The 72,089-nt window shown below is 36.1% G+C and overlaps 6 protein-coding genes and 1 long non-coding RNA gene across 10 annotated transcripts; 3 read left to right on the top strand and 4 right to left on the bottom strand.

The window, feature by feature from the left end:
* Positions 1-1,434: 1,434 nt before the first annotated feature.
* Positions 1,435-9,796, bottom strand: LOC105155178 (putative LRR receptor-like serine/threonine-protein kinase At1g56140). 4 transcript variants are annotated; one of them, XM_011071034.3, is made up of 24 exons: positions 9,260-9,766; positions 8,255-8,432; positions 7,152-7,223; positions 6,965-7,036; positions 6,817-6,888; positions 6,612-6,683; positions 6,303-6,374; positions 6,128-6,196; positions 5,968-6,039; positions 5,793-5,864; positions 5,659-5,730; positions 5,425-5,496; positions 5,240-5,305; positions 5,040-5,105; positions 4,888-4,932; positions 4,726-4,790; positions 3,988-4,364; positions 3,684-3,882; positions 3,440-3,613; positions 3,199-3,317; positions 2,694-2,910; positions 2,375-2,606; positions 2,121-2,271; positions 1,435-2,029 (listed from the first exon to the last, which is right to left on the bottom strand). In XM_011071034.3, exons 1-24 carry the CDS (start codon positions 9,489-9,491, stop codon positions 1,619-1,621), a joined length of 3,249 nt encoding a protein of 1,082 aa, XP_011069336.2. In that variant the 5' UTR covers positions 9,492-9,766; the 3' UTR covers positions 1,435-1,618. The 4 variants fall into 4 exon arrangements, with proteins under 4 accessions (XP_011069336.2, XP_088733319.1, XP_020547338.1 ...); XM_088877193.1 differs by having other exon boundaries at positions 2,375-2,615; positions 5,793-5,898; positions 6,014-6,039; XM_020691679.2 differs by having other exon boundaries at positions 2,375-2,615; positions 9,260-9,765.
* Positions 9,797-12,355: 2,559 nt separating this feature from the next.
* On the bottom strand, positions 12,356-18,210 carry LOC110013119 (putative LRR receptor-like serine/threonine-protein kinase At1g56140). Its single transcript, XM_088876844.1, has 22 exons — positions 18,148-18,210; positions 18,012-18,058; positions 17,799-17,870; positions 17,603-17,674; positions 17,306-17,377; positions 17,115-17,186; positions 16,938-17,009; positions 16,781-16,852; positions 16,615-16,686; positions 16,389-16,460; positions 16,201-16,266; positions 16,013-16,078; positions 15,855-15,899; positions 15,693-15,757; positions 14,870-15,246; positions 14,583-14,781; positions 14,341-14,508; positions 14,074-14,192; positions 13,577-13,793; positions 13,266-13,497; positions 13,014-13,164; positions 12,356-12,936 (listed from the first exon to the last, which is right to left on the bottom strand). The coding sequence occupies exons 1-22, from the start codon at positions 18,208-18,210 to the stop codon at positions 12,499-12,501; spliced, it is 2,829 nt and encodes a 942-aa protein (XP_088732970.1). The 3' UTR covers positions 12,356-12,498.
* A 5,455-nt stretch (positions 18,211-23,665) lies between these two features.
* On the bottom strand, positions 23,666-33,684 carry LOC105176633 (putative LRR receptor-like serine/threonine-protein kinase At1g56140). Its single transcript, XM_020698852.2, has 24 exons — positions 33,292-33,684; positions 29,268-29,445; positions 29,088-29,159; positions 28,934-29,005; positions 28,752-28,823; positions 28,563-28,634; positions 28,363-28,434; positions 28,193-28,264; positions 28,015-28,086; positions 27,850-27,921; positions 27,704-27,775; positions 27,528-27,599; positions 27,366-27,431; positions 27,136-27,201; positions 26,978-27,022; positions 26,812-26,876; positions 26,282-26,658; positions 26,003-26,201; positions 25,745-25,909; positions 25,525-25,643; positions 25,077-25,293; positions 24,766-24,997; positions 24,507-24,657; positions 23,666-24,402 (listed from the first exon to the last, which is right to left on the bottom strand). The coding sequence occupies exons 1-24, from the start codon at positions 33,434-33,436 to the stop codon at positions 23,965-23,967; spliced, it is 3,183 nt and encodes a 1,060-aa protein (XP_020554511.1). The 5' UTR covers positions 33,437-33,684; the 3' UTR covers positions 23,666-23,964.
* A 1,789-nt stretch (positions 33,685-35,473) lies between these two features.
* LOC105176639 (uncharacterized) lies at positions 35,474-36,037 on the top strand. The gene has a single exon (XM_011099508.1). It carries the CDS (start codon positions 35,474-35,476, stop codon positions 36,035-36,037), a length of 564 nt encoding a protein of 187 aa, XP_011097810.1.
* A 339-nt stretch (positions 36,038-36,376) lies between these two features.
* LOC148784458 (uncharacterized) lies at positions 36,377-36,817 on the top strand. The gene has a single exon (XM_088876843.1). The coding sequence runs from the start codon at positions 36,377-36,379 to the stop codon at positions 36,815-36,817; it is 441 nt and encodes a 146-aa protein (XP_088732969.1).
* Positions 36,818-38,306: 1,489 nt separating this feature from the next.
* LOC148784457 (uncharacterized) lies at positions 38,307-39,143 on the top strand. Its single transcript, XM_088876842.1, has one exon. It carries the CDS (start codon positions 38,307-38,309, stop codon positions 39,141-39,143), a length of 837 nt encoding a protein of 278 aa, XP_088732968.1.
* A 30,766-nt stretch (positions 39,144-69,909) lies between these two features.
* LOC148784456 (uncharacterized) lies at positions 69,910-71,509 on the bottom strand. The gene is made up of 3 exons (XR_016063811.1): positions 71,450-71,509; positions 70,870-70,937; positions 69,910-70,125 (listed from the first exon to the last, which is right to left on the bottom strand). It is a non-coding gene; the product is annotated as an uncharacterized LOC148784456 (long non-coding RNA).
* Between the last annotated feature and the right edge of the window lie 580 nt (positions 71,510-72,089).

The raw sequence follows: 72,089 nt of genomic DNA, 5'->3' as shown, positions 1-72,089 counted from the left end.
TGATGCTTGTTTTATTTGTTATAATTGTGATATTTTATTTTGTCCAGGTATTTAATCTCATTTTATTTCAGCTTTGCTTAAAAAAATTAGGGATTGAAGTAAAAGGGAACTTTGTCTTCAGCTATAAAATTAAAGACGGATTCAGTGACAGAATCAGCCATAGAAATAATGACGGAATTAGTGACGGATTCAGTGACGGATTCAATGACGGATTCAGAGAAAACAACATAAGACAATCTTTGCAACGGATTTTCAGACAGATCAACTACGGATTTAAAGACGATTTGTCTAAGTTTGTTTGTTAAATGAGACAGATTTTAAGACGGATAATATTCCATCAAAAATATAGTGACAGATTCAGCGACGGAATTAGCCATTGGGCTTTCAGCAACAGATTTTTTGATGGAATTTATCCGTCGCTAATACTATTAGCGACGGAAATATAGGCTTCAGAGACGGATTTTTCTGTCTCTGAAAGTCTGTTTTCTTGCAGTGAACTGTGTCCTTGTTATAATTTGTTTTTTAAAAAATAGACAAAGTGGATGGAAAAATTTTAAAAATTATAAAAAAAATTATCCACTTGGTCCAAAAAACTAGAAAGTTTTATAAAATAAGTAAAATCATAATTCATAGTTTACAAGGATATTTTGGTAACTCATAAAAATAGATGGAAACCTAATAAATACTAGCAGATTTGGCTAGTTGTTAGACGACCCATTAAAATAAGGGATACTTATACTTTTCCAAACAACAAAAATTGAAATTCTTTTAAATATCATCGGAACTCGTTGTAATTTATCTTAAATTAAAACTTAGGGAGCCATCTATCAAGAAATTCATGGACTTGAACTCAAATTTATTAGGTGTGGGCGGCGGGATAAAATAAGTATTTATCAACTTGTAATTAGAAATAAAATAAGAAATTATTTTTTTATTTACAATTATTTAATTGTAAATAAGCAACGATTGCATAATTCATTATTAAAGAACTGATCTAGGAATAATTGATTTTAGAAAAAAAATGACTGGGTGTTTGGATTCAATATTTCAATAATTGTTTATACAATTGTCAATTATAATTAAATTTCAAAAATAACCTCATATCAAGTGGTTTTAGTAAATTCTAATAGATACAATCGCTAATCAGCTAAAATATAATTGTGGTGAGATTAAAATCTACCAATTGTAGCTTTTAGCAAAATGTATTTTGCTATAAATTAATCTAAAAAATGATTATGAAAAACTGAGCCAAATGATCATATCTTAGGAGAATCGTGCAAGACACTTTAATAGGTCTTAGAGAACAACTCTGCGGAGCAAATATCGGAAAACAAAAAAATTACATCGACATTATTTAAAATTAAGCTTAATAAAACAAACATTTGTAGTTTTTATAAAATTATATGTACTCCCCTAAAGAAGTGTAGTGTAATGTATTTTAAGATGAGTTTGGATACGATTTTGCCATGAATAAGGCGTATTAATAATTACAACAAGTGTACTTACAATTTTACAAATAATAGAAGGTGTGTGTTTGTATAAAACATAATTCGAAAGTGTCAATGCAATTCACCCTAAAATGGGCAACAAACAAATATTTAAACTGTCTAAAATGTTGCTATACACAATCTTGAATCCACCGTTGGCTGCCCCCACTTGTAGTCGAATTCATGTAACTAAGATCAGTTGTTGGTGTTGAACCATCAGCTATCATGGTTGCACTCGTTGTTGAATTCATATAACCAATATTAGCTTTTGATGTTGAGCTTTCGGCATCCGTCGCGAAAGTAGTTGCATCGGTGAACTTCCAGTCGGTTAGGTATCCCGGTCTTGAAGTGACGGACGACACCTGAACGTCTCCGGTGAGCATTGCCACCACACGGGACATTGAGGGCCGTAAGGCTGGCGACGCTTGCGTGCATAAAAGAGCTACATGGATGATCTTTTTCACTGCATTTGCATCATATTGTGGTGGTAAAGTTGGGTCGACCAGCTCAATTTCCCTATCATTTTCGTGCAGATTCCAAGCCTGAAACAGCATATAAAATATTCACGTCAACCAAGACTAGAGGAAATTCTAACCCGGACTTAGTTTGGAAGGTTGAAACTAGAGGACATACCCATCCAAGAAGATATCTCATCTCATGTTGAAAACTTGGGTCATAATTCGGCCTTCCACTAATGATCTCCAGAGCTACAACTCCAAAGCTGAATATATCAGCCTTCTCGGTAAGTCGTCCACGCATTGCATATTCAGGTGCTAGATACCCTCTGCGCGATCGGACCAGAAAAAAGAACGCAATTAGACGCACACTTTAATTTGAAGTTGAAATGTTTCTGTAAGATGAATCTTCAAGTTGTGAATGTATCTTACATTGTGCCTGCAACTCGAGTGCTTATATGGGTCTTATCATCATCGTACAATTTGGCCAAGCCAAAATCGGAGATTTTAGGGGTGAGGTCGGAATCAAGTAGAATGTTGCTGGCCTTCACATCTCTGTGAACAATTCGCAACCGAGATTCCTCATGAAGATAAGTAAGGCCCCTTGCTACCCCCAAGCATATGTTGTAACGTGTTGTGCAGTCGAGATATAAATATTTACTCTCTGTTCCAACTTTCGTCAAAGCAAATCAATTATAACTTCAGTGCAGAAAAAACTCTTGTATAACATATAAGCATAAAGTTAATTTACCAGTTCCAAATAATAGCTGATCAAGACTCTTGTTCTCGAGATATTCATAAACGAGCAAACGTTTATCTCCCTCAATGCAGCAACCGTATAGTTTCACAAGATTACGGTGTTGCACTGCAGATATAGTCGCAATCTCTGCCAGAAACTGAGTCTTTCCTTGACGCGATGCAACAGACAATTGTTTAACGGCGACTACTCTTCCATCTTCAAGTGTTCCCTGTTAATGCTCAATACAGTGAATATCCTGTTTATCAATGCTTCATTGGTGAGAAAACGATAAAGATGTCTCATCAGCTATAGAAGTTCATCGAAACATGTAGAAATAGCTGCACAAGCAGTAGACATTATGCATTATCACCTCTCTCCTTATTTCTTGTTTCGTTTCAAATTCCAATGCTCATGTGTCATCTCAATTCCTGATAGATCATTTTCTGGTCTAATGTTTCTAATGGAGGACACATTGTTGGATCATCTTTATGATTTATGACCTTGAAATTTCATTTACCTTGTAAACAGGTCCAAATCCTCCCTCGCCTAGCTTGTTAGCAAGGTTAAAGTCATCTGTTGCAGTTTTAAGTTCGGTATAACTGAAGGTGTAAGGTCGCACATCAAGCCCCAACAACTCTGCAAATACACATAAACCAGTTCAGAGAGATAATCCACTTTTGTTTTCGGTATGTATGTAAACCATTAGAAATGATACCCAAGATATTATTTAAAATGCAGCATTCCAAGTCCTTTCTTACCTTTGTCCTCAAGCTTTTTCTGCCTTTTCCTTCTCTGAAAGATATAACATGTTCCGGCCACTATAGAGAGCAAAATTGCAACAATGACCGCAACTGCAACTATGATCCCCACAATCAGACCAGTCCGCTTCTTGTTCCCACCAGGAGGATTGTTTGAGACCGAAGGAACGAAATCTGTAAAAAAAACTTAGTGGTCGATGTTGGCACTGGATTCGAGATAACTAACTTCTGAATTTGTATATACCTGGAGTTACACTTATTGCTGAAATTAAAGGCCCATATGTACCATAGGCAGGTGAACAGCAAGTCCCTTTTCCTGCCCAAAAGAGATGGATTTCAATATAATTTTCCAACACTTGAACATTGAATTCCCTCACAACAGCTCTAAAAGAGATTCCATTGGCCTCTCTTAGTATGTCAAAATCTTTCACTTCCAGATTCCCCTGAAAAATAAGTGTGATCATATCATTTGCTGGTGCTAAATATAGTATTTGAAATGAATTATGAAGATATAACCACTTTGGTAAAGTTTCTACTTTAACACAGACCTGGACATATATATCAAACACACGACTTCCCCTACTCCTCCTTCTCCAAGTACTAAGAATTATTGTCTCAGCAAACAGGAGTCTGACAGTGTAATTACCATTCTCCAGGCCCAAACCATAGTATCTTAATGATCCCGCTGAAATTCTCGCAGTTTGGAACAACCCCGGATCCGAAGTATTTGTAAATTGGGATGAAGTGGAGCTTTGATATTGTGGGCTATCACCGTCAACAGGCAGACCAACATTGCTAACTGCCCATCTGCCGGTAGGGGTCATATAATGTGTTGCTGGACCAAGAGGATCATTATCCATATCATATATGATCTTATCAGAGGACCTAATCTGCATCCCACCACAGTTAATTGCAAAGCTGGAATCTGCCCAAAAAATCATTTAATTGTCAATAATATTAACTTTGTAGAAGATGTAACTAAAGTTAGCAATGCAATGAAAATTGCCTCACGCTGTAGACTAATGTCTGCCTTCTCATTTTAGCACTGCAACAAATAGTCATGTAATAGAATGTTCTCTCATAGACAATGTTTCTCCATATTCAAAACTAAACGTTAGTCTATCAGATGTATACATGGTTCAAGTGGTCTGATCTTAAGTTTACTTTGAAATGACTTAATGGTTTACTTGATTAACGAACTAATCTTCTACCAACAAACTTATAGCAAATATAGCATAATGTTTATCAGAATCATTTTGGGTAGATGAAATAGATATATCACTTACAAATAGGAGATCCTCGATGGCAAGGAAAGTTCCTCTGAAGACAATTCAATCCAGAAGGTAAAGCACTAAATAGCAGAAAAGGTTTGTTATGATCAATATACACGAGTAGTTGAGGAGTAAATCTAAATGAAAGTTTCATTGAATGTGTGTATCCAATTTCACCTGCCATTAGAGTTACCAGTGGTGAAGTTGTTTACGACCAAATTACTACACCAAAGAGAGATATTGATATCAGTGTGAGCTAGAGCAATTGCAAGGATGAGAAAACATTAGAAAGGACGACTTAGAACAAATTTGGGTTCTTTCAATCATACAGTTGTAAGTTCTGCTCGCCAACCCAAGACGGAAAGCTTCCTGATAGTTCATTGTATGATAAATCTCTGCAAGCAAAGAGTAGGATGTGAGCATGCATGCCTGAGAATTGTATCTTTCTTTGCACAATCCATTCTTGACCACTTAAAGTTGATCTTGTTTTCACAAAACAAGCAAGTTTCCATATAACAGGAATACTCACATATTTTTGATAGATGGACTCTTCTGCAATGGCAGTGCTCCGGTTAACCGGTTATTACCAAGATACCTGAAGATTTAAAATGACAAACTTAGTAGCGTTCTTATATTATTGCATTCTTTTTGTTTGGCTTGGAGAAAGCGTCTCCAAAACTGAGCTATCAATTACAAGGAGTTGAAACTAATTACAAGTTAGTGAGAACCCCGTGATTGAAAAGAGAATTTGGAATTGTTCCCATTAAATTGTTGAAGCTCAAATCCCTGAAACATAGAATCAACACATTTGTCGGAGATTAATACATAACTGGGATCTAAGTGTATAATCAGGTATGTAAAATTTCAAGCTCATATCAGGGTAACAACTTTCTTGCTGTGGTCTCAATTATATGCTTTTCAGAATCACAACATGAAAGCGATACTTACACTAGAGCCAAACGCGGAAGTTCACCAAGAAATGAAGGAATGGAACCAGAAATATTATTATTCCGCAAAACTCTGCGAAAGAAGTCTCAGTCAAAATAATTATCGTGCAAGCTAAGCTATGGTTTAGTCCTTACAAGGTAGCTAGAGAAGTCATATTTCTGAGGAAGTCGAGTGAAGAGATGCCATTAGACAGTTCACTTATCCTCCTAAGCATCAAAACCGGACCAAACAAATTAGCTTCTGCAGCAAGCAATGTAAGAAGAAATAGACATTATGCAAAATACAAAGCGAAAAGAAGATAACACATACAAGTCATTCAAAGACGTTAAACCAGAAAACGATGGTGGTATTGGACCTTCAAATAAATTTCCTTGAAGCTTCCTGTCGACATATTGAGAAAGTGTGTCCTAAGCTATAAAATGATAGATAATGAAACTAACATATAGAAGAAAAATGGACATCGTCTCACAGTTGAATGAGGTTTGACCAATTTCCAATGAAGCTGATCTGGCCTGTGAGTTCAGTGTCTGATGCCCACCTAAACTCCCAACGATGATTTCCATCGACAAAATCAAATAAAATGATTACTTCTCCATGGGTTGAGACAAAGTAAAGGAGAAAAACGATTTTATTTGTGCTCTCACACTCTCTCCAAGCTCTGAAGATTAGCAAAGGTTGGAGGTATTGGTCCTCTGACTCCAGAGCTATCAATATATCTGGCAAAGATGAAAGACAAAAGCACAAGTAAAAAGGTTGCCCTTGCAGGGTATGTATTTCAAATGAAACCATGTGTGCCTCAAAATGATCAGAGGATGAATCGAGATGTACAATGCAAACGATGATTTGGTTACAGGTCAATATTGCCGAATGCGATTAAAATATGCATCATGAGCTTAAGCTTAAATAATATTCAGAATTCAAATAAGTCTTAAGACCAACATAATTAACCTTACATCTGTGCTAGCCTTGACAGGTTCCCAAGTTCAGAGGGCAAAGGACCAGAGAAGTTGTTTGTATTAAAGCTCCTACACATAAAGCGAATACGACATCAAACTGTAACACTATGTAAGAATACACTTTATACGGTAAGAAAATTTCAACTCGATCATGTACGAAAACTACTCTGCTGAATGAATGAAACTAGCTAAAGGGACTCACAATGATCTTAAGTCAGTTAGTAATCCAATCTCCCTTGGAATCACCCCTGATAATGCATTTGCACCAAAGTTCCTAATCATACAGACATGGTTGATTAAGAATGAGCATTAAGCCAGAAACAGAGAAAGAGAGAGAACAACATGCATACAAGTACTGCATGCGACTGAGATTGCCAATGGATGCTGGAACTGGACCCGTCAAATAATTTACGCCTAAATTCCTGCAAATAGAAAACATAAGAGGAAAGGTAGTTACTTTTATAGTATACAGTACACACCTTTCTCATTAACAATATGATATGCCTGAGAAAAAACTGATATCAAAATTACACGTACAGATCGTCCATATAGGTTAAGCTCCAGAGCTCGTCTGGAATCGGACCGCTGACATTCAATGCTTGAACTCTCCTGAAAAGTAGGACCACATGAAACAGTATATATGTAAGGGTTAATTACAATTAGATTTATCCAAATATGTAAAATTATACTTTTTCCCAAAAATACTTTCAAAGTTACACTTACAATCCCTCCCACCATTATTCCCTTTCCTTCAGTTAGGATTTGAATGAATTCAGTCAAAAAAATACATAAAGTTTCAATTTGACTTCTATTTAACAATCCCCTTATAATATTTTATACTTATATATATATATATATTATAATCAAAAGAGTGTAATTATAATTAAATATTATTCCCCAAATTATAGACGTTGGACAAAAAATAGCTATTAATAAACGAAAAAACTAAACATTTTTTATGTTCTTTCTTAGTTCATGTACATGGGGTAAGCTTAATACCATTATTTGTTTCTTTCACTAGTATTTTGTCTAGTAGGCATATTGACATCTTCATGGTCTTCATTTTATAATAGATGCAATAGTGGTGTTAAACTATCTTTTATCTCATGACTGTAATTCAAAAATAATATTATATTACAGTTACACATTTTTTGTTTTATATATATTATATTTATCCCTTATATGCATAAAATATAATTATGAGAATGTTGGATGAGAGATAAAATTACAAGCTTATATAATGTTTTTCTGTTGACATTAGTATTTCCTATGTAAATTTTAGCAAAAATGTAATAGTTCTAAACAAAAGATTCTCACGAGGGTGGCAAGTGTAATTTTGAAAAATTCCTAATAAAAAATATAATTTTATATTATTAAATAAGGTCTAAATATAATAAACACCTATATATAAAGTAAGGGTGTCAATTGAACAGGAAAAACCCGCCTAAGACTTGCCCCTCATAAAATGAGTTCGAGTCCAAAAAATGGAGAGAGTAGTGAATCCAAAGAATTAGGATCCGCTTAAGTCCAGGACAGGGTCCCAAGTCCATGAGCATCTGCCCCGAGACCTGCCCTGCCCCGCTGGAAACAGAAACAAAAGAAACTCATTGTTAGAAAATTTGTCCAACGTTTCTACTTACAGAGCAGTAATGTGGCAAGTAGAGCCATTATTGTAGGAGCAGTCACATTTGATGCCAGGGTTTAAGGTTATAACTTCTGTGTCATCAATGGCTACACCGCTGCATAATTCACCGCTAATGTTCCAGTTGTTTGTGGCTGAAATCCCCCATCGTCGGAACATGGCGTTTAGTGCTCTTGCTGTGGATCACATTCACATCAATTACCACCAAATGTCGGAACCAAAATTAAAGAATGTATCTTGTCAACTTCAGCTTTTCTCAACAATTTTGAAAAACTAAGATGCATGGATTGGCACACGATACGGCACAATGGTACGGAGAATTTTAAAAAAATTGGATATCACATGATACTAATACTATATATAAACTTTTTTTTATTTTATTATTGCATGCTATTCTTTTTATATAGTATAGATATATTTCTAATTCTCATAAATTTAAAATAAGCAATATTTGTAATATCAAGATACAACACAAAATACACATATTTTATATTCAAATTAGTTAAATCATCACGACTACCTCTCAAGTTTTAATAATTTCATTGAAAATTTTTAGTTTGATAAGAGTGAATTAATTTTTTACTTTATTAAATTCAAATCTCATTTTTTTTACCAAAAAAATACCAAATCTTTTTGAAACTATAGGAAAAAAAAATTAAACACAACATGCGTCCAAAACAAGCACCGCCTCTCCAACTCTAGATTGCGCTTGTCAACCAATTATTACATGGTTTAACTTGGAAATATGGAATCACGAGTAGTTTCAGTTGTTTCCTTTTTCAGGGAAGCATTCATTATCACGGCAATAAAATCTAAGTGATAATTTTGTTATTATATAATTATTAATTATAAAAATTATACACAAACTGATACTATAAATATTAGTGACAACACAATATAATAACGATAATACATATCGATAAATCCGAGCCGTAAAATTTAACAATAGAAAGATTTCTAATTATTCCTTAACAAAAACGACTTCACTGATCATTGGGCACACCTTCAAGGGGATGGGTGGTGGCAGTGGCATTAGTAGTTCTAGTTTGAGCTCCAGCGGTGTCCATCAGTAGGCCAAAGGCCACCACACAGCACAACACCAGCAAGCGCCGCCGTGAGGTCTGACGCATTGGAGGCGCCGCAGCCGCCATTTCTAAGTTATAACTTGGATGAACAGAAGTAAGCTCAGTGCAAGATTGTGGAGATGGAAGAAGATATATATCAATTTCTTCCATAAGTTTGATCGCATGAAAGATACTTTGTGGAGCAGAGGTTGCTAGCTAGTATATATCTATTGACATGAACCCACAACCACAAGCTTGTAAAAAATGAGACAACCTCAACAAATAAACGACTTATGTTTTCGCCGTCGTTGTTGATTTTTTTTTCGTTTTGTTTCTTGGATTATAATATCTTGCAGAACATAGTGTGACCTGCTATTAGGGTGGTTGGGGGGAAGTTGCACAACTCTCTGTTCTGCTTTTGGGGAAGATCTCATGGAAATTATTTTGAATAAATATTTCTATGTAGTAAACTTTAATACAATGGGAATTGTTGGTGTGTTGCATTGTGGTTCAATTCTCAATTATTTTGTGGGTTACCCAGTTAGGAATTTTCTGGCAACAATAAATCGAGTCTGTGAAAATTATATCAGGTAATGATCGAAATTTATGATCACCACCTTGTGTCTCCTAAAAGACGGTTTACTTACCGCATAGAATTGGATATTTATAGGTACATGACGGCCCCAATTACACACAGACAACCTCCAACCTATCCGTGAAAGAACATCCAAGTGAGAATTAAACGATGAAACCTCAACTGGCAACCCAATGCTATCCAAGCGTGCCCCACAAACTGTCTAACCCCGAACCCGTTGACCGCTTAGCAAGAACCATATGATCAAATCCACAACGCCAGTCGACAATTACATAGGAAATAAACCATTTAAAGACCAAATTCATATTCGATATTACGATGAACTGAAAATATCAAAGATAAGCAAGGCTTGTTGAATACTCATATAAACTCTAGAGGTGGCTCCGATGAAAGTTCATAATAAATACCAAAATATTACATAATGAAAATAATAATTAAATTATAGCACTTAACTCCACATAGTTCTGAAAGCCATTCAAATCCAAAAAATAACTAAATATCATATTCATTTTCCACTCTGTTCTTAGCGAGAAAGAAAAAGAGAATAAGAAAGAGAAGAGGAGCAGTTGTGTGTGTGTATGTGGCGGCTAATTTTGTTCATGCATCAACACTTGCCACTAATTTTGTTTTTTTTTTAACTAGCAAGTGTTGGCTGCCACCCAACTTTTTTATTTTTTTTAATTAATTACATAATCTATAATTTAACACTAAAAATTTTATAAAATTTTAGTTTAATCCCTTAAAGTTTTAATATATTTATATTATACTCTATAACTTTTTCCTAATTCATCTAAAACTTTCAAATTTCTATATATTAATTACTTAAATTTCACATAATTTCTTCTTTATTCTAAATTAGCTAAAAATAAACTTTTGGTAAATAGGATTTCAACAAAAAAAAATGTGAGAAAAATAAATTTCATAGATGATAGTAAATTAATCTGTTAAATATGATATTTAATATAATAGATACAGAGTTTTACATTCTTCCCCTGTTAGAAGAATTCGATTCCAAATTTTAATATATATTGACTTTTATCTTAAAGAACTATTCTTTTCCAAATGAAAAAGTTTATACTAATATTATTATTTTATAATTGCAAAATTCTTTTTGTCTTTTTTCTGTGTGCTTGTGTGTCTCAATCGGAAGACGTTCCAATTGGCCATCTTCCAACTTGAGCTTTGATAGTCAAAATTAGAAGCCTTATCTTTTTTTTTTGTTTTATTAATTTATTTCTTTTCTTTACTCTTTATTCATGCATGGACCACTTGCTATTATTATTAGTAAGGTTGGTGGTAGCCCACGAGCAGCCACCCAAATTTTTTTATCTTTTTTTTTATAATTAATTTATATAATCTACAATTTAATCTCTTAATTTTTAAAATTACATAATTTAACCCTAAAAATTTTATAAAATTTCAATTTAATCACTTAAAATTTTAATATAATTAAATTATAGTCTATAACATTTTCTAATTCATCTTAGAACTTCTAATTTCTATATATTAATTAATTAAATTTCATATAATTGGTTCTTTATTCCAAATTAACTAAAATAATTTTTTTGTAAATAGGGTTTAAACAAGAAAAAGTGAAGAAAAATAAATCTCATAGGTGATAGTAAATTAATTTGTTAAATATGATATTTAACATAATAGATAAGGGGTGTCATACTCTCCCCCTGTTAAAAGAATTCCGTCCCTGAATACTAATATATATTGACTTCTTTGTTAAAGAGCTATTCTTTTCCAAATGAAGAAGTTTATACCAATATTATTATTTAGGTAAATTACATTTCGCGATTCGAAATATATTCATTTTCATACTTTGTCATCGAATTTTTTTTTTTATTAACTCATTTTCTCAACTTTGCGAAAATTACACTTTGTCATATTTAATTAATTATTTTTTTGCCAGAAAGCATCACATGTTGTACATATGTACAAAATATCACATTAAATAATCCTTAAATATCACATGTGCATTGTATGTGATTTTTTTCAATAGAAACCTTGATTGAAAAATAGTTGTAAATAACAAAGAATAAAATTTTGTGAAGTTGAGATGGTAAGTTGACATAAAAAAAAAGTAGATATTAATATGTAAAAGCAGTTATAGTACGAATGACAAAATTAATTAATCCCTTATTATTTTATAGTTACAAACTTCTTTTTTTTGTGTGTGATGCGTGTCTCAATTGGAGGACGTTCCAATTGGTCATCTTCCACTTGAGTTTTGATAGTTGACGATAATACGGCTCTATTTAAGTAGTTCCACCACAAAATATTCCCATCAACTATCAAGATTTGAGATATTCTTACTAGAATATATGAACATACATACAAGTTCAACATATTATCCCAATTTATGGTCCAATCTCGATGTATAACAAGATTGGTTTATATCATCTCAAGATTAATTTTAACTTAGATATGGAGTGCCACAACCCACAACCACAAGCTTGTAAAAATGAGACAACCTTAACTTCAAGAGAGTGGAGTAGAGTGTTCAGTGGTTCAAAAACTATAAGACCCAACAAACAAACGACTTATATGTACTAGATCAATGGAGTTAATTATTCATCATCTGCCATCACCAGGTATGTCGTGAAGCATGGGTTTGGCAGGATTATAAGGTGAATTATAAGCTGCATCAGGCGTCATGCTTGCACTTGTTCTCGAATTCATGTAACTAAGATCAGTTGCCATGGTTGCACTCGTTGTTGTATTCATATAACCATTATCAGCTTCTGATGTTGAGCTTTCGGCATTTGTCGCGAAAGTAGTTGCATCCGTGAACTTCCAGTCGACTAGGTATCCCGGTCTTGAAGTCACGGATGGCACCTCAACATCTCCGGTGAGCATTGCCACCACACGGGACATTGAAGGCCGTAAGGCTGGCGATGCTTGCGTGCATAACAGAGCTATACCGATGATCCTTTTCGCTACATTTGCATCATATTGTGGTAAAGTTGGGTCCAGCAGTTCAAGCTCCCTGCCGTTTTCGTGAAGATTCCAGGCCTGAAATAGCATACCAAACATTAACATAGAAATTCTAACCCAAACCTGGTCTAAAAGGTTAAAACTAGAGGACATACCCATTCAAGAAGATATATCATATCATCTTCCAAACCTGAGTCAGCGTTCGGCCGTCCGCCAACGATCTCCATTACTACTACTCCAAAGCTGAATACGTCAGCCTTTTCGGTAAGACATCCACGCATTGCATATTCGGGTGCTAGATACCCTCTGTGCCATCGTACCAGGAAAAAGGACACAATTACACACTCACTTTAGCAAGTCTAATATTCCATCTGAAGTAAATCTTGGATTTGTGAAATATGTCTTACATTGTGCCTGCAACTCGAGTGCTAATATGGGTCTTGCTGTCGTCATATAATTTGGCAAAACCGAAGTCGGATATTTTTGGGGTGAGGTCAGAATCAAGCAAAATGTTGCTGGCCTTCACATCTCTGTGAACAATTCGCGGTCGACATTCCTCATGAAGATAAGCAAGACCTCTAGCTACTCCCAAGCATATGTGGTAACGTGTTGCCCAGTCGAGATATAAGCTTTTACTCTCTGTTCCATTAGAGCAGATCAACTTAATCCACAGTGCAGAAAAGCTCTGCTATAGCATATAGGGATAAAACTAATTTACCAGTTCTGAATAGTAGTTGATCAAGACTCTTGTTCTCTAGATACTCGTAAATGAGCAATCGATTATCTCCCTTAATGCAGCAACCATACAGTTTCACAAGGTTACGGTGTCGCACAGCAGACATAGTTGCAATCTCTGCCACAAACTGAGTCTTTCCTTGATGCGATGCCACAGACAATTGTTTAACGGCAACTACTCTTTCATCTTCAAGTGTTCCCTGTTAATGCTCAATACACGGAATGTAATACTGTTTTACAATATGCTTCATTGGTCTAGAAAACTAACACAGATTTCTCAATCACCTACAGAAGTCTGTAGGAAACATGTTCAGATGGTTGCTCAAGCAGTAGATATAATTCATCATTCTCTCTCCTTATTTTCCATTTCATTTTAAACTCCAATGTACATGTGTAATCTTAGTTTGTGGTAGATCATTTCCTGGTTTCATGTTATTAGTGTCTGAATTATCGCATCTACGAACTTGAGCTTACATTTACCTTGTAAACAGGTCCAAATCCTCCCTCCCCTAGCTTATTAGCAAGGTCAAAGTCATTTGTTGCAATTTTAAGTTCGGCATAACTGAAGGTGTAAGGTCGCACATCAAACTTGAACAACTCTGCAGATATGTAGAAACAGTTCATAGATAAAATCCCCTCATGTATGAAAATTTTACCAATGTATTTGTTTTTTTATCTGATGTGAAACATAAACCATTAGAAATGTTAACAAGATAGCCCAAGGAAACAAATTGTGTCCTTTCTCACCATCGTCCTCAAAGCTTTTTTGCCTTTTTCTTCTCTGGAAGACATAATATGCTGCCGCAGCAGCTAGAATCAAACTTGTAACAGCAATTGCAACAATGATCCCCACAATCAGACGTGCCCGGTTCTTGTTCCCACCAGGAGGGTTGTTTGAGACAGTAGGATTGAAATCTGTAGAAAAATTAGTGCTCAATACTGGCATTGGATTCAAGAAAACAAACTACTGAATCTCTATATAGTAATACCTGGAGTTGCACTTATCGCTGAAATTAAAGGTCCATATGTACCAAAGGCAGGTACACAACAGGTCCCTTTTCCAGCCCAAAAGAGATGGATTTCGATATAATTCTCCAACACCTCAACTCTGAATTCCCTCACAACAGCTCTTAAGAAGGTTCCATTCGCCTCTCTTACTATGTCAAAGTCTTTCATTTCCAAATTACCCTTAAGTAAATAAATGTGCTAGTATCAATTTTTGAAACACATCATGAAAATATATCCAATTTGGTAAAGTTTCTAGTTTAACACAGACCTGCACATATATATCAAAAATGCGCCTCCCAACACTCCTCCAAGTCCTAGTACCTAGAATTGTTGTTTCAGCAAACTGGAGGCTGACAGTGTAATTACTATTCTCCAGGCCTAAACCATAGTATCTTAATGATCCAGCTGAAATTCGTGCAGTTTGAAACAACCCTGAATCCAAAGTATTTGTAAATTGTGATAAAGATGAGCTTTGATATAGTGGGTTATTGCTGTCCGCAGGAAGACCAGCATTGCTAACTGCCCATCTCCCTGTACGGGTCATGTAGTGTGTTGCTGGACCAAAAGCCTCATTATCCCTCTCATATATGATCTGATCAAAAGACATAATCTGTGGTCCACCACAGTTAATCGCAAAGCTGGAATCTGCCACAAAGAATCAGTCAATTGTCAATGATATTGACTTGGTAGATATGTAACTTAACTTAGTGATGCAATGACAATTGCCTCATACTGCAGACTAATGTCTGCATTCTCATTTTAGCATTTCGAGCAAGTGGACATGATTAGAAATTCAGAATGTTTTCACATAAACAACATTTCTCCATATTCTGAACTGAACTTTAGTGTATCAGATGTATACATGGTTCAACTGGTCTGATTGTAAGAAACTTTGAAGTGAGTTAACAGTTTACTCTATTCATTTTATGATTTCTTCTTATATGCTGATAAGACTGTAGCAAATATTTATTTAATAAAAACCTTGCACTTCTTTGTTTTGCAATAAGTTCTTATCATCCTCGTACGACAGAAAATGTTGATTCACCGAGTCATTAACGCTGGAATCATTTGGGATAGTGGATTTCACTTACAAATAGGAGATCCTCGATAGCAAGGAAAGTTCCTCTGAAGACAATTCAATCCAGAAGGTAAAACACTAAAAAGCAGAGAAGGTTAGTTATGTGATATATACACGAGGAGTTCAGGAGTAAATCGAAATGAAAGTTTCATGGAATGCGTGTATCCAAATTCACCTGCCATTAGAGTCAACAATGGTGAAGTTGTTTACGACCAAATTACTACACCAAAGAGAGATATTGATGTCAGTGTGAGGTAGAGCACTTTCAAAGACGAGACAAGCATTAGAAAGGACGACTTTGAATGTAACAAACTTGGGTTCGTTCAATCATACAGTTGTAAGTTCTGCTCGCCAACCCAAGACGGAAAGCTCCCAGAAAGTTCATTGTATGATAAATCTCTGCAAGCAAAGTGTAGGATGTGAGTTCTGTATCTTTCTTTGTACAACATTCATTCTTGACCACTTAAAGTTGATCTTGTTTTCACCAAACAAGCAAGTTTCCATATAGCACGAATACTCACATATTTCTCAGAGTTGGACTCTTCTGTGACGGTAGTGCTCCAGTTAACCGGTTATTACCAAGAAACCTGAAGAATAAAGAAGGCAAACTTAGTAGCTTTCTTATATTATCACAGTCTTTTTGTTTGGTTGGGGGAGGCGTCTCCGAGACTGATCTCTTAATTGTATGTAAAGAGTTGAAACTAATTACAAGCTAGTGAGAACCCTGTGATTGAAAAGTGAATTTGGAATTGTTCCCATCAAATTGTTGAAGCTCAAATCCCTAAAACATAGAATCATCACGTTTGTCAGAAATTAATACGTAACTGCGATTTTAAGTGTATAATCAACTTTAAAAGATTTCAAATCACGGTAATGACTCTCATGCTATGGTCTCAACATGCTTTTTGGGATCACAATGTGAAAAGGATACTTACAGTAGAGTCAAATTGGGAAGTTCACCAAAAACTGAAGGCACGGAACCAGTAATATTACTGTTCCGGAGAACTCTGGCAAAGAACTCTCAGCCATTAGTTTAGTAGCTAATGATCAAAAGTCATCAGTTTATTTTACAAAACTGGAAAGTATGGTTTATATCCTTACAAGGTAGCCAGAGAAGTCATATTTCTAAGGAACTCAATCGAAGAGTTGCCATTTGATAGTTCACTTATCCTCCTAAGTATCAGAGTCGAACAAAGAAGAATTAGCTTCTGCAGAGAGCAACGGAAGTACAAAAAGCTAACAAGATGATAATACTTATAAGTCATTTAGAGACGTTAGACCAGAAAACGATGGTGGTATTGGACCTTCAAATAAATTTCCTTGAAACCTCCTGTTGATGTAGTGAAAAAGTGTATCGAAGGCTATAAAATGATAGATAAAACAATCAATGAAACTAACATATAGAAACGGGAAAGAGAAATGGACATCGTCTCACAGTTTATTGAGGTTCGACCAATTTCCAATGAAGTCAGGTATCCGGCCCGTGAGTTCAACGTCCAATGCCCACCTAAAATCCCAACAATGATTTCCAAAGGACACGATCATTAACAAAATCAAATCATATGATTACTTTTCCACAGGTTGAAATAAAGTAAAGGTGACAGATTGTTTTATTAGTGCTCTCACACTGTCTCCAAGCTTCGTAGATCAGCAAATGTTGGAGGTATTTGACCACTAACTCCAGAGCTATCAATATATCTGGCAAAGACCAAAGACAAAATCATAAGCAAAAGTTTTCTCAGCAATTCTCATCTCTGTTAAAGGAAACCATGTGTGGCTCATAATGAGGAGAATGAATCCGGACAAACAATGCAAACGACAATCCCGTTATATGTCAGAATTGCTGAGAACAGGTAAAATATGCATCTTAAGATATAAAGGAGCTCAGAGTTTTAATAAATCTTGAGAGCTGTGTGAACTTACAACTGTGCAAGTCTTGAGAGGTTCCCAATTTCAGACGGCAAAGGGCCAGAGAAGTCGTTTGTGCTAATGCTCCTAACATAAGCGAACACATTAATTTGTAACACCATGGAAGAATATATTTAGTGCAATAAGAAATTTCGACACCATCTGCATGCAAGGAAACTTCTGTTGGATGCATGAAACTAAAGAGACTCACAATGATCTTAAGTCAGTCAACAATCCAATTTCCGGTGGAATCTCCCCTGATAATGCATTTTTACCAAAGCTCCTACAATGGGAAATCAGTATTTTTCAAGATCTTCCCACGTAGTCAATTCAGAGTGAGTTCTAAGTCGCAAACAAAAAAAAAAAGAAAAAGAAAGGAAAAACAGAAAACATGCATACAAGTACTGCATGCGGTTGAGCTTACCGATGGATGCTGGAATTGGACCTGTCAAATAATTTTGGCCTAAATTCCTGCAAATAAAAGAGGAGGAAAAGAATAGTTTACATCATTCTCATTAACAATATGATACACCTTAACAGAATCGACATTGAAATTAAACGTACAAATCATCCATATAGGTTAAATTCCAGAGCTCGTCTGGAATTGGACCGGTAACATCCATTGCATGAACTCTCCTGAACAAGTAAGACACATTCCGCCAATGTTACCCGTTGGATTATGTCCAAGTAAATATATATACTTGAACAGTGTATATGTAAAGCACAACCAGCGAAAAACAAACAGCATGTTTTCATTTTCAGTTTTCAGTGCTCTCAATTTTATATAGGTTTTCGTGTAAAATGAGAATATACTCGGACTAGTTAATGAAATTGTGTCTTATATTGTAATAATTTCAGTGAAAATACGTATAAACAAATATGCTTTCACTTTAACTACTGTTTTAAAAATCGAAAACTATAAATGAAAACATAAAGCTGTTAAAGAAAGCTCATTGTTAGAAAGTTTGAATCTAATGTGTCTAATGTTTCTTCTTACAGAGCAGTAATGTGGCAAGTATTGTAGGAGCAGTCACATTTGATGCCCGGATTTAAGGTTGTAACTTGAGTATCATCTATGGCTACACCGCTGCATAATTCACCGCTAATGTTCCAGTCGTTTGTGGCTGAAATCCCCCATCGTTGGAACATGGCGTTCAGAGCTCTTGCTGTCGATCATATCAATTACCGCTAAGTTTTAGAACCAAAATTTAGGACAGGGGACGATAACAGAAATGTCATGTGTCATATCCTTGGAAGACAGACAAGAAAAACATGCATACAAACTACTGATTAAGAATATATTTGGATTAGTTAATAAGATTGCATTTTATAGTGATTTTGGTGTCAAATCAATATATTTTCAATAAAAATAAGTATAAATAAATATGTTTTTTTTTTTAATTACTGTTTCAAACATTAAAATTAGAAAAAAAAAATTAATAAACAAACAAACTCCCTTTATCAATATTAGAGGGGTGATTGCAATTTTTTTTTTTTTTCCTTTTTCCAAAACAAAAATGCGAAACAATTTTTTAAAGTTGAGAAGCTCTCAAACAGTTTTGAAGAATTTCTAAGGTCAGACGATTATTACAATCCCTTTGCATCTTGTATTCTACACTGTTTCACGTACGCATACCACATGTATAAGAAACCGTTTTCAATTTTATTTAAAAAAAGAATTTTTATACTTGGCGTATACATATACGAAATAAAATTAAAAGATGCAACATAAATTACAATAGAAAATTTAATTCCCACAAATACCTCTAAAATCGGAATCATTTTTAAGGGGGAAAAAAGAAGAAATAGAACTTCTCCGAGATGGAAAGGAGAAATTCTATTCATTTAAAAAGAGAAAGATTTCTATTTTTCTATTTGATTCCTTACGAAAGAGTAGGTTCGATAAATTGGAAATATTTAACATTAATTCAAAATTTAAAACTTTTTCGTCATAAGTATTCTAATAGGGCCTCAATCACTGAAAAAATAGATTATTTTTTTATATTTCAGCTGGTTAACGCGATTTGAAATTTTTGATAAATTAATATTATCAAATACAATCAAATAAACAAAATCTAAATTTTAATCACAATTAGTCAGTATTTCTCATAATTTTGATTATATATAAGTATTTAATATGATTTCTAATCATGCACAAAGTATTTGTCATGGTTTTAATTAGGATAAATTACAATCACCTCCCATGAGGTTTTGGCGTAATTACAAATACCTGCTCGTTGTTTGAAAAATTATCAATACCTCATAATTTAACAGTTTCTAAAATTTGTCCGATCCATTAGGTTTTCATTCATTTTTTAGGGTGAACTGACCAAAATGCCCTTGTGGATTAAAAATTATAATTTTATTTATTTTTTTAATTTTTTTATGGACTAAATAGATAATTTTTTTATAATTTTTAAAATTTTTCCATCCATACCATTTGATTTTATTATAAATTGTTAATTTAAAAAAACTAAAAAAATATAGTAAGGGCAAAGTTGATAATTTCATACATCCATCCAAGGAATACATAATTTTATCAAACATCATGGGATATTTATAATTTTTTGAAACAACAAGGAGATGTTCATACTTATGCCAAATTTCAACGGTGGTCATTGTAATTTACCTTTTAATTATGACTAATGTTTTAATATTGTTTGCGAAAACTATTGATTACTAGTCATAACGTATTATTGTTTACTATATATTTTAATTGTTAATCATAATAATTAGGATAAATGGCATTAACACTTCATTATTATTAGATCCAATTATATAAGCACTTCTTGCTCTTTACAAAATTATAAGTACACATTTTTATATTGGAGTTGTAATTATAAATATACCTATGTTCAGTTATAAAATTTTACACAAATACCATCTGAAGTATATTACACTAATACCCTTAGGGGTGTATCTATAATTTTACAAAGAATAAGGATGCTTGTATATTAGACCTAACCCTATAAGTGTTGACGTAAATTAATCATAAAAATTAATCATAAAAGTTTTATAAACAAAGCTACGGGTGTCCGTTGAGTCGAGCGGGCTCGAAAAGTTAAAGCTCAACTCGAGCCTACTCAGCTCAAGCTTGAGCTCAAATATTCTATTCGTGAGCCGGCTGGCAAGCTTTTCTTTCTTTCTTTTATAAATATTTCAGTATTTTTCTATATTTAACTATGTAATCAGCATAATATCAAGTTCATACACAAATTTACCATATATTAGAATTATTAATCAATATCCCATTTTTTAATTTTAGATAATAATACGTAATTTTATTTATATTATTTAATATCTATCTAAAAATAAACTTAATCATAATTTATTAAGTTTGATAATTATTTAATATAATGCATATGAATTTTATTATTATATTTCAATATCAATTTGTAATCTCGTCTTTTTATAATTAATAAGTTCTAACAATTAACCTATAATTATTTCTCTTTATTTGTGATATATTTTTGTACCAGATACATAATATGTAATTTTTCTATTTTAGTGCTTATGAATTTATGTTGAAATTTGGTGATCCCCATAAATTAATCTAAAGACAATAATAACAATGATGTGTGAAATGAAATTAATTATTGCTTGATTCTAACAAATCCTTGTTTTAATTTTGCATAATTGAAAAATCTAAAAATTTAAAGTGCCGTCATTTTATTAAAAAGTATTTCCATGATCATTCTCATTTTACTTTGAGAAAGTAGCTTATGTTTTCCTACTTTATTGAAATTAATATATTATATAATTCAATTAAAAACTTTATCGGGACAAAATTCATAATGTAAGTATTATTAATTTTTAAGTTTTTAATATCTTTTTATTTGATAAATATATAACTGTATAAAAATTTGATGAATATTCAGCATTAGTTCAAATTAGTGTAGCATGTGATTTTTATCACTTTTCTATAATAAATATTTAATATTATTTTTTATATTAATATATTTTATTAAATAAAATAAAGAATTAATAAATAAACAAACAATAAGCTCAAACTCATGATTTCAAACTCCAGCTAGAGGTCAGCTTGTGAGCAACGGGCTCGAGCTTGAACTTGATGTCTGTGGTCGAGCCCATTTATGCCAAGCTCGACCTCAACCTCAAAATAAAATTCAGACAAAGCACAAAGAGGATCTCAGTCATTGGGCGCACCTTCAAGGGGATCGGTGGTATTGGCATTGGCATTGGCATTACTAGTTCTATTTTGCGCTCCGGCGGTGGCCATCAGTTGGCCAAAGGCCACCACGAAGCACAACACCACCATGCGCCGCCGTGAGGTCTGACGCATTGCTGCCGTCGTTTCCAAGTAATTACGCCTTCTTTTGGATGAACAGCAGAAATATCAGCAAAATGGTGCAAGAATTGGGGAGGTGTAAGTTACATGGTTCCCATAATGATATATATATAATGATAATTTATAGAAGACTAAGACAATCTCGACGTCAAGACAGTATAGGATACTCCAAAGACCCATTTTTGACTGTTCAAAAACTAAAAAAAGACCAACCCATTTTTGACTATTCAAAAACTAAAAAAAGACCCAACAAATACACAAAAATTCATGCCTCAATAGACTCATGCCAAATTTTCTCTATGACACAAGACCTATAGCCTTGATTTGAGATCCTGGGAAATTCTAATTCATACCAAGCATAATATTTTTTATAGTGATACTACTCAAGTAATAATTTAAATAGAAATTAATAAGAATAAATAAAAATAGTTATTTTAGTTGAATATCTGATCAGGTTACAATCACAATATGTAGCAAAATATAGCTTGGTCTAAAGTAAATAATCTCCCCTTCTACAATAAATACTTTTTCCAAGAAAGATTGATCCTCCTTGTGTTACAAAGAGAGTTCCTACTTATACTAAATTAAGTACAGAATCTTCACTATTTCGCCCCTCATTCTTTTTGGTGCAGACATGAACAGAAACTTCTTGAGGGCTGGTTCGGTCTTTTCTCGATCTCCCCATTAATCCCTTGGTTCCTTTGATGAAGCCATGATCGCCTTAACCTTGCTTGGGAACACCCTTCTTGACTTTTATTGTAAACAGTCAACTGCTATGCAGTTTTCATCGCGTCAGGCGTTTGATTCATATGGACTTGGAAGATTCTTAGGCTGTTTAAGAGAAAGAGTAGATAGATAGTGTGAAGGAGAAATTCAGTGGGAATCGAATGTTCTAAATGTGCGTTTGAATTGATGGAAGTTTCAAGGATCAATCTTAGGAGAATCATGGAAAAACATTTCTAATAGCTCTCATCCTACAATTTGCTGAAGGAAACAACTCCAAATACGCAACGAACAAGTAATACAGAAATATATAAATGATTCAATCTGCCTACGAACTAAACAATTTATATATATATATATATATATATATAATTACAAATACATATAAAAGAGATATGATTTGATAATAAATAGTAAATTTTCTCACTCAAATATAATACAACAACATCCTCCTAGTTTTGGCAAAATTACGAATATCCCCTTATTGTTTGAAAAATTACAAATACTTATTGATATTTGATGAAAACTATATAATCTTTGGATGGATGGATGAAATTGTCAACTTTGTCCTTATTGTATTTCTTTCTTTTTAAAAAAATTAAAAATTTATAAAAAATATCAGACAGAATGGATGAAAAAGTTTGAAAAATTATAAAATAAATATCCACTTAGTCCATAAAAAAATTAGAAAATTTTAAAAAATAAATAAAATTAGAATTTTTAATCCAAAAGGGCATTTTAGTTTGTCCACCACAAAAAATGATGAAATCTAACGAATTGGGCTAATTGTTAGATAATCGTTAACAATTATGCCAAAAACCTTAGGGGAGGTTGTAGTAATTTACACTGTGTACAATTATAAATACATATAAAAGAGATATAATTTGACAATAAACAGATAATTTTATCTCCTACAAATATATATACAATAATATATAATTCAAACCACCTACAAACTAAATAATATATATACAATTATAATTACATATAAAGAGACATAATTTGAGAATGAGAGAGTTTTATCTCCTAAGATCCAAAACCAAACATACAACATCCATTTTACTCTATTTTAAGTTATTTTCAAAAATAAATATGAACATACACACTATTTTTTATTGACCTCTAATTTTTGCTCTTTATCTCCACAAAATATAATAAAACGCTGTAAACCCTCTCTCTCGCTCTCGCGTACACACACAAATACAAGAAAAAAAAGCCTCTCTCTCGCTCTCGCGTACACACACAAAAACACAAAAAAAAAAAGCCTCTCTCTCTCTCTCTCTCGCAACACAAAAACAAAAAAAAAAAAAAAAAAGCTTGTTGTGCACAATCTTCATTAATCCATCTACCTACCATCACCAATTATGTCGTGAAGCATGGGTTTGGTAGGATTATGAGCTGAAATATAAGCTGCATCAGGCGTCATGCTTGTACTTGTTCCCGAATTCACGTAACTAAAATCAGCTGTCATGGTTGCACTCGTTCTTGAATTCATATAACCAATATCAGCATGTGAAGTTGAACTATCGGCATCCGTCGCAAAAGTAGTTGCATCCGTGTACTTCCAGTCGGTTAGGTATCCAGGTCTTGAAGTCACGGATGGCACCTCAATGTCTCCGGTGAGCATCGCCACCACACGAGACATTGAGGGCCGCAAGGCTGGGGATGCTTGCGTGCATAAAAGAGCTACACCGATGATCCTTTTCACTGCATTTGCATCATATTGTGGTACAGTTGGGTCCACCAGCTCAAGCTCCCTACCGTTTTCGTGAAGATTCCATGCCTGAAATAGCATACCGTACATTCATGATGACCAAGAATTGTTACTATGTCCATGAAAATTCTAACGCAAACCTAGTTTCAAAAGGTTAAAACTAGAGGACATACCCATTCAAGAAGATATATCATATCATCTTCCAAACCTAAGTCAGCGTTCGGCCGGCCACTGATGATCTCCATGGCTACAACTCCAAAGCTGAATACATCAGCCTTTTCGGTAAGACGGCCGCGCATAGCATATTCTGGTGCTAGATATCCTCTACGCCATCGGACCAGAAAAACGGACACAATTATACACTTACTTTAGCAAGTCTAATATTTCAAAGTTGCTCCGAAGTAAATCTTGGATCAGTGAAACATGTCTTACATTGTGCCTGCAACTCGAGTGCTAATATGGGTCTTCTTGTCATCATATAATTTGGCTAAACCAAAGTCGGAGATTTTAGGGGTGAGGTCAGAATCAAGCAGAATGTTGCTGGCCTTCACATCTCTGTGAACAATTCGTAGTCGAGATTCCTCATGAAGATAAGCAAGACCTCTAGCTACTCCCAAGCATATGTCAAAACGGGTTGCCCAGTCCAGATATAGGCTTTTACCCTCTGTTCCATCAGAGCAGATCAATTTAATCCCCAGTGCAGAAAAGCTCTTGTATAACATATAGGCATAAAGTTAATTTACCAGTTCCAAACAAGAGGTGATCAAGGCTCTTGTTCTCGAGATACTCATAAACGAGCAATCGTTTATCTCCCTCAATGCAGCAACCATATAGTTTTACAAGATTACGGTGTTGCACAGCAGATATAGTAGCAATCTCCGCCACAAACTGACTCTTTCCTTGATGCGATGCCATGGATAATTGTTTAACGGCCACCACTCTTCCATCTTCAAGTTTTCCCTGTTAATGCTCAATACAGTGGATATAATACTCTTCACACTATGTTTGATGGGTAAGAAATACAGATTTCCTTATCAGCTTCAAAAGTTAGTGGAAATCATGCATCTTCTTCTCTCTCCCTATTTTGATCTCTTTTCAAATTTGATTATACATGTGTCAGCTTAATTTTCTTCAATTCAATTTCTTTTTTATACAGTGAACATGGGACATATCGTTCAAACAAGCGTTTACCTTGTAAACAGGTCCGAATCCTCCCTCTCCTAGCTTATTATCAGGACTGAAGTCATCTGTCGCAGTTTTAAGTTCGGAGTAACTGAAAGTGTAAGGCCGCACATCAACCCCCAGTAACACTGCAAATTCATAGCAATAGTTCATAAAGATAGTCCACTCTTGTTTTCATATAACATTTCTGCCACTAGTCATATATTTCTGGTTGCCGATCTTTCCTTACCTTCATCCTCAAAATTTTTCTGCCTTTTTCTTCTACGATAGACATAATATACTGCAGCTAATGAAAGCAAACTTGCAGCAGCTACTGACACGACAATCCCCACAATCAGACCAGTATGGTTCTTCTTCTCACCAGGAGGATTGTTTGAGACAGAAGGAACGAAATCTGTTGAACAATTTAGTATCAATACTGGCAATGGATTCAAGAAAACAAGCTTAAAATTTCTGGGGGCAGCCTGTTTTTCTAGTTCATATGTACCTGGAGTAGCGCGTATTGCTGAAATCAACGGTCCATATGTAGCTTGGGCAGGTACACAGCAAGTCCCTTTTCCTCCCCAAAAGAGATGGATCTCGAGAAAGTTTTCCAACACCTCAGCCTTGAATTCCCTCACAACAGCTCTTAAATCGGTCTTGTTGGCTTCTCTTGCTATGTCAAAGTCTTTAACTTGCAGATTTCCCTGAAGCAAATAAATATAGATCCCATCAAGTCCATTCGGATCACAAGATGAAAAATATATCCACTTACTTTAACACATACCTGGACATATATATCAAAAACACGCCTCCCGACACTCCTCCAAGTTCTAGTACCTAGGATCATTGTCTCAGCAAATTGGAGGCTTACAGTGTAGTTACCATTCTCCAGGCCTAAGCCATAGTATCTTAATGATCCAGCTGAAATTCGAGCAGTTTGGAACAACTCGGAGTCCAAAGTATTTGTAAATTGCGATGAAGAGGAGCTTTGATATTGTGGACTACTACTTTCAGCCGGGAGACCAGCATTGCTAACTGCCCATCTGCCCGTACGGGGCATGTAATATGTTGCTGGACCAAGAGTCTCGTTGTCCATCTCATATATGGTCTGATCAGAAGACCTAATCTGCAGCCCACCACAGTTAATTGCAAAGTTGGAATCTGCACACCACCATTCAGAAAGAATCTGTCAATTGTCAACGATATTAACTTTGTATGTCTGCGTTTTCAGATAAGTAAAGATGCATTAGCATGCGCTCTCATAACTAATGTATCTCTGTCTGATGTGGTGGTCGAAATAGATATATCACTTACAAATAGGAGATCCTCGATAGCAAGGAAAGTTCCTCTGAAGACAATTCAATCCAGCCGGCAAAGCACTAAAAAGCAGAGAAGACGAAAGTTTAGTTATGACTGATAAACGTAGTAGATGAGAAGTAAATCTAACTAAAAGTTTCATAGAATGTGTGTATAAATTCACCTGCCGTTAGAATTATCGATTGTGAAGTTGTTTGCGACCAAATTACTACATGAAAGAAGGATTCTGATGTCAGCGTGCACTTATAGCAGTTTAAAAGATGAGAAAATGTAACACTGGACGACTATGAATGTACAAGAACTGGGTTTATTCAATCATACAGCTGTAAATTCTGCTCACTGATCCAAGACGGAAAGCTTCCTGATAACTCATTGTATGACAAATCTCTACAAGCAAAATACTGGGATGTTAGGCATGCATGCCTGAAACTTGTATCTTGGCTTTGTATAATATTCAAAAATTAACTACATTTATTTCATCCTGTTTAATACTATGCTTACTAACAGAATCTCAATGTTGCACCAAACATTCCTATAGCATGAATACTCACATGTTCCCGAGAGACGGACTCTTCTGTGATGGCAGTGCACCGGTTAACCGGTTATTACCAAGATACCTGAAGATTTCAAAAGGCAAAATAAGTAGTTTTCTTAAATTATCAACTTTTTTCGTTTGGCTAGCAATCGTAAGCAAGTAGTTTATAATTCATTACAAGTTAGTGAGAACACTGTGATTGAAAAGGCTTTCTGGAATTCTTGCCGTCAAATTGTTGAAGCTCAAATCCCTGGAAAAACATAGCATTACCACATTCATTCGATGATTTATCAACTGTAGAAGATTTCAAGTTCATATCAGGATGATAGCTTTCATGCTGAAAGAGATACTTACAGGAGAAACAAACTCCGGAATTCACTGACATATGAAGGTATGGAACCAGAAATATTATTGTTCCGTAAGACTCTGGCAAAATAGTCTCAGTCATTAGTTCAATGTTGGCAATCGAAAGTGCAAGAAGCTATGCTTTATATCCTTACAAGGTAGCTAGAGACGTCATATTTCTGAGGAAGTTGAGCGAAGAGCTCCCATTTGATAGATCACTTATTCTCCTGAGCATCACATTCGGACGTAAATATCAGCTTCTGCAAAGGATAGTGAAAGAAATACTGGAACATACAAGGAGAAAAAAGAGGATAACTTACAAGTCATTCAACAAGGATAAACTGGAAAATGATGGCGGTATTGAACCTTGAAACGAATTTCCTTGAAACCTCCTGTAGAAATAGAGAAAAAGCCTATCACAAGCTATAAAATGTTAGATAAAAGTATCACTCGCAATAACGTATAGACATGGGAAAACGAAATGGATATTGTTCTCACAGTTGGACGAGGTTTGCCCAATTTCCGATGAAGTCAGGTATCGGGCCTGTGAATTCGTTGTCTGATGCCCACCTGAAAAATCCCGAAAACCATTTCCAGAGGACAGATCAATTGACAAAATCAAAGTCAAATGATTAACTAGGAGATATTGAGTTTATTTGTGCTCTCACACTCTCTCCAAGCTTCGTAGATTAGCAAATGTTTGAGGTATTGGACCACTGACTCCAGCACTATTAATATATCTATCAAGACGAAAGATGAAACTGTAAGTAAGAAGTCAACCAGAATGTTCGAGCAAATGGAACTGTCTGTGGCTCCAAACGAGAGTATGAATCAAGATAACGATGAAATGAGAACTATGTGAACTTACATCTGTGTTAGTCTTGTTAGGTTCCCAAGTTCAGACGGTAATGGGCCAGAGAAGTTGTTTGTGCCAAAGCTCCTAACATAACACATGAATAACATCAATGCAAGAATATATATTCCAATTCGCGCTCGTAATTATATGTTACATGCAAGAAGACTAATCTGCTGGATGATTGAAACTAAACGGACTTACAATGATCTTAAGTCAGTCAGCAATCCAAGTTCCCTCGGAACTTCCCCTGATAATGCATTTGTACCGAAGCTCCTGACAATATGAAATCACTAAATCTCAAGATCTCCTCCACATGAACACTGTTGATTGAAAACATTCAAACACACAATCAAAATGAAATAAAAGAAAATATATATGCGTACAAGTACTGCATGCGGTTGAGAGTGCCAATGGCTGCTGGAATTGGACCTGTCAAATAATTTTGAGCTAGGTTTCTGCAATAAAAGAAAAGTGAAAGTTAACATTCTAGTGTACATCTTTTCACCTTAACATAACCAATGTTGAAATTAAACATACAGATCATCCATATAGGTCAAATTCCAGAGCTCGTCTGGTATTGGACCGGCAACATCCAGTGCATAAACTCTCCTGAAAAGGTAGGACGCAATCAATCAATTTTTATGACTTGTACTGAGTCAGAGTAGGTAAAATGTTAGAAATTCTGAATATAATATTGTGTCCTGTATGTCTACTTACATAGCGGTAATGTGGCAGGTAGAGCCACTATCGTACGAGCAGTCACATTTAATGCCCGGATTCAAGTTTCCAACTTCAGTTGCATCGATGGCTACGCCGCTGCATAATTCACCACTAATGTTCCAATTACTTGTGGCTGCAATTCTCCATCGTTGGAACATAGCGTTTAGAGCTCTTGCTGTGAATCAAATCAATCGCCAAAGTTTAGGACACGTCTAATGAAACAAATGTCATAAACTTAGTAAAGAATGGAAGAATATGGAAAACTGCATTTTCAAGATTTTCAGGACTAGGTATTGGTTGTCCTTGTAGAGGCCTAGCTCAGACACATTACAATGATGATGACTCCATGAGATTTTGAGTTTGAGTCATATTAAAATTACGTTTTCGAGATTTTGAAGGCTCACGATTAAAATGTTGTGATTTCGAATTACATGAATGTGATGTATGACTATTTTTACAATAATTTATTATTTTTTTATCTTGTTTTAATGTATTCGTTAATTTGAATTATTGATGTATTGATTAGTATTTAAATTTAAATATATATATTGAATGATATACATATATAATGAATGGCATACTAAAAAATAAAAAGTAGGATCACTTGTGTGACACATTTAATTATAAATTTTGTTTACATTTCATTAGTTGTGAATATTATTGATCGATATTTTCTAATAAAAAGAATAAGAGCTCTTATTGATACGATAACTAGTCATGAACTTAAGTGTTTGGCTACGTTACATGTAACAAAAGAGTATGACTGAGTTCATATAATTTCCATGTAAATTAATTGAGGAAAATAGGTGGTGACTTTAAAGGGTGTTTGGTTAAATTTATTCAACTTATAAGATGTTTTATAAATTTAAAAAAATATTAAATATAATTCTACAAATAAATTCTTAAAATATTAGAACTTATACGATATTGTATTGTAATAATAGCCAAAAGAAAACCACTAAACTGTTAGAATTTAGAATTATACAACAAATATTTTTATTTGGGGCAAAAAAGCCACCATCTGTATTAAAGGTAAAAGTGAATATTAACAAAATAACAAGGGTGTTTTGATTTCTTAAAACAAAGGGATAATTACAGTCCCCATCCTTGAGGTAAAGTATAATTATACGTAAATTCCCTATGATTTGAAAAATTATACCTAGTACTTTTGATATTTGCTTTCGTTTAACAAATAGCTCATTCCGTTAGTTAAAATTCACTAAATTTATTGATATTAACCAAAAAAAACCTAAAAGAAATTTATTATTTACCCTCAATTGACTTATTACTAACTTGTTGCATGTTAAATATTATTTTTCGAACTAAATTATCCTTATAACAGTGAAAATATACATCGTTACATGCATTAAAAGGAGAAGATGTATAAGGATAATTTGATTATAAAAAAATTATTTAATGTAACAAATCAGTAATAAGTCAATCGTGGATAAATATAGATTTTTTTTTAATTATTTTGTTCATATCAATAAATTTGGTGAATTTTGACTAATGAATGAGCTTATTTGTTAGACTAAAACAAAACTAAGGAGATCTATGTTAATTACATCAAATCTCAGGAGAGGGGAGTGTAATTATCCCTAAAATAAAATTAAAAAACTTAAAAAATATTATAAAAAAAAAGGTTGATCTTATTCTCTTTCCCTAAGAGTTTATAAGATTCTAAATTTTTTATTTTTGAATTTTATAAGCTTTTCAAAAAAAATCATAAAACAGTTTAATAAAATTTATAAGTTGTGCAAAACACCTTGGGATGAAAATTTCATCAGTGTGAACTATGAGGTGGTGAAAAGTCTATTCTACAATCATAGTGCAAATATTTTTAATGAAAAACCAAAAAAGTTGACAATGAAGAAAGTGATATCTGTTATTATTTATTTATAATTAATTAATTAAATAATACTTTCCTTTCCAAAGAAGATAAAAGCAAACAAAGGCTAAAGACGAGAAGAAAATGTAATTGACTAATCAAATATTATTTGATGATTTTCTTTGACTTTTGTTTGTGATCTGAACTTGGCTCAATGACGGCGTTCACACCCGAAAATCTTTCCAGGGGTTTCCTGGAATGAGATTCAAAACTCAGGGGTGAAAAATATAATTCTCAGAAAATATGGAGGCCAGCTTGTCAATCCGAGATTAGTAATATAATACATATCAAGGAACACGTGGGGGAACAGAGGTCAGAATTCAAAATTTGGCACCCAATTAAAATAATTAGGAAAAAAAGAAAGGGAATTGACCAAAAACATTACCATAATGTTTGGATTCATTTTCTGAGTGTTTTGTTGTATTTTGTGGAAATAGAGAGAGAAAAACAAAGATAAATAAGTGTGTGTTAGAGATAGTATGTATGTTTGGATTTATTTTTGGAGATAATTTAAAATAAGTATTATATATTTAATGTTGTGTTTTGGGAGACAAAAATTACTATTCATTGTCAAATCTTGTCTTTGGTGGTAATTTAAAATAAGTATTATATGTTTAATGTTGTATTTTGGGAGACAAAAATTACTATTTATTGTCAAATCATGCCTTTTTTATACATATTTATGTATATGTGTGTATATATATATATATTTTTATGTTAAAACAGTTAAAAACACCTAAATAAGGTGTTTTTAAATGATGGCAAACATTGAGTATGTTTTGACTTGTCTCGGAAATAAGTTAAAAATGAAAACAAACATAGTGTACATGACTAACTTTCTTTTTTATTTTTATTTTTTTGTAAACAGATAATTAGTTGACTTTATCACAAAGATGATGAAAATTTAATCTATGTTGCAATCTTGATATTTTAATGAAAAATCAATATGCATTGAACTGAATGAAATAAAAATTAAAAAGAGGTTATCAATCTACACATTTTCAAGTCAGCTTATAATTCTTTTAAAACATCTTATAAGGTACTTAAAAGTTTATAAGATTTTGAAAATAATAAAAACTAAATAAAAAAAGAAGGTTATAATATTCAAACACAAGATATGAGAAGTATAGAAGGAACTTTTTTTTTTAAAAAAAATATTAACTTATTTTTAAATTTTAACAAATTTCTTCAATTTTGATCATATTAATGATAAAAAATCAAAATTTTAACAAATTTCTTCAATTTGATAATATTGGTACTAAAAAGTTGTCATCACTGATATCATATAAGTACTATAACATTATTTTATCAAAATATTTCAAAAGCGTACTTTTAAAATAAAACATATAAAATTACAAAATAATTTAAATAAGTTTAAACAAAATCCCTCTAAATTAGACTATTTAAAAATTAATATAAATGCATTATTCATTAAAATTTCCACCCATCTAATGTTTTTCTGCAGATTAAACTCCTCTATTGTTAAGAATTGATTTGTATTTTTTTTTTGTATAAAATAGAGATATGAATAACGGATAAATGCAAATTACCCTTGAAATATTAAAAAATGGCAAAAAATAAAAAAAACTCTAAAAAAAGGGGCAAAAAACCTTCCATCGTTTTAAATAAAGAAACATATTACCCCTCTACTGGGAAGTGTAGTTCATTCATTTACTTTTACGATTTATTCAGTAATTAGGATAAAAATAATCATCTACAAACTGAAATGGCTAAACCATTCACAAAAATGAAATAAATGAACTATACTTATCAACAAATAGAATAATATACTCCTTTATTAAAAAGTTGAAAAGACTCTTTTGTTTTTTTTAGGGGGTTGGGGGGGGGGGTCTGCTACTTTTTCAATATTTCAATAGGATAATAATTATCCCTGTGAATAACATACGGATAATATCATGAAATCTTTGGTATGGATTCTAGTTTGTGCGTTAATAGGGCTAGGGTTTTATTTATATTTATTAGTTAGTAATTAGTGGCATAATAATCATAATTAAAACCAACCGATCGATCAGTTGTTCCGAAAACAAATTTCTCATATGTAAAACATGCATGAAACAGAAAAAGCTAATCACTGTTCCCAGAAGAGAGAGAGAGAGAAATAATTAGGCGCACCTTCAACAGGATCGGTGGTGGCATTCGTAGTTCTGTTTTGAGCTCCGGCGGTGTCCATCAGTTGGCCAAAGGCCACCACACAGCACAACACCAGCAAGCTCCGCCGTGAGTTCAGACGCACTGGAGGCGCCGCCGCCGCCACCATCTCGAATATGTAATACGGCTTTCTTTTGATGAATATGAGAAGAAAATTCAGCAAAGCGGTGCGCGATCTGATATATATATATATATATATATATATATATCAACTTTTACGAATTCAGCTTTTTCGCATGCGTGCGAGTGTGTGTGTGTGTGTGAATGGCTACTGCTTCCTGATTCTTTCAAGATGATATGATTATTTTGTAGAGGGGGGTTGAATAATACTAATAGATTAGGTTAAATTATGATTATTTCAGATGCTACACAATTACAAATTTCATACGTATACATACTCTTTGGAGGCGGTGCGACGACTTGTCAGTTCCGGTGTTCTTTGTCAACGAACTGTGCGGGCTGTCGTCATGCCTCACCCTTCTTTATCTTTTGAAAAATATTGTAAAATCTTTTTTTCAAATGAATAAATTATTTTTTTATAGAAAAAATAATAATAATTTATCTTGTGTTTTTTAAAATGAAGTAACGGGTAAAATGTTATTTATTATTCATGAAGTTAATTTACTCATTTGCAATATCACAGAAAGGTAAATTGCATTAAACCCTCATTTTCTTCATCACGGATCCAATTTGTGGATAAAATTCATTTTGAATTCTCGATATTTGATTTCAACTTTAAAATAGTTTCTATCTTTTTAACTCATTTTAAATTAGTTCTTCCGATTTGGCGACTGATTTTCCCATACTTCCCTTATAACTTTTTTTTTAACGTTTACAAAAAAAATATTTTAGTCATTCACTTTTCATTTTTTTAAGGAGAAAAAAATATATATTATAAAAAAATTATGATAAAAAATTTCACTTAATGAGAAGACTAATTTGAATAGAGTTTAAAAAGAAAGGGAAAATTTTAAATTTAAAATCAAACATCGAGAACCAAAATAAATTGACCCTAATATTTATAGTAATTGTAGTTAATTTGAATCAATCACATTAATGTAACTTACAACGACAAGTTCTATGGATCTTCATAATACCATATCACCTGAATGGCTCAACTCGACCCGAATTATATTGATGGGTATGCACATACCACCCCGGCAAAAAGACTAAACTAACCCTCATTAAGGGTATTTTAGTCATTACGCGATTAGGATCCGCGTGCTTTATAGCGGGCGGGTCGCGGAGGACCCGACCCGGATCGCACATATTGACCGAAGACCCGGACAATGACAGCCGTTCGATCAGAACATACACCGATAAGATAAGGCCACGTGGCCCAGTACTTGACGTACAACTGTGTTCTATAAATAGACCCCGATGCGCCATAAATGAGGTAACTGTTATGCATTAATGGAGATCGAACTTTGAGATTGCATACATTTCACTCGATCAACCTAACTTGAGCGTCGGAGGGTCATTGTCGGGGACGTGCCCGACGAGCTCACGGTTCGTGTTTTATTCTCAGGGGACCCAAAATCTATTTCGGAAGAGTTAGTCGATCAGCAGTGAGATCGTCTCAGGAGATCGAATAATTCGACCTGGATCAGTTGGCGCCGTCTGTGGGAACATCTGAGAATTCTTTATCATTATGGAAGGTTCATCGAGGAGAAGTGCAGCGGAGGAGGAGACACCCAGGAAAGGAACAGGAGCCACCATTCAACTAACTCCTGACGAGTTGCAGAAAATGATAGAAGAGGCAAGTCGAAAAGCAATTGTAGAATACGAAAGGAGAACAACGACCCCCCTGGTCAAAGAAACGGCTAGAAGGCAGTTATTCGAAAATGTGGAACCATTGAGAGAATCAAGGGTGCAAGGTGAACAGGAACATCACAGCAAGCGACCAGCGTCGTCCGATGCATGCTCTAGCAGTCACGGACGCGCGAAGAGAAGGGAGCCCGTGATATCCTGGGCCGAAGTAGAAAGTGTGGGCAAACAGATACACAGCCTGAATAAACAGATCGATGAGTTGAGGAAGCGAGGGGAGATCGTTTCGTAGAACAAAAATTCTCCTTTCTGCAACGACATCCTGATTCAAACAATTGAACCGGGGTTCAGAGTACCTGACCTGAGGAGATATGATGGGATGAGGGATCCGCAGGAGCATGTGGCGGCATTAGAAATGGTGATGAACCTCTACGGACAATCAGCCCCAATAATGGCAAAACTATTTGCGACCACACTCACGGGGAAAGCTCAGGAGTGGTTCACAAACCTGCCTCGAGGGAGCATTGAATCCTATGAGCAGCTCGTGCAAAAATTCAACTTCCACTTCGCGAGCAAGAAGAAGCAGAAGAGATCCGCCACCCATCTGTTCAACATCCGGCAGAGAGAAGATGAAACTTTGAAAAATTTCATGGGCCGGTTCAACAATGAAACCCTGGAGGTGCAGGAGTTAAGGATTGACATGCTCGTGAGCATCCTCATTCACGGGCTCAGGAAGAGTTCTTTCGCATCCGCCCTCGCGCGAGACCCGCCCGTCGACGTCGAACAATTGATGGCATTAGCACAGAAGTATATCGACGAAGAGGAGATGAACGCGATGAAAGATTCAGAACGAAGAGAGCGAGATTACATCCCTAGGCGACCTCAAGAGGTCAGAGGAGGAGGAAGCGACAAGCCTAAAACGGAGAAGCGGAAGGAACCCTAGTACATCACGAAGTACCACAACTACACTCCTTTAGCCATGTCGCGAGAGAAGGCCCTGATGATGGTTAAGAATGCTGATGTGCTGAAGTGGCCCAGACATACGAGATACACCCCCTCCAAGAAAACTTCTAACAAATACTGCCGTTTCCATCCGGAGAGGGGACACAATACCGAGGAATGCTATCAGCTGAAGGACGAGATCGAAAGGCTCGTTAGGCAGGGGCATTTTCGAGATCGTGTGCCCCCAAATTGTAAAATCGGTGGAGAAGGAAGGAGAAGCAGATCGAGAAGCCGCGATCGGGATAGAAACCCGGGCCCATAAAAAATCGACAGGGTCCCGATGGGCGGAAACAATGCACCCACCAAGGGTATCATATACACGATCGCAGGAGGACCGACCGCGGGAGATTCGAGCCGAACACGAAAGAGATGCGCTCGAGCGGCCGACTCGATCCGAGAAAAGGAATTTGTGCTGAAGGTTGAGGATGAAGAGGCTATCTCGTTCAACAGTTCAGACAGACTGGAGGAGGGCGGAGAACAGAACGACCCGATGGTCGTCAAGCTAGATATTGCGAACTTCACCGTTCACAAAGTGTTGATTGATAGTGGGAGCTCAGCGGACATCATCTTCAAAAACGTGGTGGATCGGATGGGGCTGGAGAACGCGAGGCTCGAACCCGTGAAAACCCCGTTAGTCGGCTTCGGGGGAAGCGAAGTGGCCTCACTGGGAACGATTGAACTGCCAGTGTTCATGGGAGAGGAGCCAAAAGGAAAACCCTGATGGTCAAGTTCTTGGTGGTGGATACTCCATTCACATACAACGTTATATTAGGTCGGCCGGGACTGAACTCATTCCGGGCGGTCATCTCCACGTACCACATGAAGATGAAGTTCTCTACCGAATACGGGATCGGGGAAGTATCGTGCGACCAGAAAGAGGCTCGGAAATGCTACAACCTGTCTATAAAGGGAGAGCCGAGGTCGAAGAAGCAGAAAGTCAGAGAGGATGCGGAGCCCCGACCGTATGAGGCCGAGCACTTAAAGCCCAGCGAGGAATACAAGGCTATACGGCTCGTACGGGAAGACCCCAGCAAAACGACCCGGATAGGGTCCAGCATGAATGATGGAGAGATGGCCATGATTGACTTCCTGCGAAAGAATGCTGATATGTTTGCATGGAGCCCATCGGATTTCACCAGAATCGACCCAGAGGTCATTGTACATCGATTGAATATGGACCCGATGGCCCGACCCGTGCAACAGAGGAAGAGAACTTTTGGCAGCGACAAGAACGAAGCTATCAGGCAAGAGGTCGAAAAGCTGTTGAAAGCCGGATATGTATCGAAAATCCAGTACATGAATTGGCTTTCCAATGTAGTACTCGTCCCGAATCTTCAGGAAAATGGCGAATGTGCGTAGATTTCACGGACCTGAACAAGGCCTGTCCGAAAGACCCGTACCCGCTACCTCGGATCGACACCATGGTGGATTCGACCGCGGGATTCGAGCTCTTCTCAATGATGGATGCATATCAAGGATATCACCAGATCCGAATGGCAGAGGAGGATAGAGACAAAACTTCCTTCGTCACAGAGAAGGGGATTTATTGCTACAACATGATACCGTTCGGACTGAAGAATGCGGGCGCGACCTACCAGCGGTTGGTCAATAAGATGTTCGGCGATTTGCTCGGAAAGACCATGGAGGTGTACGTCGATGACATGCTAGTCAAGAGTAAGAGGTCGCAGGACTACATCAAAGATCTCTCTCAAGCGTTCAGCATAATGAGGTCGCACGGAATGAAGCTCAATCCGGACAAATGTACCTTTGGGGTGACCGGGGGAAAGTTTCTGGGGTACATGATCAGTGAACGTGGAATAGAGGCAAACCCAGAAAAGATTCAAGCCATAATGGGTCTGAAGTCGCCCAATTCGATCAAAGAGGTACAGATGCTTACGGGAAAGATCGCATCCTTAAGCAGATTTATATCTCGATCGGCAGACAGGAGCTTGCCGGTTTTTAAAGTCTTAAGGAAACCTAAGAACTTCACGTGGACACCAGAGTGCGACCAGGCTTGACAGGAGTTGAAGGAATACCTCACAAAGCCTCCACTGCTCGCGAACCCGAAGGAAAGGGAGATATTGTTTTTGTATCTAGGGGTGTCCGAAAATGCGGTCAGCTCGGTGTTGGTAAGGGAAGAAGCTAGCAATCAAAATCCAGTCTACTATGTCAGTAAAATGCTCCAGGGGGCCGAATCACGATATTCGGAGATGGAAAAACTCGCCCTCGCCTTAGTTGTAACAGCTCGAAAATTGCGACCATATTTCCAATCGCACAAAGTGGTGGTGCTGACGAACCACCCCCTCAAACACTTGATGTCGCGACCCGAAGCTTCCGGAAGATTGATTAAGTGGGCAGTAGAATTGGGGCAGCACGATATTGAGTATCAGCTCAGAACAGCCCAGAAAGCGCAGGTGCTAGCAGATTTCATGACAGAGTTAGTCAGCGATCAGAAAGAGACCGGAACAGTCGAACAGCCTTGTTCGAAATGGATACTGCATGTCGATGGGTCCTCTAACGCGAATAATGGAGGAGCAGGCATATTGATCCAAGGACCAGAGGGAGTCGAGATCGAAGTTGCCGCTCGCCTGTTATTCCCGGTGACAAACAATGAGGCGGAGTATGAGGCATTGGTATTGGGATTGGAGCTCGCATATGAAGCAGGTGCTCGGGATATGGAAGTTTTTACTGACTCACAGTTGATTGCTATGCAAATCGAAGGAACATACGAGACGAGAGAGAGAACAATGACCCAATATAAAGAGATCGTGCAGCGATTGATGGGGAAGTTCAGTAGATGCTTCGTTTTGCAAGTCCCCAGAATAAAGAACGACAAAGCGGATGCTCTGTCGAAGTTTGGAGCGGCAATGGATGGAATCCGAGATCGCAAAATCACAGCCTTAGTACACGAGCAGTCGGCCCTGGCGAGTAGAACAGAAGTCCAGGTCGTCTCAGAGGCAGGGTCTTGGATGAACGAAATCGTAAGATACCTCGAGGACGGGACGTTGCCTGGCGATCCGGTGGCGGCGAAGAGAGTCAGATTTTGAGCTGCTCGATTCACGTTGTTGGAGGGCCAGCTCTACAAACGGACAGTGGACGGTCCTCTCTTGAAATGCCTGGATGAAGAGAGAGCCCTTTACGTGATGCGTGAAATACATGAGGGAAGTTGTGGCAATCATTCAGGTGCGAGATCGCTGGCTCAGAAAGTGATGCAACAAGGATATTTCTGGCCCACCCTAGTCGAAGACTCGAAGAATTTAGTGAGAAAATGTGAAAGCTGCCAGAGGTATGCCTCCTTAATACATCAGCCCGCGACCCCGATGGAACCGATCAGAATAGCATGTCCATTCGATCAATGGGGAATCGACATCGTGGGACCCTTTCCACCCGCGCAAGCTCAGAAAAAATTCATCATTGTGGCGGTCGAATATTTCTCCAAGTGGGTCGAAGCGGAAGCCGTGGCCAAAATATCTGAGAAGGAAGTTATCAACTTCATCTGGAAGAACATCATATGCAGATTCGGTATACCTCGGATATTAATATCTGACAATGGCACACAGTTTCAAGGTAGAAAGATCACGGAATGGTGCAAAGAACTGAAGATCGCACAGCACTTCACAGCAGTCGCGAACCCCCAAGCGAACGGGCAGACCGAGGTGACTAACCGGACGATCTTGCAACACTTGAAGACACGCCTCGAGAACAAGGGATCGTGGGTTGGCGAACTGCCAGGGGTCCTGTGGGCGTATCGTACGATCCCACGGACGGCTACAGGCGAAACCCCTTTCTGCCTGGTATACGAGACAGAGGCTATCATTCCGGTAGAAATTGGAGAGGAGTCGCAGAGGGTCATACAGTACGAGCCCGAGACAAACCGAAAGGAGCGAAGCTTCGACCTTACAGTAATTGAGGAGAAGAGAGAGGTCGCGTATGCCCGAATTTTGCATCACAAGGGACTGATGATGAAAAGCCATGATCGCAAAATTCGACCACGACAACTGCAGGTGGGAGATCTCGTATTCAAAAAAGTAGAAGCCTCCAAGCACGTGGGAAAGCTAGAACCGCCCTGGGAGGGGCCCTACAAAGTGAACGAGATCCGAAGAAGGGGCACATACAAGCTACAAGACATGCAAGGTCGAGATCTACCGCGTCCTTGGAACATACAGAACTTGAAGAAGTTCTATGCTTGAAGTAAGGAGCCTGTGAAAGACCATCATAGATCGGAGGAGCCTGTGAAAGGCCAACGAAGAGATCGAACAAGGAGCCTGCGAAAGGCCATCAACGACTAGATCGAAGGAGCCTGTGAAAGGCCAACGAAGAGATCGAACAAGGAGCCTGTGAAAGGCCATCAAAGACTAGATCGAACAAGGAGCCTGTGAAAGGCCATCGACTAAGAAATCATATTCGAGGACCCCAAGAGTTACCGAATAAGATATAAGGTTAGGGAGATCATATCTTGTATATTGGGCATCATCATCGCTGAACATATCAATGATTCAAGAGTTATACTTGCTGTAATTTACCCAACGTGATTTATAAAACTGTATTTGTTTTCGTGCTTATCTTCGTGTGTGCATCTTCCTATGTCTTTATTATCATTCGTTACTTGAAACTTCTAAGTACAAAACGCGAACTGAAAAAGACGCGTCCAACATGCGGTCTGAAAAAGACGCACCCGAGCAAAACGCGAACTAAAAAAGACGCATCCAACATGCTATCTGAAAAAGACGCACTCAAGATGCGAACTGAAAAAGATGCGTCCAACATGCGATCTGAAAAAGACGCACTCAAGACGCGAACTAAAAAAGACGCGTCCAACATGCGATCTGAAAAAGACGCACCCGAGCAAAACGCGAACTGAAAAAGACGCGTCCAACATGCGATCTGAAAAAGACGCACTCAACGAAACGCGAACTGAAAAAGACGCGTCCAACATGCAATCTGAAAAAGACGCATTAAAGCAAAACGCGAACTGAAAAAGACGCACCCCAGACATACGATCCGAGAAAAATGTGTTGCAGGAGCCAACTGGAAGAACGATCGAAAGGAGGCAAGCTTCATGCGATCAGAGAGACATGCAATTGGAAAATAAAGAAGCAAAATACGCGAGCTGCCAAAAGTTGGAAGAAAATTTTTCCATTAACAAAATGTCATATACAGGGGTCATAAAAAATCCTCACCTCGATGTCCTGTTTACAAAAATGATATTTCTAAGAATCACTAGGATTTACATTTTGATCAGTCAGCTCAAATCCTATTACAAAAATAGAAGATCGGGATTGATCAGGCATCAGCTTCCACCTCTAGCTCGTCCCTCAGGACCATGAATTCGTCATCTTTCAGCTCAGGATCCGGGGGCAGGGGCTGGAGGTCGCCATCAAGCGAGATGTCCAATTTGCTGCGGTCAAAAGACTCGTGAAATCCGCTAAGCTTTTCGACCTGAGACAAGCAGGTCTCATAGCCTTTGGCGAACGAGTCCGCAGACTTGATCTCGAGAGCGGTCGTGAAGGTGTCGGTCTTCAAAAAATCACAAACCGCGGACATCCTAGAGCCGGCCAAGATGCGTTGATGTTCTTCGATCGGAATGCGACCGGCTTGGCCTTCTTCCACCCCATGCTTGTGGCCCTCCTCGAGGCCAACCTCACGCCCGGCCTCGAATGCCTCTTTCTTGGCCTCCGATAGAGCCACTTCATGTTCAGAGCGGAGGATCTCTTTCTCCTTCTTGGAGGCATCGAGCTCGGCTCGCAGCTTTTGGACCTCGTCGCTCAAAGCCAGCAGATTATCCTCCTGTTTACGCTCTTCCTTGTCTCGCTCTGCCAACTGAGACTTAAGATTCTGCACCTTTTGATCAGATTGAATGAAACTCCTTTGGTAATGGGTGCACTTAAGACTCAGGCTCCGGACGAAGGTCATGACCTGCAAGGTCGAAGACAGCGAATAAGAAGATCGAACTGAAGGAAAATCGAGGTCGATCAGCCGATAGATGTACCTGAACCAAGGAGTGAGCCGCGAACTCCTCGAGCCGAATGGGGCTGTTCGTCACCAGCGACCCTTGATCGCGAACGGAAACAAAGAAGTTGTATACAGCAAAAGTGTCGTTTCCTGCTTCGCCATAAAGGGACGAGCTCGACATATCATCCCACTCCGGGGGCGGCACGTTACCTCGAAGAGCCGCCCGGCTCTCTTCCCAGCATGAGGCGAGCTGCGCCACTCGCAAAAACTTATCCCGATCTTCTTCTGCTCCAGTCTTGTCTGCGGCTTCCTTAGCCATCCTGCTCAGCACATGCGGGCCTTGCGATTTGGGAGGAGGGGGGTGAGAAGGCTCTGCTGGCTCCTTGCCCTTGCCTTTGTCGCCGGGTCCTAGCTTGGATTTAGGCCCGTGACCCTTCATCGATGAGGATTGTTTCCTCTTCTTAGATCGTTCCTCGGAAAGAGGACCTTGGTTCCCCTGGTCAACCCCCTGCTCACCACTAGCCTCGTCCAAGTTCAGTTCTAGCTCAGAGGAGTTGTAGCCGAGGTGACCATGGGCGGAAGGCGTCTCCTCGCTGTCGATCGGAATGGGCTGCTGGACAGCCGGGTCCGCAGCCGCCAGAGCTTTCGAGGGAACTGGGGCAGGCAGGTTAGGGTCCAATGAGCCTGCGACCCCTTTTCCTTTCTTCATTGCGTCCGAAGGGCCTGCGACCTCCCCCCCCCCCTTCCTCGCCTTATTCTGAGATGCGGTCCTCCGCAAAGCCGTGCGCGAGCTCATGATTATACTATCTGCAAAAAGAGAAGTGAGTACGAGCAAGCATAACAGCAGCCACTACAATAGAACCGAAAGGAGAATCACCTAGGGACTCTTCGATATGGAGGGACGCTGGAGAGAGCCCAGATAATTGCCAAACCTTCTCAGTGAGAAGCTTCTTGGGATCGTACTTATAGAACGTTAAGCTCCTTATCTGATCGCCCTCCAGCCCCCCTCCACTTATTTTCGGGGCAGGCTTATACTTGGTCCACTCATTTCTAAAGGGCAAGACACCTCTAGGAGGTCGAACGAAAATGTAGCGATCTAACCAGGCTCCTACATTCGACTTCAGGGCGCTCAAATACCCGCAATCGGGCTTGGCCGAGAGATAGAAAAAACCTCGACTACCGGACCGCTTCGAAGTGGTGAAAGAATACAAACTCCAAAAATTGTCAAAACTGGGTTCTAAGCCTAGAAATTGCATCATTACCACGAAAAGAACGATATGAGTTCCAGAGTTGGGAGAGAGCTGCATAGGACAGAGCCCTAATTTATTCAAAATCGCAGCTATAGAAGGAGCCAAAGGAAATCGCAGCCCGGCGTCGAGGTGCTTAATAGAAAAGGCGCAAAACCCCTCAGGAGGACGATGCATGCGATCAAAGGTAGCAGGAATGATGATATCGAAATCGGAAGGTATATGGTATTTTTCCCTAATTGACTAGACGGGCGATCTAACCTTGCTGACCACGGCCTCCTAAGGGTTTTTTGCAAGTCTGTCCTGAAATTTTACAAGGGTTGAAGGGCCGGTTTGTTTATCGTTAAGTTTAGCAGCAGGAAACTTCTTGTTCCTCTTGGGAGAGGTAGAATACGACCCATGCGAAGACTTAGACACCGACCTAGACCCAGACCTTGGTGACAAACCCGACCTGGACTCAGAAGAAGACCCAGAAGCAGACTCTGATTGGGACGAAGAGGACCTAGAACCAGATCGTGGCTTAGAGCCAGATCGCAACTTAGAATTCGGCTAGAGCTGGAAGACATCGTACCTTAAAGCAGGATGACTCTAGAAGCCGCAGATCGAATGCGAACTCGAAGTTGAAAGTCCTGGTCGCTTGAAGTCTATGCGTGAGGTAGAGCCAAGAGCTCAAATGGTGGGGTATTTATAGGAGGACCGCTCTGGAGAAACGCGCCGAAGGTCAACCGACGGGATTTCGCCACGTGTCCGCGGTGATAGCCAATCGACGGACATGACGGTTCGACTTCCTCGAAGGCAACGAACTTGCACTTTGAAAAAGTGGGGAGTAATGATGGGTATGCACATACCACCCCGGCAAAAAGACTAAACTAGCCCTCATTAAGGGTATTTTAGTCATTATGCGATCAGGATCCGCGTGTTTTATAGCGGGCGGGTCGCGGAGGACCCGATCCGGATCGCACATATTGACCGAAGACCCGGACAATGACAGCCGTTCGATCAGAACATACACCGATAAGATAAGGCCACGTGGCCTAGTACTTGACGTACAACTGTGTTCTATAAATAGACCCTGATGCGCCATAAATGAGGTAACTGTTATGCATTAATGGAGATCGAACTTTGAGATCGCATACATTTCACTCGATCAACCTAACTTGAGCGTCGGAGGGTCATTGTCGGGGACGTGCCCGACGAGCTCACGGTTCGTGTTTTATTCTCAGGGGACCCAAAATCTGTTTCGGAAGAGTTAGTCGATCATCAGTGAGATCGTCTCAGGAGATCGAATAATTCGACCTGGATCATATATCATGAACTGTTACCTAATTTTGACAACGTTTGGAGATGTTTTGGTGTTTTAATTTCCATCATTTGTTATTAGGAGCATAGCTTTGAACAGACAATCGATGGATGAGGAGTTTAATTGATGTGGGCTTAATTTGAAACTTCTTTGCTGATCAATAAAAGTCTTGCGATATTGTCTACTTCATGGCGTCAGCATTAATGTAACTTAACCAATCACAACAAAAAGAGACAGGACTGTCCACTCCGGGTAGGGTTAACTCCTTTGCATTTCATATATCAACCATTCATTAACTCTACTAATCTTAGTGGGTGTGGGGTCCAAATTCGAAAATATCTAAAAACACACCCTATGTTTGGTTTTGTGTCTCCATACCTTCACTAGGTGTGTAGAAATTTTCACTATATTTGTTTTCATTTTCAACTTATTTTCGAGACAAGTCAAAACATACCCAATGTTTGCCATCATTCAAAAACACCTTATTTAGGTGTTTTTAACTGTTTTAGCATAAAAACATACATATATATATACACATATATACATAAATATATATAAAAAAGACAGGATTTGACAATGAATAGTAATTTTTGTCTCCCAAAATATAACATTAAACATATAATACTTATTTTAAATTATCTCCAAAGACATGATTTGACAATGAATAGTAATTTTTGTCTCCCAAAACACAACATTAAATATATAATACTTATTTTTAATTATCTCCAAAAATAAATCCAAACATACATACTATCTCTAACACACACTTATTTATCTTTGTTTTTCTCTCTCTATTTTCACAAAATACAACAAAACACTCAGAAAACGAATCCAAACATTATGTTTAGTTTTTTTTTTTTTTCTCCCTTTCTTCTCTCTTTCTTCTTTTTGGATTTCTTCTCTCTCTCTCTCTCTTCTTTCTTTTCTGTCAGCTTTTTCTCTTTCTTTTCTTTCTTCTTTCTTTTTTCTTCTCTCTCCTTTTTTTAATTGTTTTTCTAAAATTATTTGTATTATATGTATTATATATTATTTAATATATAATATATGTGAAATATAATTAATAATTAATACTAAAAAATAATTATTAACTTATGAAACTATTGATATTAAAGATATTTACTATCAATGCTACTTGGTTAAAATATTTAAAATTTTTCTACCTAACTGAAAAATTGTAGCAGTTGCGTACACTACTGACAATATATCAGTATTATATACTTAATTCGTATTTTTATTACTTCAATTATTTATTAAAATTTATCAGTTTATATATAAAAATATAATGAATATATTTTCAACATGTTATATAGTGCTTTAACGCTTGATTACAATTTTTTTCAATTTAGACCATTTAAATCTTTTGTACTCATAATTTTTCCTATTTCAATGAAATATTTGAGAAATTTGAAAATTGAGGACAATATACCAATAATACATACTTAATTCTAATTTTTTTATTTAAATTTTATATATTATGTTTTTTCATTCCAAAGATAAAGTCTAACAAAATCATTTTGGAGACAATACTACAATGTATTTAATTATGCATTAAATTTATAATTATTATTTAAAATATAAAAAGAAATGCCTCAATAAAAAAAATTACTTAACATAAATATATATATATATATATATTATATTTCACTAACAAACAAAATACTATATACATACACATATATATTACTAAATATATATATTAAAAGACATGATTTGACAATAAACAGTAACTCCTGTCTCCCAAATCCCAACATCAAACCTACACCACTTATTTTATAATATTTTATATTATCTCAAAACACAAATCCAAACATACCATCTATCTCAAAATACATACTTACTCATCTCTATTTTTCTCTCTCTATCTTCAAAATACAAAAACAAAAACACCCAAAATATTAATCCAAACATAATGAAGATTTCAAGTGTTGATAGTCCAAGTAGTTGTGACGGCCAAATCAGCTAATAAATCTAATACAAGAATTTAACGAAATAATAAGAGGTAAAAAATTTATAAAATTATATTAATTAAATGAACAATTGAAATATTTATAATTATATTTCAATTATATTTTTTTTATTAAATAATATATAAAGTATAATAATATCTCTGACGACGTTTACTAGCTGACAAGACGTAATAAAATGGTAGGATATGATTATTGTTTGTCAGAATATAATTAATTATTATAGTTTCATGTTTACTAGCTAATTAATTATTGTTTAAAATATCATTTTACGTATCTGCTCACACAAAAAACAAAACTACTTGTAACTATTAACTTTCTTATTCTTAGAGAATGTTTGGCTAAGATTGTTTAAAAGATGTTATAATCTCATACATTTTATAAAATGCGTATAAAATAAGTTGATGAAGTGTCTAAAGAAAATAAGATTATGGAGCTTAATTATATTATGTTAATAATATAACTTATCTGATCCGTTTTTTCTTGACTTTCGTTTTCATATATATAAATTCAATGTAAAGATATCAAATAATAAGAATTATATCATGTTCAATAATATAAATTCTACTGCTAATGTAATATGTGTCGCACCAACTGATAATTTCACATGCGAATCATATAAGTAACATAAAAACATGCGCTTTCTTTTGATATTTTCCTTTTACTTTATCTCGTTGTCGAGTAAAATTTGATACGGGGATGAGCTTATAAGTACTTATAAGATTTTATAATAAATTTTGGCCATGTTTAATTTGTGGGGCGAATACTTAAATTGGGAATAAATAATGATAGGATAAATTCATATTTTGTTTACTTAAAATAACAAATATGTATAACTAATTAATAATTATTATTAAAATAGATCAATATTTATACTGGAACTTATGATATTGATGTATATTAGTAAAAAATATTGATTTCTAAGGGTAAAAATGTAATTTTATAGGTATGAGACACACCTTAAGCAACTAGAACCCATCACACCATATAATTTATCATATCACTATAAATACCAAGATACTAATTTTTTAATCCAGGCCACTATTCATTGACAAGACCCAATTCTCCTGAAAATTATATTTTGCGGAAATTACATTTCACCTGGTGTGCACTTCCGTCGTGGTAAAATTCTGATTTCATCTTTTAACAAAAAAACCTCGACCATATCAGATATGGAGTCTCTACTTCACCAAATATGATAAGCAAAGTTGTATTATGCAAGATTTTTACATTTTGAATGAAACTCAACTGCAGTCTAGCAAACACAGATTCAATTCCGCAAAAGATTAGCTCATGATAGAAAACAAACGCGCAAAATTGTGTTATAAGATACGAAAATTTTTGTAGGATATTTGATCGAAGGTCGATAAACTTCCCTTTAAGTTCTAACTGATTACGAAGAACTAAGAAATAATAATTTTCTTTTATAAGATAAAAGATTCATTAAATCATTCAATAAATTTCAATTCAAATACCGATTAATATAGATAAATTCCAAACAAAAGAAAACGTTTAAAATAAACAAAAAATTATTATAAAAATAGATAAATACTTGTAACTACCCACTTTTCTTACCCCATACCGGAAATTTTTACTAAAATTCGCAACCCGGTTACCCATTCAAATAGACCATCAAAATAAGTTTTTTCAATCCGACACAATTTAGTAGTCCGGCCCAATTCATAACTGGGCTTGAACACCAGCTCCAAAGCAGACCAAGCATTCCTAAGACCAATTTAATATCAATTTTCATGGTCCTCTTGTGTCATTTCTCAGGCGAACAATTTTTCATAGTTTCTCATGCTTCTCACAAATTTGAGCCGTCCGTAATTTCTACTTAGGACAATGAGTTTGTTGCAAGAACAATAAGAAAATTTGCAAAACAAATGTCAGCACTTTAATACTCACTTATACAAATTTTATCATTTGTGGTCACCAATGCTAAGCTTCCTAACTAGCTCATTGATTTGCTAGCTATATTACCCGGTTAGCTCCTAGGAGCTAGCCGGTTGTCTAATTCTCCCGTGCACCTATCTACCCTTCGCTAACTCAATTCATTAAGTAGACAAGCCGGGGCCTTCGAATCCAACAACCTTGCCCCTTCTAATAATTCATTGATTTTAAATACAAATATACCCAAAAAAAAAATAAAAAATTATGTCCGATATTTTTGGGGTCCTACAATAGAAAAGAGTCACTGACATACCTAAGCCTTCATATTTTCTCATGAAAGAAAAGTTTGTTCACACGGATGTTCCCCTTCAAGATTACTCGTGTTTGTCTGCATATTTGAAACTGAATGCCCTAAACATGTTTTATGTCCTAACTTCTTGACTTCAATGTCCTAGAAATTCTGTCTATGACTTTACCCACACTTAATCTTTACATTATCTTCATCTAAGACATGATTTCAACTTCAATTTAGTCCGAGTAACATAATGATTTCAAGAGCCAACGGCTTACCATACAAATTGACTCTGTACATGTTAGTTTCTTGCGTCAAAAAATTATAGTCACAGAATAATGAGTACCTCCACAATAACCCATCAATATTTAAATTAGTAAGAGCAAAGTCGTACATGAAAAACAAACTCTTTGTGCATTTATAGCAATAGTGATCTACTTAGACCGATCACATAAACATAAAGTGTAATATTAATCTCTAATTAATTTAAATTATATCTTACGGTCCAAATTTAAAACGATGTTATTAGAATTAATATGGCACAATAAAAATATGTAAATTCTTATATTATTATATAATTTATTTACTTTTTTGAAAAAGTATATTTTAATATTTTAATAATGGATAAATTACAATAATTTTTTTTAAATTTTAACATAATTATAAATACCCTAAAAATTACAAATACCTTAATAAATATCACCCTACAATTACTCATCACAATAATTATGATGACCATGTCGGAGACACGATCACCTCTCACACAAATCTAAGATGCAGTCATCGCATGCACGTGATGCCATGATTCCTCAAGTCTAAGGACTACTCCCGTACTATCGGAGCCGGGGACTCAAGTCATACCGACCAAGCCTCTAAGGCTTCCATATGACGATCCACATGAGTCAGTTTACTCGATTCGACAGCCAATCGACCCATTAAGATTGCAAAAACGTCCCACGTCTGTCGCCAATGAAACACGACACTCATTCAATGAATGCGACTCTTAATGCAAGTCTCACTAGGACACTCGATGTCCAGTCTCAAGGTCCTCGACTTCGAATATTTCATACCCAACCCTAAATAGTTGGTTTCATGACCGCCACGCAATGTACAGTCCCATTGTTGCACGATTGTTAAAGTGGTATGTGGGCATCTGTTGTGACGTCCAAGTAGTGCTTGACTTCATTTGGTAAGCACAACAGATATGTGTGCTGACGACGAATTCTTGCCATATTCATCAGGACAATATTGCTTAAATAAAGATTGCTTGAATGATTTTCTCAAAACCCCCAATCTAATTGGCTTTTGATCACACATTCCAACAATCTCCCACTTGTCCTTAAAGCCAATTTCTCATGTCTTTCAGACTAAACTGGTTATGAGCAATCTGCGATATCAGCTAGGTCTTATGGGTCTACTTTTCATTTCTGCCGATGTCTGCAGTCCAACCGCATGCTACATTTTTCTATCATCACTCCAAGCAGATGATGGTGTCTAAGATTTTTTCTTGGACCTGTGATGCGATCTCGGGCTTTTTACCTTATGTCATAGCCCAGTTGTCATCCTCCAAGGTGACTACTGTCGTGGTCATACTAGGTATTACACCCAACAATTAGGCATCATTTTTCGATCCCAAACATTTTCCAATATAACTTTAAAATTGTCATACATTCAATTTTCTTTGATAAGGTTCCTTGTGGTATTGCATTTGAACATTTTCAATTTTACCACATTATCATAAATTTCGAATGTACATTTTTTTTAAGATTAAATATTATTCATATGATCCTGGAACCTACTATCGCTATAGCCTTCCAGAATCAACTCTCCATTTATGTGGGTCAAGGGCTCTTCTTCAATCCTTATTCAGGTATTAAAGATAGCCCCTCAACAACTGTCTGTTGCCTCGTCGGTGCACACTCGATATCTGCTGTTATGCTAAAAAAGCATAGGTAACATCAGTTTCAGTGCACCAAACAACATTCCATGCTGCTTACAACAAAGACGTAGGATATCAAACATGTAAGCTCCTCATTAATCTACCATGACTAAATCTTGGACAGCTTATCCCTAGATAGGAATCCAATTCCTATTATGGAGAATTTTATGAACAACATTCATGATTTAGATTTCCACAACTTCTTTCTATCATTCCAAATTATCAAAGACGTTTAATATCTAAAACACTCATAACACTTGAGCTCTCACTAACCTTTTAGCTTGTTCTTGACCAAGTCATGTACCTCATAATCTTGTCAAAACAAGTATCTTGGACATTCAAACCTAGTTTGAACTCCATAGCGGATTCTACATCGCTTCTCCTTGTCCGATTTTAAAAACTTGTACCTCTCGGGTAACCGGAGTTTTCTAATCGTCCTTTGGAGAACTAAAACATGGTCAGTTAAAGTTTCGATTACAAATGATGTTTGTATTATTCCATAATGAACCTGTATAAATCAGACTCCGAGTCTAACTTTCTTCCCACTAGTCCTTTAACGTATGCAGGACCATTCCTCATACTCAAGGCTTTTTTAGGGCACAAGTTGTTTGCATTGTTCCATAACGAACTTGTATAAATTAGACTCCGAGCCTAATATTCCTCCCGCTAGTCCTTTGATGTATGCAGGACCATTCCTCATACTCACGACTTTTGTAGGATACAAGTTTGCATATCCATATGAAATATGGTGTCTAGATTACGACTACATAAAATGCCACGTTTTACAACTGGACGATTTTTCTATAGTCCACATCTAGATGGCCCAACTAATTTAGTGAAGCACCAATCGAACCATGTCCAATCGAGGCCTGGATGTCTTCCTTACCAGAGACAGTTCAACATCATCTCTTCCAGAGGAATTTCACTGAATGAGAAATCTATTCTCATTATGATACTTCAAGAACTCCCACTAAATACGCACCACCTCGATCCCATCGAAGTGTTGTCTCCATAACCAGTTTGATTCTCCACCTCAAATCTAGTTTCTCCGAACGTCCCAAAAGTCCTTAGACTTGTGAACCCTCACTGGTATTTGCGTATTTAGTAACTTACAGATATCTATTTTGGATCCAATCCAATATATCATTTTTTACAAGCATTCTTTGTACCACAAAGTACTTTCATGACTTTCTTCCTTCTTAGAAAGGATTCATCTATTACTAGACTCTTTGAATTCACCAACCAACTCATCCTAACTAGAGAGATATGGCCTAGCTCATGCATGTCATTCTCCGTAAGTTATGTTCTTGACCATCCGTTTGGTCATTTGTTTTGAGCATGCATAATCCAATTATGCATTACGACAATTTAATAGCTCAACAGACTTAAAGAATCTTTTATTGATCAAGCTTGTGGTCTAAATTGTCCAATAATTGACTAATGACTTGATCACGGTGGGTTACATAATTGTATACTATTTCAACATGAATACCACTAAGTTTACTTAGTCTTATTACCTTCCAATAATGGCCCAGCCATTCCTTAGTTTGAAGACTACTTGACTTAGCGTTCTATTCCTTTTTCATTTCTACAAATCATTTGCAAAAATGCGTTTTGAGAACAAGTGTCCAACACTTGGGAATAAGAATAGTAATCAACTTTGCTCAACAAATGCCATAGTTGGGTGAAGGGGAGTTCACGACACTTCCTCTTCCAATGCCCTCTAGCAATTTCGTGCAAACATCACAAGCAAATTTTGACTTTCGAACCATTATTCCATTTTTCTTCACCTATCAAGGCGATAGGAGCGCTCAAGGCTCTTGCAGTGGCTAACTTTGCTTCATCCTTCTTTCTCATTCGGCTTTTGGCTCCCCTGCCTTACACTTTTGAGGATAAAGCCCCTAGATCCAATACCGACGGTGCAGATTCTTCAATCATTGCCTCATATTGATCCAACTATTTTATCAACTCATGAAATGGTCTTCTCAAGCCCATTTATTGTTTATGACAAATAGGTCGAAGGAGGGATGAAGGAACTTGAAGGATCACATCAATGTACATCTCCTTTCGAAATCAACATTGAGGTTACCGAGCTCTTCCATAAGGGATAGCATCTCAACCCCATGTTTATGTATAGACGATTCTGAGTCATCTTGGATTCAAAAATGCTTTCGTCATGGCATATCCAATATGTTGGTTCGACGTCGCATAAAATAATTTATGTGGAGCATTTATTGAACCAACAACGTCCAGCCTATCATACCGCTCATGAATGACAGAAGCAGGTATGGCGCTGCAAACCTTGCGATTGTCCTTATGCCTTAATTTCGAACGTTAAATGTTCCTCAAGCAAGGACTCCTTTCGCAAGTCCGATGGAAGTGGCTTTTCCATGACACAAGCCTACGTTCGGAAATCGAGGACAATCCTCCGATTCCCCAGTCAATATTAATCGATTGTGTTCCATTTAAATGAATCTCAAAATAAAAAAAAATTAAAAAATGGTATCCTAGACATGCATTCTAAACACAAAGCAGAAAGAGTAAATAGATAATAGCAATGTTGAATTTGAGTTAAGATTCGCTTTTAGTCATTAACCCTTCCCACTATTTCTACAAAATCTCAGGACTCTCAAGTGGGGTTTCGGAAAATCTTTCTTAGTGGGCTTGGGATCCACAAGCGAATTTGCCATGCTCGCTTTTACGATTCACACGGCGAAAGCCTCATGGGAGGTATCCAATACCATTCTCATCCCATGAGATTACCAAGATATTTTGCCTCACCTCTTCACATGATCCCGAGGACTCCAAGTGAACCATGCTACTCGATGTTAAGCCTAACCCATCAACCAAATCATATCTCAATTATCGCCCTCCACAACTCGTGAGACAGGGAAACAACGAGCGTATTCCTTTGTTCAATAATAATGCAGCTTGCCTACTGTTCCAAATGTGCCACGACTCGTGAGATCACATTTGGATAGCAGTAGCTTCCCCATGATATTGCTATACATGGAAGGCTTGGACAAATCGAAATCCCATTTCGATCCAAGTCCATTTATGGGCTTAATATTTGTTTAGTATTGGGCTCACTCATCAATCAAATCATACCTCAACTATCGCCCCTCACGACGTGAGACAGGGAAACAATGACCGTGTTCATTTATTTACAATAATGGTGCAGCTTGCCTCTAGTCCAATGTGCCACGACTCGTGAGTCCACACTTAGGCAGTGCAGCTTCCAACCATATTATTGTGCATGGAAACCTTGGACAGATCAAACCATTTTGTTCCAAGTCCATTTTAGGCCCCTAACACTTCAACTTGGTCCAACTAAGTGAGAGTTAATTATGAGTTGTTTGACCGAGACCTCATCACATATAAGCATTGTATAGATGAATATCAAATATTAAAGCATTAAACAAATGCATCGCGTGCAATGAAACCTAGCATACCCCTGTTGGATAATCACGAGCCCAACCTATGCAACCCACTAAGCCCGCAGTGAGTCTATGGTTTGTCTAAGGCGGCCCGGTGCTATTACAAAGTAATATTACCCATCAACATATAGATGGGCCTTGTAATATCTCCATGGGCCGTCTTCTCCGTAGGCCTCCTCGATAATGGGCCTTTTTCTCCATGCCTTTACTTAAAAAAAATCTCATAAAAAATGTCCTATACTACTCTCATTACAATTGAATAAGAAACCCTGATCAGAAGTCGGAGGGAGTACATTGGGAGGGAGATAGCAAGCCTTACTATTTCAAAACTAAAACTGAGGAGCAGGGAGAAAATAAAATTACAAGGGCACACGGGCCCACCCAACAAAAAATTAAAAGACATACATGCGGTTTAGGGCTCCGTGATCATCCATTCACATTCTTTCTAACACATAATAACAATTAATCATGCTAGACAAAAAATGAACATCACAAAAATATCGCGATATCCAATATCACGACAAACAATTATATGCAGAAAACAATAAGCTTAAATTTTGCAACTCAAATAGATGATCAAGCTTCGTGCATCTAATGCACGCAAATAAACCAAATTAATTAATTAAGTCTCGTGCATCCAATGGACGCAAATAAGTCAAATTAATTAATTAAGCCTCGTGCATTCAGTGCACGCAAATAACCAAATTAATTAAAGCAATTTAATTCTAGAAAAAATTCAATTTTCTCCAAAATTAAATCAACAGTAATTAATATTTTTCAGAAAATGTGCAGAACTGAAAAATCTAATTTTTTGGAATAACGGCCCAGTCGTCGGTCGTCAGCAACAACAGTAGCACAGCGGCCGCACAACCGGTCGTGCTGCCTGCACATGCTCGCGGACGCCAATGCACGCTCCTACGCTTGTGGACTGCGCAACACACGACCACGCTCGTGCAGACACTATGCACTACCAATCGGCAGTGCACTACTACAATGCCATTTTTTTTATTTCCACACACTAATTTGAAATTAAAACGAGTATTTTATCAAAAAAACCAACTTTCAAAAAATACTTAAAAAATCACCCAAAATTGTAAAAACTAAACAAATTGATTTTCTCACATAATTGTTCAAGAATAAGCAAAAAAGATATCATGCTTCAAAAGCAATAAAGGACATATTGTCATGCTTATTCACACAATACCATAGCCCCTACATCGAACCGCGCTCTGATACCACTTGAAAGGAACTGCAAGGTGCGAGTGGATTGGCCTGGGAACGTGCAAGCAAAAGCGGTTATTGCGTAAATTAAAACGTAATCCCAATAGAACCATAATTCTAAGGGGTGTACTCTTGGAGTTCCCAGACGTTCGATGTAGTTAATAAAAATAAACAACAATGAAATTAACGGGGCTAATGACTGACTGTAAAACAAGAGAAATAAAAAAGTAAATCAAGAATTACCTCTTTCTTTAATTTACTCCAAACCATATTCGTTTTGATCCATTCACGCAAGGTTTCAACATAGAAGCCCTCTAAAGTTGTATCCACACTACACCGAAATTGGGATCCCTCAATTCTCTTTACTAGAAGAAAATTAAGGAGACAACACACCAAGTGTGTTTGAGAGGAAGGGACGGCCGAATGGTGGAATTAGTAGAGAGGAAATTATTTTCTTTTTGTGTATTCATTCATGAGCCATTCCAAATGACTAATAGACATATATACCTTGAATGGAGGCATTGAAATATGTGTAGGTTCATTTCATCATCCATAAGATAATAAAGTCCTTTATTCCAAATAAAGAATGACTAACATGGCACTTTGAAAAAGTGAATTTGTTAGTCAATAATTTTCTTTTCTAACAATTTCCACCAACTTAATTATTGAGCTTGGGCAAATTTTAATTAATTAAAATACAAAGTCCAATTAATTGAATCCAATTTAATTAAAGCCCATTTTATTAAGTTCATCATATATTTAATCCAATTAAATACATGAGGCCAATAACCCTTTATTTAATAATAAGTCCAACTTATTAGGCAAGCCCAATATAAACTAATCCAATCAATTTATCCTTGGGCTTATCCATCCAATAGATCCCTCTCATATATAAGTAATCCAATTACTTATAGAATTAATTCCTAATTAATTTTTCATCCCTTCTCGGTGATTTGTGTATGACTTTTTAGATTCACCTTCTAGACTTGAGCTAGTATCCAACACTATTATTAATTAAATCCAATTTAAGAAAGCCCGCCACAATGACTGTGGCCACAGCTTCATAGAGCGTAGATGCATTTCCAAGTGCATAGGAGATACCTCTGTCACGTTTTGACAGGGGTCAGATCCTCTTTTTGGAACTCACCGTCCTCGCTACATAGTTTGACTGTACTAGGCAAGGCTTATGATGACCATGTCTGAGACACAATCACCTCTCGCACAGATCAAAGATACAGTCATTGCATGGACGTGACTGCCGTGATTTCTCAAGTATGAGAAATACTCTCGTACTATCGGAGCCGGGGACTCAAGTCATACCGACCAAGCCTCCAAGCCGCTAGGTTGCTGTTGTGATTGACGGTAGACGGCTGGGCCGTTTTTTGCCGTTTCTTTTGAAAAATTGGATCTGCATATTTTCAAAAAGATATTATTTTTTGCTTAATTTTGGATAAAATTAATTTTTTTAAAAATTAAATTACTTTAATTAATCTGGTTGGTTTGTATGCACTGGATGCACGGAACTTTGTCATTCTTTTAAATTGCAAATTTTAAGCTTGTTGTTTTCTGCATATAATTATATATCGTGATATTGGATATCACGTTGTTTTTCTTGGGATGTTCATTTTCTTATCTAGCATGACTAATTGATATTTTCTGCTAGTTGAATGTGGATGGATGATCACGGAGCCATAGACCGCATGTATGTCTTTTAATTTTGTTGGGTAGCCATATGCCCTTGTGATTTATTTTTTCCCTCTCTCTCTCTCTCTCTCATTTTATGCCTTGGAATAATAAGGCTTTCTCTCCTCCGACTGATTAGGGTTTCTATTTCAATTGTAATGGGAGCGGAATAGGTTTTTGGTGACGATTTTTATTTTGACGCAAGCCCATGGAGAAGAAGGTCCATGGAGGAGGCCCACGAAGGACTTATGAGGCTCATTTATATGTTGATGGGTAAATTACATTTGTAATAGCATAGGGCCACCCTAGACAGACCTTAGACTCATTGTGGGCTCAGTGGGTCGCATAGGTTGGGCTCGTGATCATCCAACAGGCGTATGCTTAATTTTTTTGCATGTGATGCATTTAATGCTTTCATTAAATGCGTTTAAATATTTTATATTTGTGCATGCAAACAATAATGTGATGAGTTCTCGGTCAAAGACTCGAAAATAACTCTCACTTGGTTGGATCAAGTTAAAGTGTTAGGCCCACAATGGACTTGGATAAAAATGGTTTGACTTGTTCAAAGTCCATCCGCAATAATGTTGTGAGGAAGCTGCCACTACCCAAGTGTGGTCTTACAAGTAGTGGCACATTTGGACTAGAGGCAAGCTGCAACATTATTGTGAACAAAGGAACACGCTCACTGTTTTCCTGTCTCACGAGTCGTGGAGGGCGATAGTTGAGGTGTGATTTGGTTGATGGCTTGAGGCCGACACTAATTAAATATTAAGCCAATAATGGACTTGGATCGAAATGACATTTCAATATGTCCAGACCTTCCACCATAATAATATTATGAGGAAGTTGCCGCTATCTAAATGTGGTCTCACGAGTCGTGGCACATTTGGAATGGAAGGCAAGCTGCATTATTGTTATGAACAAAGGAACACGCTCATTGTTTTTCTGTCTCACGAGTCGTGGGGGGCAACAATTGAGGTGTAATTTGGTTGATGGATTGGACTTAACACCGAGTACCATGATTCGCTTGGAGTCCTCGAGATCATGTGAATAGGTGAGGCAAAATATCTTGGGAATCTCATGGAATAAGAATGGCATCGGTTGCTTCACACAAAGATTTTTCCATGTGAATCGTAAAAGCGGGGATGGTAAATTATTCTTGTGGATCCAATGTCCACTAGGAAAGGATTTTCCAAAACCCCACTTGAGAGTGGTGGGATTTTGTATAAATAGTGGAAGAAGTTAATGACTAAAGGACAAGTCTAAACTCCAAACAATATTGCAATAAACTACTTATTTTTTAATTTGCGTTTAGAATGCATGTCTTAGATAATATTTTTTAATTTTTCTTTATTTTTGAGATCTATTTAATGGAACACAATCATTAAATTCATTGTAAAAATTGGAGGATATTCCTCGATTTCTGGACCTAGGCTTATGTCATGGAAAAGTCACTTTCATAGGAGTTGCGAAGGAGCCCTTTCTTAAGGAGCATTTGACGTTTGGGATTAAGGCATAAGGACAACTACAAAGTCCGCAGCGTCATACCTGCTTCTATCATCCATGAGCAGTATGACAGGTTGGACGTGGTTGGTTAAATAAATGCTCCACATAAATTAAATTTATGCGGTACCGAACTGGCATATTGGATATGCCGCGACGAAAGCATTTCTTGAAGCCAAGATGACTCATGGTCGTCTGTACACAAACATGGAGTTGAGATGCTATTCCTTGTGGAAGAGCTCGATAACCTCTATGTTGATCTTAAAAGGAGATGTACATTGACATAATCCTTTAGGTCCCTTCATCCCTCCTTCGACCTATTTAAAACTCTAAATGGCCTTAAGAAGACCATTCATTAGTTGATAAAAATGGTTGGACCAATACGAGGCAACGATTGAAGAATCTGCACTGTCGGTATTGGATTTGGAGGCTTCGATCTCAAGAGCGAAAGAAATGATGCCGGACGCCGTATGAGAAAGAAGGATGAAGCAAAGTCAACCGCAACAAGCGCTTTGAGCGCTACTATCTCCTTAGGCGAGGGTAAAAGGAAAATAAAAAAATGATTCGGCAGTCAAAATTTACATATGATGTTTGCATAAAATTGCCAAAGGGCATTAGCAGAGGGAGTATCATGAACTCTCTTCACCCCAAGCTTTGACATTTATTGAGCAAACATAATTACTATTCCTAAGTGTTGGACACGTGCTCTCGAAGCGCATTTCTGCAAATGGCTTGCGGAAATGAAAAGGAATAGAACGCCATTACCGCAGAAGCAATAAGACTAAATAAACTTAGCTATTAATATTTATGTTTAAAATAGTATACAATCATGTAACCTACCATGATCAAGTTGTTAGTCAATTTTTGGACAAATTAGACTGCAAACTTGATCAACAAAAGATTCTTATTGAATCTGCTGAATTACTGAATTGTCGTACTACATAATTGGAATATGCATGCTCAAACCAAATGACTAAAACGGATGGTTAAGAACATAACTTACAAAGAATTGCGTGCATGAGCTAGGTCATATCCCTCTAGTTAGGATAAGTAGGTTGGTAGATTTAAAGAGTCTAGCAATAGTGGTCTGAGTTTACTAACTTATGAATCTTTGTTGTGAAGGAAGAAAACCATGAAAGTAATTTATGGGACAAAGAATGCTTGTCAAAAAATGATCTGTTGGATTGGATCCAAAATAGACATGTGTAAGTTAATAAATACAGAAATACTAGTAGAGGGTTCACAATTCTAAGTACTTCTGGAAGTTTGAAGAAATTAGACTTCAGGTGGATAATCTAAATGGTTGTGGAGACAAGCCCTTTGATAGGATCAAGGTGGTGCGTATTTTGTGGGAGTTCTTGAAATACTCAAACGAGAATGGAATTCTCATTCAGTGAAATTCCTCTGAAAGAGATGATGTTGAATTGTCTCTAGCAAGGAAGAAATCATATATTGATTGGACATGGATCGATCGGTGCTTCACTGAATTAGTTGGCCCGTTTGGATGTAGAATTTCGAAACCCGTCAAGTTGAAAAATATGGTGTTTTCTTAAAGTCATAATCCAGACACCATATTTGATATAGATTGGCAAAGCTGTGTCCTATAAAAGTCTTGAGTATGAGGAATGGTCATGTATACATCAAAAGACTAGTGGGAGGCAAATTAGACTCGGAGTCTGATTTATGCAGGTTCATTATCATATAATGCAAACATCATTAGTAATCAAATCTTCATTGACTACGTTTAAGTTCTCCGAGGGAACGACCAGAAACTTCTAGTTACTTGAAAGGTATGAATTTCTGAATCTAACCTAATAAGGAGAAAGGGATTGATCCGGATGTATGCTTGGAGCCATGATATTCACTATGGAGTTCAAACTAGGTTTGAATGTCCTGTATCCGGATTTTCTTGTTATGACAAGATTCATGAGGTACATGACTCGGTCAAGAACAACATGGAAGGTCAATGGAAGCTCAATTGTGTTTCTATTGTTTTAGATGGTTAAAAACATCTTTGATCATTTGGAATGATAGAAAGATGTTGTGGAACTCTAACACATAAATATTGTTCATAAAATTCTCATATAGGGTTAGATTCCTATCTAGGGATAAGCTATTCAAGATTCAGTCATGGTAGACTGATGAAGGAGCTTAGATGTTTGACGTCCCCTACGTTTTTGCTGTAAGCAGCAAGAGAATGTTGTTCGGTGTACTGAGCCCGATGTTGCTTATGCTTCTTAGGCACCATCACTTTCTTAGAGCGATGATAGAAAATGTAACGTGCGGTTAGATCGCAGGCCATGGGTAGAAACTACAGTAGACCCATAAGACTTAGCCAGTATGGCAGATTGCTCATTATCAGAATAATCTGAAAATATGAGTAATTTGCTTTAAGGTCAAATAGGAGATTGTTTGAATAGGTGACCAAAAGCCAATTATATTGACAATTTTGAGAACTATTCAAGCAATTTTATTTAAGCAATATTGTCCCGACGGATATGGTAAGTATTCTTCTTTGGCACATATATCTCTTGTGCTTACCAAATTACTTCAAACATTGCTTTGACGTTACAACAGATGCCCACAAACCACTTTATAACCCATGTAGTTGGGTTGCGCATTGGATGGCGGCTATGAAACTAATTTCTGAGGGTTAGTCTGAAATGTTCCAAGTCGAGGACCTCGAGACTGGGCATCGAGAGTCGTACTGAGACTTTTCACTGAGTATTGCATTCATTGGATGAGTGCCGCATTTCATCAGCTACAGGCGTTTGACATCTATGCAATTTCAGTGGGTTAGCTAGCAAGGTGGTCAACTGACTGAATTAACCCGCTGGAATCATATGGAAGCGTTGGAGGCTTGGTCGGTATGACTTGAGCCCCCGTCCCGATAGTACAGGAGTAATCCTCAGACTTGAGGAATCATGGCATTCACGTACATACGATGACAGTATCTTGGATCTGTGCGAAAGGTGATTCTGTTACAGACATGCTCATCATAAGCCTTGTCCAGTACAGTCGTAGTATATAGCAAGCACGCTGAGTTCCAAGAAGAGGATCCCTCCCCTGTCAGTATGTGACAAACGTATCTCCTATGCACTTGAAGATGCGCTCACGCTTTATGAATCTGTGGTCACAATCGTTGATCGAATAGGAAAAGGAGGTTCCTATGTCGAGAAACTTGACGTAACGCGATTTCAAGTATTAAGCATATAAGCCTAATCTAGAATAGGAACCGACACTTAATTCCATGCCCTAGACTAAAGCCCGGAGAACGTAGATGGAAGGACCGTACCCATACGGACTCAAGAGCCTAAATGTGCACACAGTCATTCACCTAGTCTCTAGTGCCATGGACCGTTGTTAGACGGCCACCCATGGTAACGGGTTTTCTTGATTAAAGGTCAATAAAAAATTATTAATGAAATTAGATTTGATTAATAAAGTGTTAGACACTAACCCAAGTCTACCTGAAAGGTGAACCTAAAGTGTTACATATAAATCACCAAGAAAGAATAAGGAATTAATTTGAAATTAATTCCAAAAGTAATTAGATTACTTGCAATGGGAGATCCATTGGATGGAAAGCCCAAGAACAAATTAATGAGATTAATTTATGTTGGGTTTGACCTTATTGTTTAATAAGTTGGACCTTATTAATTAATAAGGACAATATAGCTTATGTATTTAATTAGATTAAAGTACATATTGGGCTCAATTAAGTGGATTTTTATTAAATTGAATTTAAATAAAAATCATTGGGACATGCCTTTTAATCCATAAAATCGGCCAGCTCACACCCCATTGAACACATGTGAAAATTCTATGGAAGGAAATTTTTGACTAGCAAATTACAATTTTGGAAAGTGCAGTTTTGATCATCTTCTTGATTTGGAATAAGAAGACTTACCTTATAGATGAATAAATGTACCCAGACATATTTATGTACATCTATACAACGTATATATATATATATTATTGTAACATAATATTATTACATAATAATAACAACACAAAAATATTTCGCTCTAGTCTCTCTCTCACTCGGCGGTCTCTCTCTCTTCTCCAACCTTTTGGAGTTCTTTATCTCTTACTTTCTTCTAGCAAAGGAAGTATTGAAACTCTAGTACCAGTGTGGTGTGGACCAATTAGAGGATTCCTACATTGGAATCTCGAGTGTACGTTCAACGAAATTATTCGATTGCAAACTCTACTTTTATCTTCACACTTCTACTTTCATCTTTCAAACCATAGCCTCATATAATTATATTTTATTGTTGCGTACATTTCATACTACATCGAACGCCCCGAAATTCAAGGTTACACCCCTTGGATTCGTTATATTTTACGCTCTAATTTATTATATGTATTTTATTTATCACTTCCGCTAAATGCGGTTTCGGGCCATACCACACGATTCTTCAAAAACAAACTGGAGGTAATTTATCCATCTAAATTTTTTTAAATTTACTGAGTGTATGAATAATTGTAATTTACTTGATATTGGCTGTACAGGGCCATAAATTTACTTGGACTAATAGATAATTTGGAAAGTTATTATTTGTGAAAGATTGGATAGAGCACTGGCTAATCTTCACTACTCTATAATGCTTTTCTGATCACTCCCCAATTTTATTGGATACTAATCCTACCAAAACTAATCGAATTAAAACATTTAAACCCTTCAGATATGAATTCAGTTAGGCTCTATGTAATGAATTCTTTGACATCGTTGATAATGCTTGGAAAACAGAACACCCATAATTTCCAGATTTTGAATTCAGGAGAAATTATTTCAAATTTGTAGCTGAAGCAATTAAGTGGAGGAAAGATGTTATTGGAAATATTGATAATAAAATCTCTAAACTTACTAATATATTAGAGGATATTAATATGAGAATTAGTCTAGTAATTTACCCCTTGAAATAGAATTAAATATTCGAACTGAAATTAATAAACTGTTGGGGAAAAGTATTATTTTAGTCCACTAAGTATGCCTAATTTTAATTTTATTCTGATAACTATGTTCATTTTTGTTTAGATTCAGTGACTTACGAAATTGCTTACTTTTAGTCCTCTGGTAGATTTTCGGACGATTTAACCCCTATGAGTGCATATGGACTAAAACTACCTTTCAAAAGTTGCATAGGGGTAAAATTATCCAAAAATCTGTCAAAAAAATAAAAGTAAGCAATTTCGTAAGTTACTGGACCTAAACAAAAATGGGCATAGTTATCTGACAAAAATTAAAATTAGTCATACTTAGCAGACTAAAATAATACTTTTTCCTAAATTGTTGCTTTACAAAGTTTGTTTCCACGCTTACTTGGCATAAATATGGTGACCCTAACACCAGTATATTTTCGTAAATAAGCTAGTTATAGAAAAAGAAAAAATATTAGGATGAATAGCAATTTATCCTCCTGAAATATTGAAAATGAGCACATTCCCTCCTATTAGAAAAAAAATATAGCAATTTACCACCCTGTACTTTTTAAAATGAAGCAATTTACCTCCTTATACAGGGAGGTATATTGCTTCATTTTAAAATCATAGGGGGTAAATTGTTGTTTAGAAAATAGAGAAAGGTAAATCACTATTTATTTTTTCATAAGGAGGTAATTTACTCATTTATAATATTATAAGAGGATTGCTTTTATTTTTCCCAAAAATATTATTATGGAACTAAAAATGAATCAAATGAACGGGTTACTGATCCAATGGGTATTAATAAAATACTAGTGGATAATCTTAAACCTCTTCTAAATGAAACCACTAATCCATATAATTTCGGTTTATTTGATTCTAATTTACCATCACTAATAGTAGCCCAACAAGAAACCCTTCCAATTCCAATAACTGATATATAAATTTGGGTTGTGGCCCATTAAAGGCACCAGGCCCCGACGGTCTTAAACTCTCCCTTTTACATCAAATATTGGACTTGTGTTAAGAATTATATCAGTAAGATGGTGCTAAATTTCTTCAATAATAGGATATTACCAGAATATATTAATGATACTAATATCATTATACCTATAAAGGATAATTCTACAATTCCTGCTCATTTTTCGCCCTATTAGTCTATGTAATGTAATATATGAAATTATATCCAATATTCTGGTTAACAGAACTAGACCTTTGTTGTATTCAATAATTTCCCTTTATGAAAACGCCTTTGTTTAAAGAGAGTTGGACTGATTTGTGGGTTCATTTCCAACTGGATGATGCACAGTTACACGTGAGGAGGATCCCTTTTCTATAGATGCAGTTAATCATTCTCCAAGGATAGACTTATTTCTGTTGTACTGTTGCAGCTGTTCCACAACGCTATGAAGCTGCTGCTGAACTATAAGTCTGTAACCAGAGTGTGTTCCATGTTCATATGGATCATATGGATATGCATCATATGGATCTTAAGTTAGATCTTCCTAAAGTATATGATAAACTTGAATGGAATTACATTAAATTTACACTTTTCAAATTTAAATTCCCTCAAATGATTATTGATCGAATTATGCAATGTGTTGTCTCAGTATTGTCTGCTTAGCAATTGTACTAAATCATCACCTTGGCACCCAAAAGTTATCTCCATACTCATTCATTCTTTGTTTAGAACTATTTATTAAGAATTCGGGGAACGATTGGAAATAAATTAGATGGAATGAAAGCTTCAGCCAATAGCCCTCCTTTACCAATCCTCAAATTTGCAAATTATGGTTCGATGTTCCTGAAAGGCAATTATAAAACTATCTCGCGTCTTAAAATTATTTCAGAAGAATTTAGTAAAATTTCAAGACAATCTATTAGTTGGGGAAAATCTACTCTTGTATTTTGACCATACACTTCAAATCGTACTAAACTTATTCTTTCCCAAACAACTTAATTTGTCCAGTCAAGACCATAACAAGAAATACTTATGACTCCCTTTTTATTCATATAAAATTTCTAAGGAAATGTATTATGTGATCATCAATAAAACTGAAAATAAGATTGCATTATGGTATAATAAATGCCTTTCATATGCGGGAAGAAAACTCCTTATGAACCATGTACTAAACAATACGGCAATATACGTGATCTAGGTCGCTCAAAATTGGGATTCCCGGGTCGGATCGTGAGATCGGATCGCTGAATCCTTCTTTCGAGTTACCTAAAGTGGATCCTGAGAACACAGCAAACGTAAAACTAGCCGAGAAGTCCTCGGCGATGGCCCTCCAATGCTTAAGTTAGAAAGGATGAGGTCGAAAATAAGATAACGAGATCGAATGAGATCACAAATATGACGGTAAAAGTAAGTGATGAAAACATATTTGAATAATCATAAATGAGGATATTTATACTTGTACGGTACCCTCTATATGTGCGACACGTGGCTCCAATGGAAGCGGGCCACGTCGCCCCCTGTATGAACCTGCTACCGCCACTGCTGCCTCTGTGCACTGGGCCACCCTACGCAGCCATAGGGTGTAGTCATAGGGTGCATGTAGCTTTCTAAAAATAGGGGGTATTTCTGTAATTATGTAATCTCCCTCATCAATACGGTTTTTCTCCTTAAACAAGGATGGAAGTTTCACACCCAAGAAAATTCCCTTTGTTACCACATTTTTAAATCGAAATATTTTCCTAGATCTAATTTTATTAATTCCGAGAGTAAAGCTCATAGCAATTGGGTTTGGAAAAATTTACACCACCTTTGATTAAAGAATTCACTCAATGAATTGTTGGAAATGGTAGAAATATCAATGTATTGAAAGATAAGTGGATTGACCAAATTAATCTTGACACCTTTATAACAGAAATTCCATCACATTTGAGCAATCTCACAGTTAATAATCTTATCACATCTAATTACACATGGAATCTTAATACAATTCGTCCTTATCTACTTAAAACATATTTCTTAACAAACTTTTAGCCATACCTATTGTCCATAAAGAATTTAACGACATCACCACTTGGGCATGGACTAACGACGGTAAATTCTTAATTAAATCGGCATATAAATGGCTTTTATCGAAGCTACCGAACCAAACCTCGCCACATCTTCCTTGGTTTACTATTTGTCATATGGATATTCCGCCTAGAATACAATTTTCATGCATGGCTCATGGGTCATCTTAGCATCTCTATAGCAGATTTCTTATTCCGTATTATGTTTATAATCAGATCTTTGTTCCCTGTGTAAGGAAGTGATACTATCGAACACCTACACACACAGTGTAAGTTCTTTCTTCCAATCGCTCAAAGGTATTGCCCCATTATTTCTTTACTAAATTCAACATGCATTACGTGTGTTCTGCATTTACTAAAATCATTACCTCAAACATAGTTTACACTCCTCCACTCGATATGGTACATTTGGAAAGCTAGAAATCAGGCTCGTTTTAATAATGCGCCTATTAATATTGCACAATTATGGAGATCTATTAAGCTATCAATTGAAAAACGCCCGGATAAGAAAACTAAATGAATTTCTATTTTAAAATTAAATTGGATCACTCCGCCAGGTAAATAGGTTAAACTTAATATACCATAACGAAATTCATTCAGAGAATGTCAATGAGTAAAGTAGATCTAATTCTGAGATCTGAAAGCAGTGAATACAGTTAGTGAAGCTAGACCGGAAAGTGGAGTATCTCTGGTATCTACAAGGTTCTTCCCATGTAATTGTCTTCTTCATGAGCACTGCTGCCCAATCTGTAATCATTAGCGTCTATATAAACTACCAATTCATTCTCGTCCTGTGGTATAGCAAGTTTTGACAGGTTACTGAAAACCTGTTTCAGCTCACGAACCCTTTTTGTGTGGATTTCTTCTCATTTTCACTTTGAAATTTTTATTTCTTTTAAGAGTGGTCGGAAATCGTTTCTGTATATTGCAAGATCCTTAATGAAGATATCTACAAAATTAACAACTCCCAAGAAGCTCCGCAAATGCTTCTTGTCTTTGAGTACGTCTGAAAAATTACAAATTTTCTCCACAATATGGTCCTGTAGCTCAATCCATGTTTCGTCAATAAGAATTCCTAGAAATTTAATTTTATTGACAGCAACAGTAGCTTTCTTTTCAGAAAGTACTAAACTTCTTTATGGCATGCATCCGAAAATATTTCAAGATGTTTGATATGTTCTTTCATATTTTTAGATGCAATCGATATGTCGTCAATATAGACAAACATGAATTCAAAATAATCTTTAAAAAGATTATCTATCTTTCTTTGAAATATCTGGGGTGCATTAGCTAAATCCATCGGAAGCACACTCCAGATATATTGTCCCTGTGGTGTGGAGAATGCAGTAAATTTCTTTTATTCACTCTCCATCCTAATTCAATAAAAATCATATTTGCAATCGAATTTAGAAAACACTTTCGCCCCTTTAATGCACTCAATTAAGTGTTCTTTATTAGGAATGTAATAACCATCAAACTCTAATATTTTATTAATGCATTGATAGTTAATAACCATCCTAGGTTTACCTCTCTTAATCTCACCATGGTTTCTTACCAGAAATTCAGGGCTACTATAGGTAGAAACTCCAGGTTCAATGAGTCCAAGACTGATATGCTCTTTAATTATCATCTACATATCCTTCTTGTCCTCCATGTTCATCTGGATAGGTATGTATCGAACATACTCGTAGTTGCATTCATCTTTGACCTTCAGAGTAGCTTCGATCTTGTTCCTATCCCACCATGCTAGAGGGTTTTCACTGAAATTCCTTTGGATGAGCCTCTTGACATTCTCAAGAGAAAGCCCGCTTTCTTCATTGATATCTAGCGATTTCATTTCCAGTAGTGCTTCTTTAAGGTTCATAATTTCCTCCTCGAATTCCTTATAGAAGCTATCGCTGTTTATGAGTCCCTGTTGCCTGAAAGACAAAAGGACCTTACCAAATTTTTTCTTATCCTACATTTTTTGATGAGTTAATCTAGCATCAAAATCACCACGTTTGCTGCGAAAATTTATTGGCATTATCCTGTTAAATGTCTTTTCTCTTCGTAACACTTGTATCTTACTACCACAATTAGTAGTAAATATTAACAGATTCCTTTGATTACCCTGCATATATCTTGCAAATGTTTGAATGAAATTATTACCTAACAAGATATGGACACCTGTATCATGAAAGTAAATAGGAGTTATTTTTACCCTAAATCAAGGTGATCCAAATGCTCCTCCAATCATGATCTTGGCTTCTCGTATTCCCTAATTGAGTATCAGGATTTATTGTGAAAAATCCCTTCCTGCAATAATGGGTAAGGTTTCCCTTGCTTCCTTAGGGAAAACTCCAGATTTTTTCGTGCAAATTCCTGATGCTGAATCAATATAAGTTGCAAAAAACTCTGTCTTATATTGATCATACAACATACCAACAAATATGTATATAGAAAAGGAACTCGTCATTCAATCCTTATGGTAACACCATCAAGACTGAATTCCATTCCGTTACCTTTTCTTCCCCATAGTTGATGATCTTTGAGGAAACTTAACCCCAAAGTGATACTCCCGTTTTCTCGTCTTGCAACACCTGCAACTAAAATTTCATGGCCTGCTATTTCTAACATGCCTTCATATTTTCCAACAACAGGTTGCTGCAAATGATATAAGTCATCACAAGGGAAAAAATTTTCTTTTTTAGTGATGTCAAATATAACTTGTATTTCTTTCCATCCTTCAAGCATCTAAGTTTTACGTTATCTACCCTAATCTCTTGAGGAGTTAAAGCTTTTAGCAACTCTTTCTCCTTTCCTTTGTAGCCTGTAATCCTATCTTCCGAAAAGGACATCCGACTATTAAACTCAGTTCAAGAGCTAAGTGTTCTATCTAAAACTGGGTGATCTTTTATGATTATATCAACACCACCTATTCTGGGTATCCTAATAGGATCTGGTATCATTACCTTGGCGAATTCCTTGAAAATTCTAGGAATCTAAATATATTTTTGAATGATACGCACTAGAAAGGGCATACGCTATTCTCTAAGTTATAAAATATGGTTTGTTACCTTCTTTCATTAGATCTTTTCTCTTAAAATCTTGATAAAGGGTTAAAACTTTACTGAAATCTTGGTCTGCTAGGTTGTATGCAATCCTAAGATGAATGTCAAACATCAATTTTCCAGCATACAGATTTCCTATCATTGATCCAAGACAACCATATCTTAAGTTATTGATTTTTCTATCCATTATAATTATGATTTTTCTAAATCAATTCCTTCCTTAAAAGTTGCTTTTATTACTACTTCTGTAGCACCCCCTTCGCTACAAGGGCTATATATAACCTAAACATCATACTTATAGTAACCCCTGTGTTCATATATATAAATTTGCAAATAATCATCTAATCAATTTGCATACGTAATCCAAACACGTCATAACAGGTATTATCAACCCACAACATTATATAAATACATATCAAACACCACAAGGTGATTCGGCACAAGTAATCCGTACGCTTATATTCTCTCTATACAAACAAAATGTGATTTATACTCTAACTGACAAAGAGGAGAAAACTGCATACTGGCCCGACCTGCCTGAGTATAGCGTGTAGACTTATTTTTCAACAGTTAGACACCTCAAAGTCTACTCCTGAAAGAAAATGTCAGTAGAGAAATGAGCCTGCCACTCAGTAAGTAAATAACCAACCATGTCTATATATGTATATCAAACACAGCCCAAACAGGATAAGTAGGCAACATGCATGGAATATAGTCAATTTAATTCCAACATAAGCAACTGTAGTACACCACGTAGCTATCTCACAATAAGATAATCAACTAAACTTCCTTTTTCCTAGTTTGCTTACCAAAAGGTGATATCGTGTTTTTTCCTCAACTCAATCTCACCGTTATATAAATTTAAGTGAATCCCCTTCATAGCCGGCTCATCAATCTCATTTTGCACATAGCTCTTTCGTATCGCACATAGCTCTTTCGTTTCGCACATAGCTCTTTTCATATCGCAGAATCGCTCTTTTCATATCATATTTTCGCCTTATAGGTTTTTCAACACATCAAGGGGTATTTACACCACAATTATATACAATTTTCTCCACTCCCTCCTTTCCACATATCACCATTCTTGTAAGCAACTGGTAACATAAAATAATATATTAACATATTCTCATTTTCAGACATCCACACACATCAAACAACAAGCATAATATTTCAATGTATTTTCTCATTCCATGTACACAATACCGTCAATCAAATCAAATCATCCATCACTCATATACTTTCAGATAAATCAATTTCAGCATGAATCACAAATTTATATAACAGTAAAACCTCAAATAAAGGGGACACATATAGATAATACTAATTATTTACTTACCTCGACCTTACAACGCCTTTATCTATTCAATAGATAGTGGTTGGGTCTTTTCACATTACCCCCGTATCCTATAATGAGTTTTACCACATATAGTCAATATATTGAGAATATCGTAACTTCTTTTAAATATAATATTAAATATTATTCGTACAATTTCTAATAATTTTGTAATATTCCATTTCTATCGATATACAAATCTTCGTTTTTCCTCTTTATTAACATACCATTTATTAAATATAATTTTTGGAATATTTCTATGAATTTTCTATCAATTTCTCGCTATTATACACTTTAGTTGAACAATAATACATAGGATTGCATATTTGGTTAATAATTCCGATGGAATTGTATAAATTAGTTATAGTAATATTTAAATCTAATAAATTTAATAATCTAATTGACCAACGATATCATTTTTATATTCAATTTGATATTTAATTTGACACTATTTTAAATAGCCAAACTTGTAAAATATTCCGATTAAACAGTACAACGCTCAATATAAACAATATTTAATAAAAATGAACTAATTAAATAATATAATTGTATAAATTAATAAAAATTAAAATAAAAATCTTACCTCCGCTGGGAACTGCTGAAACAGAATGAAAATTGCAATCTTGGTAAGTTTGTATATTTGTGATTGTGAGTAAGCACACATATATATACATATATATATATATATAGAGGTGGGGCGGTGGGTGATGGCCCACCCCCAAATCCTTTACCCTTTCTCTTTCTTTCACATATATATATATATGTATGTAGATATATTATTTACTAATATGTCTATATCATTTACATATATATATTATTTAGTAATATATATATATTATATATATGATATTATTATTACTTTATTTATTTAATTAGACTTTTTTTAAAATACTCATTACATCCCTCCTAAATTTTCTTAATTAATATAAGTTGTCCCCAAATATTATAACGAACTCCAATTTAATCCGTTGAAATTTTATTGTATTCCAATTATGACCTATAATTTATTTACTAATCACTAAATTTCATAAAAATTTATCAATTAATTCTCCAATTATGTAATATAATCTTTGGGGCGTCACAATTCTCCCCTCCTAATAAAAATTTCGTCCTTGAAATTTAACTAACTTACCGGTTCAGGAATAAATATGGGTATTTTTCTCTCATGTTCTCCTCAACTTCCCAAGTGGTTTCTCTTGGAGAGTGATGACTCTATTTGACCT

This window comes from Sesamum indicum, linkage group LG13 (assembly GCF_026168435.1).
Source record: "Sesamum indicum cultivar Baizhima isolate 11 linkage group LG13, ASM2616843v1, whole genome shotgun sequence".
Lineage (NCBI taxonomy): Eukaryota > Viridiplantae > Streptophyta > Magnoliopsida > Lamiales > Pedaliaceae > Sesamum > Sesamum indicum.
This window is presented reverse-complemented; position numbering and strand designations above follow the sequence as displayed.

Coding starts and splice junctions, on each gene's coding strand:
- LOC148784458 (XM_088876843.1), top strand. CDS start 36,377: ATGGGCGGAAACAATGCACCCACCAAGGGTATCATATACACGATCGCA.
- LOC148784457 (XM_088876842.1), top strand. CDS start 38,307: ATGGAAAAACTCGCCCTCGCCTTAGTTGTAACAGCTCGAAAATTGCGA.
- LOC110013119 (XM_088876844.1), bottom strand. CDS start 18,210: ATGGATGTTACCGGTCCAATTCCAGACGAGCTCTGGAATTTAACCTAT. Junction 17,187..17,305: donor CTACGAAGCTTGGAGACAGT/GTGAGAGCACTA, acceptor TTGGGATTTTAG/GTGGGCATTGGACGTTGAAC. Junction 14,193..14,340: donor AAAAAGCTTTGAGGACGATG/GTGAGAAAGGAC, acceptor ACATATCTGCAG/AGTTGTTCAAGTTTGATGTG.
- LOC105176639 (XM_011099508.1), top strand. CDS start 35,474: ATGAGGGATCCGCAGGAGCATGTGGCGGCATTAGAAATGGTGATGAAC.
- LOC105176633 (XM_020698852.2), bottom strand. CDS start 33,436: ATGGTGGCGGCGGCGGCGCCTCCAGTGCGTCTGAACTCACGGCGGAGC. Junction 28,435..28,562: donor CTAACAAGACTAACACAGAT/GTAAGTTCACAT, acceptor TCGTCTTGATAG/ATATATTAATAGTGCTGGAG. Junction 26,659..26,811: donor CTATCGAGGATCTCCTATTT/GTAAGTGATATA, acceptor GGTGGTGTGCAG/ATTCCAACTTTGCAATTAAC.
- LOC105155178 (XM_020691679.2), bottom strand. CDS start 9,491: ATGGAAGAAATTGATATATATCTTCTTCCATCTCCACAATCTTGCACT. Junction 7,037..7,151: donor TTAACCTATATGGACGATCT/GTACGTGTAATT, acceptor TTCTATTTGCAG/GAATTTAGGCGTAAATTATT. Junction 6,197..6,302: donor CTTCAGAGCTTGGAGAGAGT/GTGAGAGCACAA, acceptor TTGGGAGTTTAG/GTGGGCATCAGACACTGAAC.